Source organism: Cryptomeria japonica, chromosome 11 (assembly GCF_030272615.1).
Source record: "Cryptomeria japonica chromosome 11, Sugi_1.0, whole genome shotgun sequence".
Taxonomy (NCBI): domain Eukaryota; kingdom Viridiplantae; phylum Streptophyta; class Pinopsida; order Cupressales; family Cupressaceae; genus Cryptomeria; species Cryptomeria japonica.
Window position 1 is genome coordinate 154035044 of NC_081415.1, and position 72089 is coordinate 154107132.

The window sequence follows — 72089 nt, forward strand, 5'->3', positions numbered from 1 at the left end:
AAAAAATATATTTTCTCTTCATTACGGGAAAGAGGAGCCCCCTGTGCAGCTAATTTTCCAAAGTAGGCTTGATCATTCAAGCAATATGGGAATCAATGTTTATGGTGATAAGAGAGAAACTCCACATAGACACCTAGAAATTACTTCATGGATTCTTCCGATGGGGGTAAGTCCAAAGGAATATTAGTAGGTGATGCACTAGTATCAATGAGTTCTAGATGGACAAGCTCCAAAGTTAGGGGATCGATCGAAATCATGTTCACTGTCAACCATGGTTTTGCCTTTCATCCCATATGATGGTACCCTAGTCAAGTGTTATGGTGGTGAGGTTCGGCCTCTAGAGAGATCTGAATACTTTTCTCATTAGGCCCACAACCCCTTCCATTGTACCCAAGTTGAGAGATCAACTTGTATCCAAAACCATAGATCCCTTGAAGCTCCTTCCCTGATGGTGGTTTGGTATAGAAAAGATGATCCACATGGTAAGCATCACCTAGCTTTATGTATGCATAATCATCCTTTGTACCCAAAGTGAATGTTATCTTTAGCAAACTCAAGTGGACAAGATCTACTTTGTATTCACCAACATGGGAATTAGTGAAGTCCAAAGAACCCCAATTGTCACCTAAGCATGCATTGACTTTCGATGGAGAAGACAAATTTACTGGAGATTGCTGCTTAGGTGGCTACTCTAGCATTTCCATCTTAGGAGTGTCAATCATGAGAGACTTTGATGACTTCTCCTTTTTAGTGACTTCCTTAGGAATCTCTTCTTTCTTACATCTTCTTTTCTAGGGGAGGTGGCAGAAGTACAAGTTATCACCGAAGAAGATAAGATTGGTACCCAATATTGAAATGAGGGTGTAGCACCAGCCTAACCCACTGCAACAATTTGACATAACTGCATAGCCTTAGGGTTAGCTCTAATTGTGACAACCCAATTATCAACTACAAACTTCACCGCTCCATAAAGCGTAGAAGAAACAGCTCCCAAGGCATGAAGCCAAGGTCTACCTAGAAGAAGGTTGTATGATAAAGGACCCAGAATAATGTGCTCAAGGGTTGGAAGGGTTATTGGTCCAACCTTCAAGGACAGTATGACAGTTCCTACAATGGTTTTTCTACAGTTATCAAAACCTCAAATATACAGAGAGGACGCTACAAAAGATTTCGGGTCTACTTTGATCTTTGGTAGCAAGTCCAATCCGCAAACATTAAGTGTAGATCTAGTATTAATTAGAGTTCCTCTAATTCCCACACCATTCACATGGAATATGATCATTAAAGGATCCACTATATTCATCACCTCAGGATAGGGAAGTTCATGTCGATAGAAAGTAATATTCGATGAAACCGCATGAATATGATCCATCAACACATTCATGTTAGTCTATCTCATAGAGGAAGGTAGCATGATCTTTTGCAAATCTTCCTGCAACATACCTTGGTGTACCGAGGCAGTTTGAAGCAAATCCCATAGTGAGATCTTAGCTAGAGTAACCTTAAGTTGCTCAATAAGATCATAATCACTATGTCGCTTGTCCACCAGCACAAGTGCCTTAGGAAGAGTAAGTTGAAAAGGTGGTAAAAAAAATTGTAGTTGTTATCCGAGAAGTTGCTTGTTATTATGAGTGTTATATGTTTGCGCAATGGTGTTATAAGACAGTTGTCTAGATTGCATAAATCGGGCATATAGATCATAAGTTTATCCTTTGAAAGGATTTCCATTAATGGATGTAACCTTTTTGGGGGAAGAACTAGGTGATGTCACATGAATGAAAGGTCTCTTAGGCCTTTGAGGGGCTGCAGAGATGACAATGACATTTACAGATGTTTTTTCTTCACATGAGGATGTTGGGGAAGGCGACTCATCTTTTGCACTCTTTTTTGAAGGAGGTGCATCAAGGAAGTCATCTAAGACTTCATCCAACATATCAAAATCATCTTTCAAGAATGCCTTATCAAAAGCATTAAACTCTGAAAGGAAGAGATCCAACATCTAGACCATTCGCGTCGGGTTCACCAAAATGTAATGGATGGAATTTCCCACCTTAGGAAAGATGAATCCCTAAGGACAAATTATATGTCTGATTACCTCTTCGAATAGGCGAAACACTGAGCTAGGAGAAAAAGGAATTCCCTAGATCTTCCAAAGAAATGGGATGAACCTCTGACAAACTCTACAAGGTTCTGTAACCAAGGAAACAACATGGGACTAAGATTGTAGTGTGGATTGTGGACTGCAGCGCGACAGACTAGTGTCCTAGGTAGACAAAACACAGAGCTAGACAAAGATGCTTGGCTCTTGCGAACAGAACACAAAATAAAAAAATAGAATTAACTAAACTACCACCTATCTAAAAAACTAACCAACTACGAATGAATGAATATAGAAAGTACAAAATATGGATGGAAAAATCTGTGAACTTCTTAAACAGAAATATGAAGTAGAAAGAATAGAGAAAATAGGGAACCTGAGAAGCTCTTGGGTTTAGGATGCCAACGCGTTGCACCATCATCTGTGCATCCAAAAGATGATAAATACCAAAATCCAAGTGTTGGGTAAAACCTGTACCTACACACACAAAAAAGGGAGAAAATGTTGGTGTTGTATAGGGGCCTGCCTCAGTCATACTGTCTCTTAGGTGTTTCCACCGCCGAAGACAACCAAATTGGTATACATTGAAAAATGGATAACTTGGAACAAATTGGTAAATTGGTAAATAGATGCAAAAAGAAATCTAATTCCTATTGCACATGTAAATAAATATTGGAATATTGGTAAATACACTTATTAATGCAAAGGACTCATTACATGAAAGTAAAATAGAGAGAATAAGTTTGGAAATCAAACACTCCTTGATATTTGGAACCGTGAGCATGATGAAGCCCACTTGGCAAATGAAGTTGTAAGAAGCCACCACGAGGTCAGGAAGCTTGATGTTGGTATTGATAGCTTTCTTTTGATTTTGATGTTACATGAACCAAGAGCTTGCCAAAGAGATCTTTTGAGAGAGCTTAAGAGAGCACAAAGATCAAGAGCCAAGAACCCAAAGTGGGAACCCCTCCAAATGAGTTGGAAAGGGTTTTTAATTTGAAACAAGCGTTGAGATCTGTTACGGAATGATGTGGGCCAAAGGACACATGTTGGCGCGCATCTGAGTCATCGAAACTTTTATAATCCGACCATTTTTCGAGATGTTAGTGCAACACACAAACGTCCCCATATTGCGCTGACATCCGTCAGGAATAGCTCCCAAAGGGATGATAGGGCTAAACAATGAATATTTGGGATGAAGGTTCTATTATGACAAAATGTTGCAATTTCGATCATATGGTTGTCATAAGTGTCGTAGGCATCATGCACAAGTGTCATAAATGCACCGGGTACAATTTAGGACACTACAATAAGATAGGGAGGGATAGTTTGAGATGTAAAGAAGGAGGGGGAAACAAAGAGAAAAAGGGAATAAAGAGAGAGATGAGTAAGAAGGGATGGAGGGAGAGGTAGAGATGGAGGGAGTAAAAGACCTAGAGAAAGAGGAGAGAGAAAAGGTAGTTAATAAAGGGAGAGGGGTACAAGGGTGGGGGAGAGAACTAGAGAGGTAGAGAGGAAGGAAAGGAGAAACCTACAGAGAGAGAGGTGATAAACTAGACAATTGAGAGAGAGAGTGGGAGAGAGACAAATATGGGGATAAGAAGGTAGGGGGAGATAGGGAATGAAAGAGGAAGAAAGGGATGGAGGGACCTGGAGAGGGGAGAGAGAGATGAGATAGAGAATATAAAGAGGGAGAGGTAGACATAGCGAGAGTAAGGGACCCAAGGAAAGATGAGATAGAAAAGAGAGGAGAGAGAGAGAATATGAGAGAGTTTATAAAGGTGGAGAGGTAAGGAGGGATAGGTTAGATAGATAGATAGATAGATAGATAGATAGATAGATAGATAGATAGAGGAGGATAGAGATAGGTAGGTAATAAGACACAAATGAGAGCTATAGATGTTTAGAGGAGGGAGGGATGAACCTGTAGAGGAGACAACTTAAAGAGGATGTGAGGGAGAGGTGAAAGCCTAGACAATATAGAGAGAGAATAAGAGAGAGTGGGGGAGGGAGAAAGACATGTGGATAAGGAAAGAGGGGTATATAGAGAGGGAGAGAGGAAGAAATGAATGGAGAGACCTAGATAAGGGAGAAATAGATTAGAGAGAATAAAGAAGGGGGAGACAGAGAGGGATATATAGAAGGGAGTATTAATAAAAGCAATACAATCAACCATAAGTAATCTAAACCCTGTACCATGAATCTGGTACCCTAAAACCTATACCATTACACTCAACCCTATATCCTATACCCTCAATCCTATTCTTGAAACCCTATGTCCTACACGCTATTCCATAAACCCTATACAAGGGAGGGAGAGGTGATCATTGAGAGGGGGGAAGGAGATATAAATGAGAGAGAGAAGAACAAAGAGAAAGAGAGGGATAAGGAGAGAGGCTGGAAGGAGGGAAGAGATATATAGGGATTGTCTAAGAGACCTAGAGAGGGGAGAGGTACAAAGGCGAGGGAGAGAGAGAAGTTAGAAAATAGAAAAAGGGGGGTAAGGAGGTAGGGAGAGAGGTGGAGATGAAGGGAAAGAACTAGAGAGGGGAGAGATATAGAGGTGAGATACCTAGAGTTTTGGGAGAGAGAGGTGGTAGATATAGGGGAAAAGGTATATGTGAGAGAGTTAGAGGGGGGAGAGAGGTTGTTAATGAGATAGGGAGGGAGAGACCTAGAGATGGGGAGAGAGGGGGTGGGAGGGATAGGTGATCAAGGGAATGGAGATAGAGGGGAGAGAAATAATAATAGAGAGAGAAGAAGAGAGAGGGAGGGATCCAAGGATAGAGATGGGTGTAAGGAAGGAAAGCAAGGCAGAGAGGGTGGGCTAGACATAAAGAGAGGAGAGAGAAGAGAGAGAGAGGGAGAGAGAGAGAGAGATCTAAAGTTTGTGGAAAATAAAGAGAGTGAGATAGAGAGTGATAGAATGCTTCTAGGAGCATGTTGGTTACTAAAATTTAACTTAGTTTGAAAATGTATGATTTTGTAAAACCTAGAAGCTACATTATAATTTCTATAGATTTGAAACCACTCCCAAGAATCATGCTAATATATACATGAAATATAACTTAAAGTATACTTAAATGTCGCATTTCATTTATATATTCTTGTTGGGATATTAAGTTTGACTTGAGTCTTAAACATTTAATTGGAGTGGGAGAGAGAGAGAGAGAGAGAGAGAGAGAGAGAGAGAGAGAGAGAGAGAGAGAGAGTTTTCTAATGCAAAATACTTGGCAAGCACCAAATGATTTTTGAATTGGGAAATACCAACCCTTTTGGTTGTATTTACCTTGGCCATCTAACCCAAAGAGTTAGATGACCATTTCATGCCAAATATTTTTGGGGAAAGATAAAAAATTTCACATATTTTTGGTCATGCTCTTGATTAGGTTTGTCGTTGTTTCAATAAAAAATAAGAAACACCATGATCACATTAATCTCTCTTAGCTATCTAACCATATTTTTTTTACAATTTGATTATGTTAAGGATTTCATCTTCAATTTCTTTTTTTTATTGTGTCCATTTTTTGTCAAAAACCAACTTGTGCTATTTTAGATATATTTTTTACTCGTTCATCAAATTTTGAAACAAATTGCATTTTTAGAAACTAGATTACATTCTAAAAGTTGAATTTTTTCTTTATTTTTTATTAGATTTCTAAAAAATTAGGTTGGAGCATGCTCAAAGTTTTGTGTGTATATATATATATATATATATATTCATTAAAAAATAGCGAAAAAATATGGCATAAACTACATGGTGTTAGCTAATTTCCCATTAGAGTGAGTTTTCAAATTATAAAAAGAGTTAACATTTTAGGGGAGCTAAAACAAAAACTATATTATGCTTTTTGGATAAAAATAGGACCACTTTGTGTGGCTCCACTTTTTGAAACTCATAAACTCCACTATTTTTAAAAATTGATAGTAGTTTAAAAATTAGATCTGGGGAACTGTAACTCTTGTTTTCATTGGAAGATTCAGATTTTGAGTGCAACTATCTGCAATTTCTTGTCAAAGTTCAGACTTTGTTAATTTTAGAAAAAAAAAATAAAGGGTGGCATCTTAAAATTCCCTTTTAGTCCCCCATGTTGGTACACTTACCCATTACCTCAGTTCCTTATACCTTGGTGTATAATGTCAAATATAATATGATATCAAAATGTTGTTTATACCACTATAATATACTTATCATGAATCTTCTCAAGTATCTATCCATCATCCCTATCTCCTTTCATCCATCCTCTCTCATGTCCTTTTATCCTTCACTCTTCAATCATCCCATTCATTTTAAGAGGAAATTTATGTTCTTTAAACCCAATTATCCTCCTAATGGGGTATGCCAAACTCCCTCCTCATTATCATTTCTCACCCTTATAGTGACTAGGGCATCATGCCACTAATACTCATTCTTTTGCACCTACTATATTTTATTCTTCTTTGATACAATAGCATATTTTATATAGTCATGATGCATATCATAAAGAAGCAAAATGTGGACACATAAATTTTTACATGTCTGCCAACAATTCACTTCATCTAGTCCTAGTCAATTAAATAAATTATTATTATTATTGATTGAATTATTTAGTTCATTCGTTAGCTTTACCTCCTTAAATGAATTTATATTTATTTAATTAACATCTAGCCTTATCTCATCAAATCTTGGACAACTAAATAAATTAATTAATACCATGTTAATTAATAATTTAGGCTTATTAGTCTCTAATCATGTGCACATGTGATAAGAATTCCCTTTTCAATAAATCTTAATTTCACATTCTCCACCTCCTTAGGAATGTGCAACAACAATTTTTTTAAATCTTGCCTCCCAAGATTTTAAACATCTCACCAAATCTTATCGATCCATTATTTCCTAAGTCCATTCCCCATCATTGATCTTGTAGCCACCCTTTCTAATTAATCCCCTTTTAACATTTTTCTAATCCATTGCTTTAGATTTTTCATCAAATGTAAGCCCTTCATTCCTTAAATATATCTCTTATACCTCATAGGACACTTGTCACATGACCACAACTTCAATCCATGTCTTCATCTTTCTCAAATCCTAACCATCCACAAACCAACACATCTTGGTCCTTGATTGCCCTCTTCAAAAAAATTTTAATGGAGGTCTCTCACCCCATTTGACCACCACTTCATCATACCCTAGTTCTATCTCATTTTCTATTTAATCTACCTTCATCATGCCTTTGTGCTATCTATCTTTTTAGTCAATCAACCTTTTCCTATCACTGTGTTGTTGGTTTACTAAGGGACCATACTCCACCCATCATCACATATCAAAAGATAACATCAAGAGAGTATTGGGTGTAAGTATCTTTCTATCTCAATCAAAGAAGGAAGAGAAAAAAGGTAAAAGTTTCTTCATTTATTTGAATCTTTATGTTATTACCTTTGTTCATTTTTTTGCCTTCAAAATTTTGATTGGATTTACACAATAGGATTTAGTTGTTAGCTCATTGACCTTGGCATCAAGTTTGATTCATACTTATGACAATTATGACTAACATAATTGAAATTTATTTGATTCCTTGAATAAAATATTTGTTGAATATTGATGAACAGAAGATTAAATTATTTAGTTAAATTGGAATTTTTTAATTTTTAATAATTTTAACTTTTTTATTTATTAAAATATTAATTTAATTAAATATATATAGTATAGTTATAAATAATAGTAAAATAAAAGAACAAAAAAAATTAAATTAAGAAAAAATAAATCTTCTAATTCATTTGATAGTACAAAACTCAAGTACAAATAAATAAGTTTTGTTGTCATAATATTTGCATAAGGTTATTGCATTCATAATTAAACCAAGGATTAATGTAATATCTCGATAAGAAATTTAATGACAATCAAAATTAAACCAATAATGAATATCAAGAATCATATCGTGTTGATAAAGAAGGTTATATCATTCATAATTAAACTAACAATCATTATTAAAACAATAATGAATATCAAGAATCATACCGTGTTGATAAAGAAGGTTATATCATTCATAATTAAACTAATAACGAAAATTTAAGACTTCTGTAATGGCCATCATCTTCAAAGATCAGCTTCTTCGAACAAAAATGCATTCTTTGACCAATAAATGTATTGCAACTATCATCTATATTAAATAATTGATACACCTAGCAAGAAAGCCTTTATGCAAGATGAAACAAACTTGTTTTACACACACAAATGTACATATTTATTATCAATGTCAACACACCCTTCATATGTATATGTAGACTCATATGTGTGTATAACATAATTGATAAACCTAGCAATGAAGCTTCTATGCACGATTAAACAAAACTAACTTGTTTTGATTATGTATATCAACTTACATATTTATTATTAATGTCAACATACCCCCTCGTGTGTATATGTAGATTCGTATTTATGTGTATATGTTCTCTTGACATATTTTTTTTCAATTCCAATATTCTTCAACGATCAAAGTGAATGGATGCAATGACCTTTAAAAATATATTTTGAATAATAACAAAAGAATCAAAATTATTTCATTTTATTTTTATAATAAAAAAAAATCTAATGTCTCAAAGAATTATTCGTTACAATAGAAACTAGATTTATTGTTACAACCCATCCACAAGGTAATAAGCTAGTTTTTTTATTATATTATTTATTTGAGTTACATATAAATATGATTACAAATGTTTTTGATTAAGTAAAAACAGGTTTTAAGGGACCCGAAACCCGATTACATTCGAAAGATAGACAAGAAAGAAACAAAACAAGACAGCTGCAAAAGACCAGCACTAAAACCAGCAGCAAAGAAAAAGACAACGAGAGGCCAGCAAGAAATTGGCCCCAAGCTCAACATTACAAGTTAATTAAAAACTTTTAATGGATTCCTCAGCATTCTTGATTTCTAATATATTTCATATCCACTAGAATTATAACTAACATAATTAAAATTAAATTTGAGTTTACTTTTTAAAATAAATATTTGTTGAATATTGATGAACGGATTTTAAAATAAATATTTGTTGAATATTGATGAACGGATTTTAAAATAAATATTTATTGACTATTGATGAACGGATAATTTAATTGTTTAATTAAATACAAATTATAATAAATTTAATTTTTTTTATTGATTAAGGTATATGATTTTAAATGATCATAAAATAAAAAATAACAAAATGAAATAAGTAAAAAATAAACCTTTTAATTCATTTGAAAGTACAATTCTTTTAAAGCAAAAGTGGCAAGCCACTATAATTTTATATATTTAATAGTAAATAGAACAAAAACCTGGTTTAGGCAACATTTACAATAGATGGACCCTCTTTACAATTTCAATAGATAGAATCCCTTTACAATTGGATAGATAGATCCCCTTTACAATTTCAAGAGACATACCCCTTTACATTTACAATATACAGATCCCTATACATTTGAAATATTCCCCTTAGGCACTATTGGGATGAAAGGTATATTATACATAATTACACCAATAAGTAATGTCAAGACGCATATATAATGGTCATCTCTCAAGAACCTTTGTTTCCATCGAAAATATATTCTTCGACCTATATATACAACTAAACCCACTATTACCCATATTATGCCTCTTCCATAGTAATTAAAAGCACTTAAGCATGGAAATAAAGGGAGAAATGGGAAAAAAATAGGAATAGAGTACCATACATAAATCCACATGTAATCTGGATCACCTTTGGAGATTTCTTTTGAACGCAAGTATCTCCTCCGCCCAATGAGGAATCCAAGCCGTACTATCACCACTATCAAAACTATAAAAAATGTAGTGGTCGTCCAATAAAAGAAAACTGTGATTTCAGCAACAAATAGTATTAGGAGAGTCCAAAGGTAGCTTTTGTCTTCTTTGAAGATGTATTTCTTGGAACAAAGAATCATTATTCTTATCCAGATTTGAACAATTATCACCATATTCAAAATAATGGTTGCTACAACTATATGGTCTGGTGACACCGCCACAAAGATGTATCCTCCAAATGCTAGCAACAAAGATATTAAAGCAATCCATAATGCAGTGAGAGAGCTATCAAGGAGAAGGGGGTCTTCTTGTTTACCATAAAGTGCATACATTATCAAAACTGCTGATGAAATTGAGCTACAAAATGCTAATGCAACACAAATCAGTGTAAACTGTACTGAAGCATCATATGACATATATTCTTTGTGTTCCTTTAGGAGAGTGAAAGCTGCATGAAAAGCAACAAAGCATCATATGACATATATTCTTTGTGTTCCTTTAGGAGAGTGAAAGCTGCATGAAAAGCTGTTGCTGCAATCAACACTGCATTTACTGAAATAATTTGGGCTTTCCACATTGATTGTTTAGTCATGAAGGAGTGCTCACTTGTGTCATGTGTCTCTTTCGGTGTACTATGTGCACCATTTATTTTTAGCAGCCATATAATCTATAAAAAAAAACCACATCTTTTAAATCAAAAGGAATTTATTTCCATTCAAGGTATTCATATAGATGAGGAAGAGTGTAAAATTGACTTTAAATGTAGATCATTTTAAGTTTAAATTAAAGTAAAAATGCTTGAAAATTGATATTTTCTACACACAATTTTTAAAGAAAATGAACTTTTATAATCTCAATATAAGATGTGAACAATATTTGAATCTCTTAATTAAATTAAATTTAAATCTGAAACATTCATATGGAATCATTGGCGGTTTAATTTAGTGTCTAGTTCATTGCATGAGATTGATGAAGTAGGTTAAGGTTTAAGAAGGGCAATTTATTAATGTGAACCTTTATGTTTCAAATAATTATTAGTCTATGTATAGGCGGAGACTTACGTTTTCCCCTCAACAAAATGCAATTTAACTGATCTCGAAAACCCACGCCAATAGCAAATGAATGTCTATCTTATGATTTGAACTGACTTTTCATATCAAATTTTCACTGATATTTTCTTTTTTCTCACTGGTCAGTCTTAATTTTGCTGGGGCTTTTGGACATTTTCTATTAAAAAAAAATCAGTCTTAATGTTTTCTGTTAATGACATCGGTATTAGTTTGCTTTGAAACTCACGTTACAAAATATAAGCCAGTTTTCAAGAGAACAAAATTAGTGGAATGTAGTTACAACAGTAAAAAACATGCACTTTGATGTGGCTTTCTAAGAACAGTTCTTATGCATCGGCATCTGAATACATGCATTAAAATTGAGGGTGTTGAATCTAATCTCCATCTTTTTATGCTTTTGAAGATGACCATTCCCAGTTGAATGAAAGAAACAAATTTTAACACGGAGGACAAAGGAGCAGAGAGAAAGGACGCCGTTTTGTTCGAGGAAAATGATAGTTATATACTAGTTTTCATGCTCCACGTATCTCTAAACGGCCAGCCTTAAACAACACACACACACTAAGCGCTGACGGCTTAGGTGTGCAGGACAATGGACCCACTTTGTCAGACCTTTTCTGTTCCCTGTCAATCAACGTTTCCGTTTTTAAATTCTTTTGTAACCCGTTAACTTCCTCCGTTTTCGTTATCTTTTTCTATTTACGTTTGCTTTTCCCGATATCGTAGCAGTTCGTTTCCTTCGATTTGAAGGATTCTTCTTTTTAGTTCCTCCGCGTAGAAAATTACATGATGAAAATCGAAATAGAATTAACCGTGTAGAAAATAAATAATGTTACCAAAAACTTTCAAAATGGTTGTTTGTGAAAGTGTCATAGAAGCCGCTGCAAAACAATTTATATTGTTTTAACCCACATTCATACGAGATTGAAATAAGTAGAATAAATGTCTATTAATGCTTATAGAACAACCAAATTTCACTAGATCAAAGACTTTTCTACGGGCGGAGACTTAAACGATAATTACAAAGGTTTTTTAAATTTTCCTAGCCCAACAACGCTTCAATTACAATTAATTAAATTTAATAATAAATATATATATATAAGAATTTTATTTAATTTACCGAGTAAAAAAAAGAATTTTATTTAATTTTATTTCTTAAAATATTTATTATGTATTTTTATTTTTATATAGTTATAACACGACATATTATTGTTTTAAAATAGAACTCTTTTATGTTATATTATAAATTTAAACATAAAAAATCATAATTAAATATTACTTTTAAAATTAGATGTTATTTTGTTTAATATGTACATATAAGTTTAATTTTTAAATATTAATTCTATCAGTTGTAAATTTATACTTATATTAAAAAATTATTACATTAGAAAAATATATAATAGTAATTAGTATAGATAAATTATAATATAAGACGACTTCATCAAAGCTAAGATTAACATAACTATTTTAAAAAGTAACTCTTCAAAATTAAAATAAATTAATCTTTGACCAAAGTTTTCTTTTGTTGTAAATTTCTCTTCTCCAACCTATTTTATAATTGAGCATTTATAAGAATTCATGATTTTATTTTCAACTATACTTTAAAATCACTTCATGATTTTATTTTCAACTATACTTTAAAATCCCTTAAACGTTTATTGCAAGGACAAACTCAAATCCAACTCCTCCTAGGGCTTTAACTATCAAAATTAAAATCAACTAATAATTTTATGAAGACTATTTACTAATAAATTATTTTCTCGTCAATATTTAATAAATAAATATTGTAAGGAAAAACATCAACTTTGACTATGCTAGTAATAGTTGTGCCTAGTAATAATCTAATTTGTAGCCAAGGTCAATCCTAATAGCTATAATCTCCACCAACTCAATAAAATTATGATATGTTTACCTTGCAAGAATATCTATTGATCTCATTAATGAAAGATATTTAACTACCCAGAGCATTACATTGCATCGTATATGATTTTTCTTGTAATCTCATGAACAAATCCCTAAATTCATTCATAATTGTAATATGATGAACAAATCCCACTTTTTAAGATTTCCAAGTTTTATATAAAAAATTTAATATGTGTTTGACAACATAGAAGCATTCCAATTTTTTAAAGATAATTTTTAATATTCACCTAATAATATAATAACCCATTGATATCCATTATTTATTTAAGAGGTGAAGTATGGTTATAGTCTAATAAGAGGATTCATTATTGCTTGATATTTTGATTTAATAAAATTCAAACTATAAACACCTAAAATTTACACTCAATTTTTTGGCAATTTTTTCCTCTTCCTCCAATCTCTTACTAAATTCCTTCATTTTTTACTTTTCTATTCATAAAATAACATTTCTCTATTTAATTAATATCCCTTCATCTAACATTTAATTTAATAATTTTTCATTATTTAATAAATGTTTTCTCCTAGAAATATGTAATTAAATGTCATTGTTTAATGTTTCATATCCTTCCCACCTAAATTAAATAAGTGTGCCGAATTATCTAGTTTTTGATATTCATTTTGATTTTAAATAAATTATTGTATCTCCCAAACATGCTAAGTGGCACCTCGAGTTGTTGTCTCTCCCCTTGCCACATATCTATACCTTGGACATGTCACATGTCCTCCCTCATAACGTCCTACCCTCTACTTGGCCCGACCTTCTAACCTCTTGGACACATGCCCATTTCCTCATCCTTGAGGAATCAAATTCAAGGGCTAAGATCCATAAACAAGGGTGTGCAACAAAAACAAATAAGACCTAAGGAAGCAAAAATATCACTTTAGATCTATTTAACAAAATTTAGAGCTATAGTGTTACTTATGGAGAGTGAGTGAAGATGCATGTTGTGAGTGACTAAGTCATTTTTCTTTTCCTTTTCAACAACCATACAAATTTTGTTGGCAACATCATCATCTAAGGACATATTTTTATAATTTTAGACATTAATAAGCCTATCCTCATGAATAGTGAACCATCATATGTTAATTATGAGACCTTTATATGTGATTTAAACCTATATGAGACATATGATCCTTTGTGTTTAAAGCATAAAAACTCTCCACCTTAGGAGAAGGGGACACATTAATAGCTACAATTAAATATCGAGATCCAAGTGTTGAAGCTTTAAAACAACCAATTTCAAGGGACATATGCTTTCAAGAGGGATCCTTTTGGGCTATCTCTCATAGAATACTTTCTTGTGTATGTAGGCCTAGATTCCCCTAATTCCATAGAGTAGTGGTGGATTGTTTCTTGACTAGTCATTTGCATTTGAAGTAATCAACAATAATGTGTCTAGTTTTAAAACACCTACAGTAATACAAAAAGGTGGTTATTCATATTCCAAAAGTTGGGTCCAAATTTAATCAACTATTTTTAAGTGATGTGTATTGGAAGGGTTTTGGAGATTTCTAGATCAACCAAAATGTTAGCAAAATCCGTGTGAAGTAAATTAGAAGACTTTTTTTCTACCACTAAAAAATTTACCAACATATTGGCAATTGCTTCAAAACAAGATTCACAATATAATTGGAGTGGAAGATTAGGGAGTTGAACTAACATAGACACAACAAATAAATATTTTGAGGTGGGGTTAAAATTTGGGTGTGAATTTTTAAGCATAAGCATGTGTTGATCCTGTCTTTAGAGATTATTATAGCATTTTTTTGTGATCAAAAACCAAAATTAAATTACCATGCGTGCAAGGATGCATTATCGTAGGTGTTTAAAAACTAGTCATGCATTATTGCTAATTTCCTCAAACATGAATGGCTATTCAAGAAACACACCATCACTACTCTGTGGAGTTGGGGGAATCTAGGCATACATACACAAGATAGTATTCTATGAGAGATGGCCCAAAAGGATCCTTCTTAGAAGGAAATATCTCTTGAAATTGGTAGTCTTAAAGCTTCAATCCATGACTCTACATCTTTAATCATAGCTATTAATGGGCATTGTTCTCCTCATATAGAATATTAATGCTTCAAACACAAAATATTGTATGTCTAATATAGGTTTAAATCACACAAAGGTTTTAGAAGTAAGATATAATGGTTCACTAGTTCATGAAGATGGGCATATTAATCCCTCAAATTCTAAATTTGTGTCCTTCCATGATGGGATTGCGAACAAAATCTAAATGGTTGTTGAAAGAAAAGAAAAATGATTTAGCCACCCAAAACATGCATCTTTATTCATAATCCATAACTAACATTACGGCTTTGAATTTTTTAGATAGATCTAAGGTGTCTTTTTTGCTTCATATGGTATTTTTGGCTATTGTTACACACCCTTGTTTATGGATCTAACACATCATTTTAATTTTCTTCTTTCTATATAATTGGTGTGATCCACATGATTATAATTTATTTGTAAAAAATACTCTTCAAAATAAATTAATTATTAAATAATTTTATCATTAACTTAAATAACTCTTCAATAAATTAAATAATGCAAATATAAATTTTGATGGAAGATCTTAATAAAATCCTTAGAATAGAGGATATTTTATTTTTGTCAAGTATAAAGTGGGCCACTTGATTTAATGGCAAAGTCCACGTTGTAGGCACTTACATGGTGCCAAGTTCAAATACTCTACAATGCAAAAGAAAAACGATATAAAGAATGAGACCATAATATAATTTTTTTCCATATTTCAACTAATATAAGAAGAAAACATAATAAGGTTGAAGTATTCAAATTTCCACAAGGAATATCATGAAGGATATAAAGGCCATTATGACATGGACTACATGGAGGAATCAAGGGTTGAGATTGAATTTGATTCCTTTGGATGAAGAAATGGACATGCATCCAAGAGGTTAGGAGGTTGGACCAATTAGAGGGTAGGAGATTATGAGGGAGGAAATGGGACATGGAGTGGCAAGGGGAGTGGAAACCTATCAAGGTGCCACTTGACATGTTTGGGAGATTTCTAACAATTTAAATTAATTAATATTCATATGCATTTTAATCTCAAATGAAATAAATGGAGGTATTTATTTAATTTAGGTGGGAAGGATATGAAATATTAATTAAATGAGATTTAATAAATGTAGAGGAGTGAATATTGATTAAATAATGAGAGATTATTTAATTAAATGATGGATGAAGGGATAGTAATTAAATAATAAAATATTATTTAATTAAAATTGATATGCCGATGTTAGGTGTTTATAATTTAAATTCTATTAAACTAAATTATTAAATAATAATGACGATTCCTTTATTAAACCATTACATTATTAAGTGAATATTAATTTTTATTCCAAATAAATATGGAATGCGCCTCTATCATTAAACATATACTATAATTTTAATAAAAAAATTGGAAAGCTTAGAAAGGAGATTTGTTGGTAAATCATTAGATTATAATTGTGAATCATTTTACATTGCACACCATGCAATATAATGCTACTAAGACAAAATATTTTTAAAAATATTTTAAACTTATATGTAAATACTAAATAATAAACATCTAATTTTTTAAGTAACATTTAATTATGAATTTAATGTTTAAATTTTTAATATTTATGTATATGTCAAAATTTACAATAATTACATAAAAAGATGCTCTATTTTAAAATAACAATAAGTCACAAATTGACATGTTATAACTAATGATTAAAAAAAAATTGAAATATTATAATTATATATAAAACCCCCCCCAAAAAAATATTTAAATAATAATAATTTAACATTCTTGATAATTGATATTAAAAAATTTATATTATTTCAAAACTATTCATTTAAAATTTCACGAAACGCCTAAGTAGATGGCTTTATTTAAACACTATATATTAGCGTTCAATGTTATGGACTTTCCTCATCACGGAAGTCTTTATATCTGTGTTATATTATTAGTTCCTGCCTGGAGGAAACTATAGCCAAGACTTCTAATGATAAACAGTGATTAATCTTTCTTCTTTCACCCAATCAACATATCAACATGCCATAAAACTTTGCATAGTTTTATTTTCCATTATATTGCTATCAAGAAGTTGCTCATTTTTTGGAAATTTTTGTGCTGTTATTATTATCTTAAATACATATTTTATGTTTAACTTATATTTTTTATAATTTAATCGTCTTAAATTAAGACAATAGAACACAACTTTCCCCAAAATAAAACTTCTTTCTCTCTTTGCATCTAACTCAACTCATCAACAGAGCATTTGTCTCTGCTCGCCCAACGGCAGAGGCATCAACTAGCAGTTATCAATGGCAGGAAGGATCAGTATGTGATTAATTTTATCTCCAAACTCTGCCCATATTTTCCCATCATCTTCAGTATCCAGGACACTGCAATTTGATTAGGGGTTTTCCAGTGGACGGCACCAGCATAGCTACAATCTCCTTCGTGGCAAACATAGTGCAGATCTGGTTTTCCTGGGTTTTTTCTGTCATTTTACAGAATTTTTTTTGACTGTTCAGCAGGATTAACAACATTTTCTTTGGTATCCAGGAGCTTTCCGTTGAATTTCTCAGCGAAGGAAGGAACCCTTTGTGCCGCCTGCTAGGGTTCATAGACCCAGAGAAGCTAGTGCCATTTATAATATGGCTTCTCCAGGTCTCTCCGCCCTAGCAGGCTGCACAAAGGGTTCCTTCCTTCGCTGAGAAATTCAACGACTGGAAAATCAAAATAGCACTTTTTTGTTTTTCTTGACTTTAACCAGACTCTTCATCTCCTTTTTGTGATGACAATGATCTATTCTTTGACTGCTGCGATTTATTGTGATATGGACTTTTCTTAGATTGATAGCTTCAATGAAATACTTTCAAATGGCTTTGGTGATGGCTTCAAAACATACGACCTCAATATCTTTCCAAATTTTGTTGTACAGGGCAACGATCTCTATGATTTCTCTCACTTTGCTAGAGACAACCCCTTATTACATGTTGGCAGTAGAACTCTAATGGATACAGGATTTTTCAAACACAAGCCTTTCAAAAAAACAAACACCAACGGATACTAGTACTGCTATCACAAAATCTGCAAGAGATGTGCTGATGATAACAGAGGACTTCTTGCGCTTGAAGGAGGAGGGGATACCACTATGTGTATAGACTATGAACACTTAACAATTTTTTGAGATCATCTAAACACAACGATCTTTAACTCCCAACAATACAACCGACCAGGCTCTGATACCACATCCTTAGCCTCTTTCACAATGGCTTGATTAAAACTATGACTTAAAACCTTCGATCTCCTTTATCTTTGGCAGGGAATCTTGAACAATTGCTACAACCAATCATACACTTTTCTTTTTTCTTTGAACTTGGTGACTTCATCATACAAAAGGACAATGATCTCAACTTTTCTTTGGTTACTTTTGACAGATCAGCATGCCTTTACTCTCCAGGCCCACGTGCATTTTCTTTTGCATTTGTCTTTTACAAATCTTGTGGCTTTACAAATCTTCAATCTTCTTCTTAAATATTGTCATTTTTAATAGCTATGGCTGTGTTAACAAGCTTTGACTGTCTTTTCTGTGATTTACCTTTTCTGGCAGCTACACGTGGCTTCACACTTGCATGATTTTGTTGATCACTGTAGGGATCGATCTTCTATAGCTGTTGCTGTACCAAATATTGACTTTGCCTTCAACAAATAGTTCTTTAACACACTACTACGAACTCTTCTACAAATCCTCTGTGAACTTCCTTACACAACAACCTCTTGTACATGCTACTAATTAACAACCACAAAATCTCTTCCATTTTAGAGAAACATTGAACATGACAACTTTGTACCTTTTTTAATGTCCACTAGTGACATCTTTCACTACTACAGCAGTTTAAAGCAGCGATATTTTACCCCCTTCACCTTATGTTGATACAAACAGATTTATATTAGACAAAATAAAGTATTGCATCGATTGACTGAGCTTCTGCAACCACATATTTATGCACTATATATGAAAGCTGCGATTACAGCTGGGGAAAACCCTAAATTTTTCATTCTCTTCAAAATTAGGTAGGCACACTACAGTGAGACACACTACACAATCGAGATCTTCATTCTAGGAATTATTACCTAGGCAAGGTCATAGAAAATATAGACTCTCTTTCTCTTCTTTAGGGTTAGGACGTTGATTGCCCATTCAACTTCAAATTTGAGAAACGTTTTTCCTCTATTTGAATTACTAGTTTCAAAATTCGGATCTTTTTGAAAAAGATTTGGAAGTAGAGGCATATTTATGAGATACACTTCTAGGAAGGATATAAATTGATAAGCCTTCTATCTTTTCTATTGTTTTTCTTTTATCTTTTATTTAGGGGGATACATGTTGGTAAAATTTATATTTGATACCGATTACCAAGTAGGCAGTGGAGGTGAAAGATGAGATCTTCTTCATCAGCAGAGATGTTTGCTCCTTTTAGAGTGGGTCTCAAGTAGTTTGGCCATTCCCACACGATCTGAGGCTTGTAAAAACTTTAAAAATTTGAGGATATGTTTTCAATGTTGCATGATTGTTAAATGGGCTTACAAAAACAACTGCTTAAGCTTTTTTGCAACTACAAACTTTTTAAATCTTTCTTTATGATAAATTCAGCATGTACAACTTGAAATGCTGGAATGAAAATAACATACCCATTTAGTTTTAGAAGCTTATTTCTTAAGATTCATACAGTACTAACTAAAAATAGCTTACAAATCTCTTTAATCAATCCATTTCATACACTTGATATGCATTGATGGCACGCCTCTCAATTCAATGAATATCTTCTGCTAAACTAATGAAACACAAGAACTAGAGGAGAGATTTCAAAACAGAAAGATCACTGCTTTTGGTTCTAGATTTCGCCAGTGACCTTCACCTTGAGATGCAATATAGTTGGTCATTAGAGTGTCCTATGGAGGAGTCCATGGTCCTGTTTCCAACCCAACTTTCAAACAGCATGGAGATAGAGCATTTTTTTGTACTTTATTTATCAAGACATGATGTAGCTATTAGTCAAATGAAAACTGAAACAAGTACACCACACCTTATGCATTCCCCTTAACCATATTGAGCTAGATGTAACCTCTGACATGTCTGACAAACTCAGGCAACACAAATTAAGAGAGTAGACTCTGTTGAATGCTCAATGTATTGTTCAGGCCCCAGCTCTTTCTGGCAGCTTATAGCACTCACATTATTTTCTTCACCTTTATAAACATTAATGTGTTGTTCAGCCCCAGCTAATTTATTTGTGCTCTGATGCATTTCTATTGTAAACTTCAGAATATTCTACATAATTTAAAGTTAAGAAAATAATGTTATGTTTTATTTAATATTAAAGTTCAGCATCTCTAATAGTTTTAGAGAATACAAGGTAGTTTTTTAAGTTACTGTCAAACAAAATATAGTGAGTAAAAGCTCCTTGTTCAGTTTTACTTTACAAGGTAGTTTTTAAATTTATAAATGGGAAAGGGCGGACTCCAATACCATGTTTTGAGGATCTGTTTGCTAATGTCCCGTCAACAAATGTATGAGGCCTATTTACCACTCCTTATATGTCACCAGTCTGGGGATGGAAAGCCATTTAGAATTAGGAATCTATCAAGAAGAATCTCTCCACATTTGGATAGATTTTTTTAAAGATAAATACCTCAGTTTATTTTCCTTTAGAACTATTTAAATTCATTTTATTTTATTTACATGACATATTTATTTTATTTTATATACTTAGAGTTATTTTCAAATTGTTTTATTTACTTAATGGTTATATTAAGCTACCTTAGAATTATTTAGAGATTACTTTCTTTGTATTTACTAAAGAGTTATTTTATTTTATTTACTTTATAGTGTTTTTTCATAAATATATGTCAGCTCTTTAAAAGTTTTTGTTAAGACACTCATGTCATTACATTCCATGCCTTGCTGCCATTGTATTTCCACCTCTTGGCATAATAAATGCACCTCCAGCCAGTAAATATTTATCTCCAAGTTAGCAAGAGTTCTACTACTATAGGGTGTTTTGTTTTCTTTGTTTTGTGGGACTCCATAAGGAGACAAACCCCCAACATGTCCTTGTGGCATTGTATGTATTGCATCTCCATCATCTACAACCACTCTTTAAGGAAATAATCTGCCACCCATTCAAATGAAGGATACACCTTCTTAATCTCTAGAACTTTTACATTTTGTTTCTTGTATCCTCCTGTGCCTATAGGGATCCAATTTCACAACAGTGTTTGTTTCCCTTCATCAATGGTGGTTTGCTCCAACCTGACAAAAAACATTGGTCTATCCCTTATTCGTATTTAATCAAAATATAACTATAGTAGGAAACCTATCCACTCAAATTCTAGACCTATTGCCACTTTACATAAATCCATCTAGAATATAGTTCTTCTGCCTACATCCCCATGATCCATTGAAAAAGTGTATCAATGATACATATCATATGTTCACAGATCCTCAAACACCCCTAATGTCCTCAAACAGTCAGTAAATGAACTCCAATAGGTATGCATATTCCCACCCATATCCCAACCAAACCATGTGAAAATAATTTTATTTCAAAGTTCAAAACCCACATTGGTTGTATACTAAATCTTCCTTCTTCAAGAATCCTTTGTGGCTACTTCACAAAAAAAGATATTATAAATAGGTCATCTATCTTCCCACATGCACCATTCAGAAAATGGTATCAATAGGAACTCCATACCCACATACATCCATCCCAGCATTTTTCATGGCGAAATAGGTCATCTATCTTCCCACATGCCCCATTCAGAAAATGGTATCAGTAGGAACTCCATACCCACATACATCCATCCCAGCATTTTTCATGGCCCTTGTCACCAAATTTTCATGCATCCTTGAACATTCACTTAGCCAAAAATTGACTTTTACTCCCAATAGCATCCATGTAATCACCACTTCCAAGAAACTGATCTATAATATGCAGGGCGTCTACCTCCATGTTGAGCCCTTGATGCATGATTTTCTACACTCCATGAGTATGAATGCCCAAATGACTCAAGAGTGCACCTATTTGAATACTTATAGATACAATTGGGTAACTACAAAATCAAAATTCTGCTCAAATATGTTATAACTTATCTTACTCCAAATGAACCCAGAATCCGTTGTAGAGAGCACACCTATTGCATCACCTCCTTTAGTTTCTCCATTCATGTCCCATGGATTCCCTTCATACAGTTCACATGCTTCTTCCACTACCATCCACATGGGATTCTTCCTAGTAGACCCAGGAAAGACCCTCAAACCATCCATCATTGGAACAAATAGAAAGGAGGGAAAAAGGTGAAGATTGGTGTGAAAATGTCTATAGGAATTCTTTGAGAATCTCAACGAGTAAGGCTAGCAAAAAAACTGCCTCTTGATAGGATCCTGATTAGTGAATCCTCTTTTCAGCTGTGTTTTATAGAGACAACTATTTCAAACCATGCAAATTTGAACCTTGATTGAAATCTTAATCTTCCATTTCCATGTTCCTTGAGTATCTCTTAATTTTATCTCCACTACTTGACTTGCAATTATATGTTTTGTCTATTAGTTCATAGTCACATGAATTTATCCTTTTGTACTTGAACTTAATTCAAACTATGTATATGTTTTTAATCTTGACTTTTTTAAAGAAAAAAGAAAACAGAATAAGAAATTCAACACTTACAACACCTTTTCTTCCCTGTGCTAATGCTACCTGGAATACAATCTACCTAGAAAATATTAATGTAAAACCATTCCTTACACAATTAAATTCAGAAATAACATGTATCAATTACAGAGTTAGTTTTTGATAGCTTAAAAACAATCGAGGGAACATATTTGTGTGAAGGTGCTAATATGTATTCTCTTGTAGAACAGGTTGAGGAATGTTTGGAACTTGAGAATGATAGGGTTTCCAATTATTTGCATAACAACAATGAGCAGAAGTTATTAAATGTGAACATTTAGGATTGACAATTAACTATGAGGTGTTCAATGATCATAGAACATAGGGATATTAGCTACAATCTTCTCCTCATTTTTTTTTGGCAGAAAGAAAAAAATGAATTACTGACTCATTATAAGGACCAAATTTTGAAATTGGATTCTAGTCTCCGGGACTTGCTTAGGGCTGACAAGGTATAGATTTGACTTAGCTCCAGAAACTTACTGATTTGCTAGGATGTGACATTTTTTTTTGTTTATGTCAGCCACCTATATTGAACAGTGCCCATAATTTGGTTTCTATTATAGAAAGATGATGTTTCAAGGATGTTTAGACTATTTCATAAAATATAGCAAGTCTTGAATCCAATCACATTTCCTTTCTTTTATAAACATTCTTTTGGACTGTCTTTTATTATGTTTAGACATCCTGCCTAGTGCAAAGATTTTCTAGCTGTCTTGTTTGTATTTTTCAGTTTCTCAGTGTAGAAGGAACAACACTTTTTAAACAGGTAGAAGATGCAGCAGCTAATATTGCAATGTTTCTATCTATAATCTTAAATTGATTTATTAATAACAGTTAAAACATAGTTTCAATTTAGTTATAGAAATAATGCCCATCAGCTATTTGGAAGACTAATAGTGGTTTTGTGACATGTTTATGTAAACTTGCATGACTTGCATGTTCTTCAGCAAGGGAGAAGGGATACCAGTGGAACTCGGGATCAGGTAAAGTTTTTTCCTTCCTTTTTTAGTTCACCTTACGCTAGTATTACACTAATAGAAGGCACACAATCTTCTATAACATATTTTTCAATTATGTCAAGCTTAAACTGTTGGCATTTGTCATTGATGTCAACTAGATTCATTAAGTCTCATCCTTTCAGATTTCAATCAGCCTCATACATATAGATGGTATAAACAGTGATATACATCTTTGAAATGCGTCATACTATTTGTTGTTAAATATTGGATTGCGGAGATATATTAACTTAATTATAAGACCTGTATGAGATTAATGAGATTGAAGTATTTTTATGTATTTGTTCTCTGTGTTGGGTTCAAACTTCTCTTCCCATGAGCAAATCTGGAATATACATATATACACTTGTTTGTAATCAACTTATTGATGTCGGAACTAAGCCTGTGTATCAGAGAAATGAATAATCAGATATCTAAATCATATTAAAATAATTCTTATGGTTGGTTACAACTGAAGCAGTTATAACTTCTTTATTTGTTGAGATTAAGTAATCTATTTGTTAGTGGGATAGTTATAATTGGCCACCGATTTGTGGAGGTTATGTTTGATGGAACATTTATTTTTGTTTTAATTGAGTCTCCTTTCATCGATATAGACTTTTATAAAAAGAAGACATCATAATAAAAAGAAACATGATGGAATAGAAGTTGGGATAGTTGATAGTTGTCAGTTATAGTTTGTTGCAACTTATTAGTAATTTATTAATAGATTGCAGTTGGCCGGTTCACTTCATATATTTTATTTATACATTCCTTTATTGAAAAATGTGTTGAGAATGTGGAAACTCGATAGAAAGAGTATGTTAGTATTTTAAAAGATTTTTGTGAAAAATAAGTATTGGAGACGTGAGAGAAAAAAACCAACATTTATATAAATGCTGAGTGATATGAAGTCAGAAAACTTTAGGTAAACAGTGAATTCTAATACTGAAATGAAAAGCATCTTGGCAATCAATAAAAGTGTACAAAGTGAAAAGAGGAGAACATATCACAAACAGGAGACGTGAAGGGTAACATTCCAGATTTCAGTGACTTAGATGTAAGTTTGAGATTTATCTCAGTATATCCAGGTATTCACATATATAAGAATTATATTTGATTCAGTCATTACTCTTGAATTATGACAGAGTTTAAAAGATGACCTGTTCCAAATTTTAGTCCTCTTCTTTTGAGTTGTAACAGATTTTTTATGGCAATTACTGTTATTGTGATTCATTGAATACATTGTGAAGTTAAATAACTCTTAGAACTCTCAGACATGCAGAATTACTTTGAGAATCTGACATGATAAATCAGTCTCATTTGGAAGATTCTTGAAAATATTTGGGATTTGTTTTGTTACAGATTTCTATTGATATTGGACATCTACTCTCAGATTTGAACTTATGATTTTTAGTATTCTCCAGTCTTGTCAAAAAATTTATTATATCAGATTAACAAAGGTTCATTGTTTTGAAAAAGAGTTAAAGCAGTGTTGATTGGAGTGATTTGCAGATCTCACTCAGTATTTAAGCACACAGAGATGCATTAATTTCAGTGCAGATCTGATTCAGATTCATAACATTCTTCTCTGCAGATTTGTTTCAGATATACAGAGGTATCTTGACAATGTCATTTCATCAACATAATTTTTTATGGCCTACTAGGATATATGTTAGTACCAAAAACTGACTTTTATGTAGTTTAGGTGTTCAATTGATTCGGGTTGATAGATAAACACAATTTTTGTGCATGTAGAAGTTAAAATAATTCAAATGCTGGTGAACCTCAAAACTCACAACTTTTGTCTTATAAAGCATGCAAGAAAAAATCTCTCTTAGACAACCAAACAATATAATCTAGCGTGCTTAAATTTTGTTTAAATTTCTTAGTGAGAACAAAAACCATGTTAATGGGAACTGTACCATGGAAGGGAATTTTACTGCCAAGACAATAGACCTGGTATTATCATCTAACCAGCTGACTAGCCTTTTTGTATATCAATTATCATTTGACAAAAGTTAATTATTGGCGAGGGAAAAAGTTTTATAGTGTTTCTTGTCTGAAAATTGTTATTTCTGGACTTGTTTTGACAGTTTATCTCCCTATGCTTATTATGCTATCTAATGAAACTGATTTGTTTGTGCTTCTATGATTATCAACCCTGTATTTATGCTTGATTTGTTGTTTGATGGAGTTCTCTAAATTGTAGTCCCTATTCATCTTGGAATTGTTTATGCCTTGTGTACCCTTCTATCACCTTCTACACAAATTTTTAATCTGATCTTGATGTTTGAGGATGTATTATTACTAGCGACCTTCTAAATGCAGACTGAATGCAGAAACAGACAACAAATTAAATCTTTCGCTTGTCTTTTGGTATTCCCTCATTCCTATGTACACAGAAATAGAAATCACTATGATGGTTGCTTGTATTGTAGAAATCTTTCTAGGCATGCTCTCCTACTTCTATAATCTGCCCTTTCATGACTATATATTCAGTTTAACCTTGTGTCTATTAGTGTGAACCTCTAGTGGATTGTTTCTTTTCAAATAGGACCATTATGCTCCTTGGATTTGGGATTACTACTTTTGTTGGGATGTAGCTTTTCATTGTCCATAATTGTGCTACTGTCTTTGTTCTTTTAAAAGACCTCATAACTTGTATCTTCTATTACTCAATGATGGTACAAAGGAATGCTTATTCTTTTAATAAATGCTAACTTCATATGGGACTGGTTGTGACAATCTTGATCATGAAGGAATAGAAATCTTATACCTTTGTCTTTCTTGTGTCTTTGACCATCTCTTCTCATACCACAAGCTGTGTCACCCATTTATTTACCAAGTGACTATATCAATGGCTACTCATGATGGTGATTTTGTATCTAATCAATGGCTGCTCCTTGAGGACTGTAGAACAGTGCTATGCCTTTGAAAGACTGACATATGCACTTGTGAATGTCATCTTTCCGTCTTTTACAATTTTCATTGTCTTTACCTTACTATGTTTTTTAAGAGACTGTTATCACTGGTCTGAAAATGAAGATGTCACTGCTCGTTCGTCTTGGATAAAACACTGAGAGTCTCTGTTCTTTGTATCTTTTGGAATTTGATCTTGAAGGCTTCCTATATTGGTTGTAGCTTCCTCTATCAAATCAAAATTTCTCTTTGACTGTTTCATCCCTTTGTTTCTTTACCAAGTTATGCACTTTCTTTGGGGTATGGACTGATTTGTGTGGTTGTCTTAGACTCGGGACTATTTTTCTATTTATTGTTTCATTGAAGTTTGATCCGTGAAAGGCCTACTCTAATGTCTTTGTGCTCATTCCTGGACTTTGACAATAACTATCAATCTTTCTCTTCCATTGGGACCACAACCTTTTGACTCTTTGACTATCCTTTGTTGTGTCTTGGATGGACTATCTTCTCAACAAACCCATCTCTATCACTGTACTTTCTATCCACCCTAATGACTAAGATGTGTCTTCCTAGTCAAGGGGTTGTCTTAATAACTGTCTCAATCTAGAACTTGGATCTTTTATTATCTTTTGCACTTTTACTTACTGATTATCTTCCTTTTTCTCTCTTGATTCACATCCTTATTATGTAAAGGACTCACTTCTATTTTGCATTGCAGATTTTTTGTCGATTCTCTAAGCTTCAAATATTATTAAGGTGAAGAATCTATGGTGAAGATTTTTGTTGATTCTCTAGGCATCATTTCTTGAAAAGTTCCATTCAAGATTATCACTAAATTTACAATGTTGCACTTTATCGACTTACTGTTATGCTTTGGTATTACATAGATACCAATAGAAGGTATACTTTTTCCTCTTCCTTTCTTTTTTCTTATATCAATCAGACAGTATATCCTTCCAAATCTATTTAAGCTTCAATACCTAAGTGAATTAGATGCAGCTGAATATGAGGAGAGTGAAGCCCTTACTCATTGCTAAAGGAAGTTTAGCTCGAGTGTAATTGCCTTACTGTCAAAATTTTACATCACTATAATTATTTATTTTATCTTCATTATTTTGTCTTAGTATTAGAATCTCTGATAAGTGCTTATATTTTGGTTTCTCTTCTCTGGAAAATACAGGAGTGTAATCTTGATGTTCTAGATATATTTGAAGGCATCAACAATTATATCGATGATTTTAAAATGATGGATGAAATTACTAGTAGGAGCTGTTGTGAATTGAAACACTAGCCTATATGATTTTGATTTGTTTGGAATTGTTTTTCAGGCTTTCTTTATTGAATAATATGCTATAAATTACTTTCAAGATTGGAAAGAGTTGGTTTTAGAATCCATTCTAAGTGTTTGATGAAATTTAGTTAGCAAGAGCACGGTTTGAATTTGCAGACTGATGACTTTCACTTGTTTTGCATTGAACAGGTTCACGTTGAGGATTAGAATCAGACCATGTAGGTGCCCCATTCACAAACATAAATGTATCATTCAAAAAATTTGTACATTCTCTTTATGTTGCATAGTGCCAGATAGATATTGTAAGGTTTTGTCTAAGAAACACGTAGTTCTATTTTCAGGGCAACGGAAAGTTTGTTCAATACAAAAACACAAAATGGATGGCAATGGTCACATGTTCTCAACCGTTATTGAGATTTATAACTCACTACTAAACCAAAGGGTGTTTTGAGACCCAAGATTTTGAAGGGTAAAATTATTCTTTAAAGGGTGCTAGCTCAATGGAAGAACGTCTGCTTTACAAGCAGAAGGATGGGGGTTCAATTCCACCGTGCCCTAACATAAATTAATCAATGATATTGTAGTTTATATTTAACGATATTGATTTATCTGAATAGTGAGCTATTTTTTTTTATTATTCATTGTTTTATATCATCTCTTGAGAGATAAAAGTGGTATTCTTTGTAATGAAAATATTTTTATCTTCTTAAGACAGACAGTAAGTGGGATTAAAGACATATTTGTCCTCTATAAAGACAATATGTTTTTTATTATAGATATAGTCTCTATAGAGACAAAAATATTATTGTCTCTCAAGAGACAATAATATTGGTGTTTTTTATTGTCTTTATAAAGACAATTTTTTAAGACAATATTTTAAGACACTCGCTTAAAGACAATATTTAAGACGATACACAAATTTTATTTTGTCTCAAGTTAAGACAATTCACTCAAGAATTGTCTCAAATATTGTCTTAAAACCCCCCTCTATGTAGTAGTGAGGGCAAATTGTCAGGAGGAAGATGCGTGGCCTGCATCCAAAATAGAACACATGCCTTGTCTATGTTTCAACATTTTCCATTATAGTTATTACATCCCTCAAAATTCTTTTGAGACACACCATTTTCAGTGGGGCAGCGGCACCTCTGAGACAGAGTAATAAACTAAGAATATTGTTTGCGTCGTTTGCAGGTAACAATCCTGGGATTCAACAAGTGATCAATACTACAGTTGTAGCAGAAGCATAACCATACCTAGTTGGAGAAGATGCGTAAGCAAGGGCATTCATCGCTAAGGTCAGATACGGATCAATACCCAGCAGCACACTGTATAGTTCATTCCATTGATTTTTCAATTGGAGGACGTGTTAAATTCAAGAGCATAATAGGTGGCATGGTTAGCATCCATTTATTATTATTCTTACCCAATCTTTTTGCAACCCCAGTTGGCATTACTTTTCATCTGCGCATATAATCGTTGTTCAATCTTTGGCTCCTCTCAGATCTGTATATTTTATTTCCCATGGCACCTCCAAGAAAATTTAGCAAGAAAAGGAGAAGGGATGGTGGTTTTGCAACAGAAGCCTCCATGAACAATACTGAGTCAGACTGGTGGGAGGAGGTCTCTCACAAGCTCTCTACTACAGGTATTACTATTTATTATGTATCAGTATTCATTACCAGCTCCCCTTATTTAATAGTAGATTATGAAGAAATGTGTATTGTTTGTTTCGATGGTTATCTGTGTCTGTGGTTTCATGACTTATCTCAAAATTGAGCTTGTCATGGGTGATTCCCTTTGTTGTTTTAATATGAAAAATGATTGATCGGTTAAGAAGATTTTAGTTAACAACCAGTCCTAGAGAACGAAATGCGGTGGATAATGTTTAGAACTGTTTCCACATCTCCAGAGGCTGCAGAGCCCATCAAAGCAGAGTCCTGATGGTTGCTTCAAACAGATGGCGACCCAGAAAAGACTTGCAGAGATCAGATCTATGGAAAATCGAGTACGAGCGTGAGAAACAAAGCATGCAAACATATGGATAGTAAGTTTTCGTTATGGGCATGTTACAGTTTTTTAATTTGACTTCTTCATGATTATTTATAATTTTTGATGGGCAACATGCTTTTCCCCAGCGATCTTTTTTTCTTTTTCCAATCTTAAAAATCTTCGGTAAAATTGCAGGCACGCATTCCCCATTCTAGGTAGCTGTGGCCTGCAAGGGCTTTGCGTGGCATTTGGTTGAGGAGAAAGTGTGCTCACTGCAGGTATCACTCCCACCCGACTCATCAATTGCCACATCCATTGCAGTGTAATAAAATAAATAAATCCACTCCTTCTGAAACAAAACCACTATGCGCGGGCAGGTTCTGATTGATAAAAGGAAGACATACTTCTAGGCAATCTCGAAGAGGATTAAAGAGAACGACAAACATTTTAGGTATGATTTCCTTAGTAAATTTAGGGTTTCTTTACGGTTTCTGAAATTGCATCTGGAGTTTTCTCCGCCTTGCTCTGACACGCAAAATTCTTGGGCTGATTCACTCCTTCCTCTGGACCAAAGCCTCTCAAGAAAATTACATCCCCTCTTTTGAAAATTGAAAGCCCAAATAAATCCCTCAAAGCATTTAGGGTTTTTTATGGTTTCTGAAATTGCATCTGGAGTTTTCTCCGCCTTGCTCTGACATGCAAAATTCTTGGGCTGATTCGCAGACCATCAGCTTACAAATTCCCGCCATGCGGCAAGTATATGGTTTATTTTGCATTTTGCAATTTTTCCCCCTTGTTTTCTATATGTTTTTTTTAGCGTGCTTTATAATTGAGTATTTGTTTACTTGAAATGGAAGAAATCGGGTGTTTTAAACTTGCTAGTCACATTGCAGATGTGTGCATATTTTGATTGGGTGTTTGAGTTTGTCTTTAGGATTTTTCCCTGTTTTCTATCCAACTTCTCTTAGAGCTCTCTGTAATTCCATGATATTGTGATTTACTTCCAACGGAAAAAGTGATTTGATTGGGAACCATCAACCAAGTAGTCATATTGATAGTTGGGGACACACCTTATAGCATAAGATGTTTCATTTTTTACTTTCAAAATCATGCCCAGACCATTGTTCCCAAATTTACCACTCTTTTAAATTTAGTGTTGTGGAATGGAGTTGAATTGGTAACCAACCTCTGACATAGAACCTGCTCTGGAATAAATTCTCAAATGAATTGGCCACTTTCCAAATATTTCTAACAAATATGGTTTCAAGGAATTCCAAATCTTGGCTGCAAAGTAAAAAATTTGAAGTTTATATAAACTGTGAAAGAGCAGAAACAGTAGGAGGCATTGGTGTTTGAACAAATAAAAAGATTAGAATGTCAAGTCCTACTAAAAGGAAAGCTATAAAGTTTAGGGGAATTAGATGTTAAAGTGTCAGGTTGCTCCCTCAAATAACATCGTTATCCAACATCAGAGCTCATTTTCTGTATCTATTGATATGATGGGGTGGAAATTGATATGATAAGAGTGGATAGAATTTGAAATGTCGAACTAAGATGAATTCTTAATGTCATACTTTACGTACTAATTTTTAGGATATGATTTCTTATCATATATGTATGTACTGTATTGACAAAACTCTTGGCATTTTTGCTGGTCATATATGGACATATTACAATTGATCAAGGTTAGCCTATGAAAAGTAATATCCTGGAATTAATAGTCCTTGTGCAATGCTGCTTTTTGGATGCATATTTTATCATATTTGTTTGCAGCTAATGAAAGCTAATCTGTAAATTGTTTTGGTCTTTAAATAAGAGTCCATGATTCTTGCAATAAAGCCAAAATGCTCTGAATTTTTTATTCATGGTCTGTCAAGCAGTAATATTAAGAATTTGATCTTAGATGCAAATTGTGTGAAGTATCTTGATTTAAGCTTTTTTATATGCTCCAATGCTTGGTATCTCCCTCCTGCCCCCAACCAAGTGAAAATCATGGCAAATGGCATTATAGATTGAGAGAGTAAATACCGGAACATCAAGCGGCTGTGAGGTACAAATTCTTTCTATATTTCTTTATACAGTTTATTTGGTCTCTAGTCAATTTGAAATTGCTCTCATAAAATATGATTATTCAATGGGGTTGTTACTTTTCAATCCCTATCAACAAACATGTTCCATTAGGTGATTCATGTACATTTTAGTGTTTTGTTTTGTAAGTTGCAAACTGCAACAATACAGTAGATAGTTTCTCTTTTTAATAAATGTTCATGCCTATTCAGAAGCACAGAGTCAATGTGTTCAATGATAGTTTTGTAGTTAGAGAAATGGAGCTAAAGTTAGTTCTTATAAACTAATTCTGTAGTGGCAATGCAAACGGATCCACAAACGGGTAAAGTTTGGATAAAGAGTCTTCGGATGCTTCGCCTACAGTTGAATATCATATTTACATAAACACATCAGACAACACCAATACCAAAACTGTTTTCCCAGCCTCTGGCAGGAACTTCGCTGCTCTGCAGAGCAGCTCTGGTTCCATTGGTCAAGGTATATTTATAGGACATTTAATTTCCTTATATGAACCCGCACTGAATGTGGGACTAAAAAAACAAGCCTAAAAGACACTTTGCATCAAGAGGACTCTTGAATCGAGAAGCAAACTGCTACCGGAACAGGAGGGGCAAACGGCAAATGAAAACGGAGGACAAAAAACGTTACAGAAACGGAATCGTGGAAAGGACAAGGAACGGAAACATGAGATAAAGTGGGCCCGGCCACCTAAGCTGTCAGCTTAGTGTGTAATTTGATGTCTTTAAATTCTAATTTGTTGTAAAATCTAGTTTTAAAATACAGTTGGCTAACGTGTCCTATCACATGAAGTTCATCCTTAGTAACCTAAACAAATTTCAATATAACTCTCACATGTTCTCCTTGACACGTGTGAGAAAAGTGGTACAGCGAATGGCTAAAGCTGTAGTAAATTCTACAACAAAACCAAATAAGTAATACTGTGTCAAAGTGACCCTAACAAATATCAGCATCAATATTATTACTATGAACTTTTAAGCATTGTAACATAAATTTGAAAATCAATTAAAAGGGATCTAAAAGTTACTCTGAACATTGGAACCGGTGACAATAAGGTGAAATTCAGATAAATTATGCAGATTATAACCTAGTTCGTGCAATCTTAGAATAAAATACAAACATACTAAAGTTCACAGATTTCAGTCAATGAAATATATGTAAAAAGTCTCTGGAATAAAACAGTACAGAATATATCTGGATTCAAAAACAAAGAAAGGTGCATTAAATTAACATAGAAGCAGGAACTATGCAAAATAAATGAATCACTTACTCCTTCGAAAAGGCGTTCGTCTGTGTCCATGTTGTCCAGCGCTATGTCCAATGGCGTCTTCCCTCGGTTGTCAGCTTCATTGATCAGCCTCTTTGATATCACCAAGAACATCAAGGTTTTTATGCGTCTCCCAATTTTGTCAAAAATTTGTACTGCATTTTCAATCACCAGGTGAAAAGCATTTCTTCCCTCGTTGTCTCCAATTACTATGCAGTCTTTGGCATATTTTAATATCTCTCTCACTAAATCAACGTTGCCTTCTTTGACTGCTAGATGAAGCGCTGATTGGTGATTGTTGTCCACTGTATAACAGGAAGACGTGTCTTTCTCTAAAATAATTTTTGCAATATGTGATATACCTTTAAGACAGGCAGCATAATGTAGGGGTGTTCTGCGTAAATAGTCAGCTTGTTTAAGAAGGTCCGGCTTAGCAGCGATGAGCTTCTTGAGCACTTCTGCACAATTCGAAAGATACCCATTATAAAGGAGATACAAAGATACCCATTCTAGAGGAGATAGCGTCTCTAGGATTTTATAAAAAATTAAATGATGCTTAAAGGATACCTTTGCGTCTACGATATACCGCACAGTGCACAAGCGTTTGGCCATCTGTCCTCCAGTAGTGCTGTGGAAGTGTTAAAGGCAAAAGTTCTGCAACGATTTTCTCATGACCTTCCTCAACAGCTTTGAACAACGCAGTCTCACCGACAACATTGGTGATATTTGGCAGATCAGTTTCAGCGGCATCACTGATGATTTTTTGTGGGTCAGCTTCACTGGCATCGGTGATTTCACCGCCATCATTGATGACATTTTGCAGATCAGTATCACCAGCATCATTGACAATACTATGCGGAGTATCTCTTGTATCGCTGATGATATTTTGCAGCTCAATTTCACTTTGCGGAGGGCGATCACGTTCCAATAAAACCTCGATTACTTGGCGATGACCTCCAATTGCAGCTTCGTGAAAGGCGGTGTTACCTTTTTCATTTTTAACCCTTAGATATCCACGAATTGCTTGGTTACCTGCACCATTCATCAGCTGAAGCAGCTTGTTCACAACATTCACATGGCCATGATATGCTGCCAAGTGAAGTGCCGTATCTCCTGTGGGCGTAACCTCTTGGAGAATGTTGCACCTACCTTCCAACTTTGTAAGCAACTTCACATCGCCTGATGCAACCGCTGCATATAATTCTGGCTCCATTCAGGACACACTTCTCTCTGTCCAACAGAAAAAAATTTAATTAAATCAACAAAAGTAAAAAGAACGTAACCTTAATCAGGGAAAAAAAACCTAGAAACCATAAGTTATATTATTAAAATTTCAAGAAAAGAGTGAAGATGTTTTGTTTCCTGTTACTTACTCTTTAGTGTCAAACCTGTCTCACGCCTGAAAACATGCAAAATTCACCGTCCAACAGTTTTGCAATTGCCAGAATTGCTGAAAAGCAAATTAGTGATTACTGAAATGGCTGAAAACATTCCTTGCACCTGTAAAACAAAAAAACAAAAACTCTCTTTATTCGGCTATTCATGTTCTTTGTTTTATTCGGCGGAACTACAAAGAAATCCGTCCAGCCGTAAATGCTCTACCCTTAAGTATAGATAACTGTAACTGAATGCATAATTTCTGAATGCATTGATTCCATCCGCCTCCGCCTCCTGTAGACAAATTATGAAAATCTTAAAAATTGGGCCGACGACCATAGGCAAAAATAAATCAGGGCTATGAAAAAGAGGAACAGGAATGGTATCAACCATTTAGGCAATATATTACCTCTAATACTGGTTGCCTTTCAGTAACAAAACCTTAGGCTAGCAGTATTTCCTTGGTAATTATATAGGTTTCTACTGCAATGGGATATGACTTAAAGCTCATAAAAGAGTCATACAGCAAGCAATATAAAAAATTCAAAGTGTGGGTCAAATTTTAGTTGATACACACCTTAGATGCTAACAGTCATCTCCATAGCAGTTACCTCCTGTAGTGCTTCCATTGCAACCAAATAAGCTTCCTAATGCCTCTGTGAAGCTTTCTGCACGCCCTAGGGTCTAGTCTCCAGTATTTTTAACCTTATTTTCAAGTTGAAACATACAAATTGAAAGAGATTGTTCACTTGAAAGTTCGTCTTCAAACGACCCCTCTCCTACTCTGGATCACCTGTTTAAAACAAATGGGTAAATAGACTGAGCCGTGAATGCAACTTGCTTAAAATTATCCACGCCGTTTGAGTTGCTGTTTTGTACGAGGTTTGTTAGTTTCAATAGTACAAAACAGCAACTCAAACGGCCACATATAAATTTGAGATTTGAGATAATTTTAAGCGTAATATTTGTGATTTGACAAGAAAACCATCATTCCATTCTTTTAATATACGTTACATCTTTTGGAGAAGCCTATCATTCCATTCCTTTAATGATATTCAACGAAGGTTATACGTTACTTCATTTCTGCATGTCTGCTCACACCGTACGCGTGATTGTTTTTAATGTAATTTGGTAACCACCATCACTCCCTCCATGTTCTGCTAAGTGCTAAATATGTGCAGGTTACACAAAACGTGACAGAATTATTTGAAAATTCAGGTTGGTCTTCACGGGCTTTCCTTTACGAAATTGTGAGGCTTGTTGGGCGTTTTTTTTTTCTTAATGAATTTTGATATCTATTCTTTACTGTGTATATACAGATAGTTTTGTATGTATATTTTTATGGCTTTTAACCTATATTTATATGGTAATAGTACTCACTTATTGTAGGATGAAATTTTGTTCAAATTTTAGTTTATAGATTAGCAAATTTATATTTTTACAAATTTATGTAAATTACTTAAAATATCAAATATTTTAGATATAACTGTTAAAATAAATTATTATTTAAATTTTTTTACATGACAATTATGTAATATCCTTATTCTGTTTTTTAAATCTTCTTCACAATAGATTCTTTTTATTTTACTATTATCCTTTTATCTATTGTTACACAAAGTTCTAACATATCATGTGCTTGAACCCAAAACACACCACCATCATGGTCACTAATAACTAAAAAGTAATAGAGAATAATTTAAAAAGAGAAGTAGGTGGTTTGCTTACCTATTACTCTTTCAACAAAGATAAAGATCAATCAATTACTTTATTATTAAAACATTTATGACTTTCTATATGCTTAATTATGCAAACTTGTTCCCACTATTTGCAAAGTCAATTGTTATGATTTCAAATTTGGGGTCAAAATGGATGGACAATGGCTCTAGGCACCATACCATAGTACTAACATTTTGGGCTGAAAATATGGTTAGTGAGAAAAGGACTATGCAGAGCTTCAAAAAATGACCATGGGCTGAGCATAATCAGGCATGAGGGATAAACAAAAAAATGAGCCCAAAATGAGTGTGAAATTATAGAGGAATATAATTTATGAAACTACAAATAGTTACAAAATAATATCATTATTGCTATCCTTTTTTATAGAAGGTCTAGAAAAGTTTGAAGAAGTATATGAGAGAATAAAATGTGATATGGAACAATAATTTTTGGAAGGAAAACTAGAAAAGAAAAATGAGTTGAATTAAGGGGGCCAACATGAGTCAAAGGTAGTGAAGGTGAGACTAAACTAATACTAGTGTGAGTGGGAGGTTCTTTATTTTTTGTGACTTGGAGTGGTAATCATTTGTCTATCCTTAAATTCTCAATAAAAAGAAATATAATAATTCTAATAACCCTAATTCTACCTTTAATGAGATGGATGACCAATTTTTACCTGAGAGTGATTCTCATGAACAAGTCTTACATGAAACCCATGCTAGGCAAACTTCTAAAAACATGTTGGCTACCCTTGCAAGATTGTAGAGGAGTGTGTGGCTCCCATGTGAACATGCTCAGATGAAAATGAGAGAAAAAAATGATCACATGGAAGGGTGACTAATGAGATAAATTCTTCTAAAAACTCTAATAGTGAAGATTGTACCAAATAAAGCAGCAAAGTTGAACTACCCCTCAAGAAAAGTGCCCAATAGATCTAGTCGTAGAAAAACTAAAATAACTAAATAAGGCTAGAAAAAGAAATAAATATTATTTCCCATGCTTTTCAAATGTTTTGAATAGATTGGTTAATGATGAGATAGAATTTGGGATAGATATAGAGAGGACAAAGCAGTTGGTAGAGGTGAATATGGTCACTAATACTAAGGACTCGCTTAAAGAGACTAATAGAAACCTTACCACAATTGAAGAGGTATTGGTCAATCATAACAATGAGCCCAACAATGATACTTCCTTTCCCTTATATTTAATAGACTCCACTTCTCTTAGGGAAATTGAGGATGGAATAATAGACAGTGAGGAAAAAGATATGATAATTAATTTAGAATGCCCTGACGCTTGACAAAGGATAAGGGGGGAAGGGAAAAAAATATCTCTAGTAAGGGAATGAGAAAAAGAAAAGTAGTAAGTAGAACCAATAGTGATATTAAAGAAGGAAAGAGAGAGAAAGAGAAAGATATTCCTAAACGCTTCAATATTTTTTTTAAAAGTAGTAAAGAGGACCCCCCTTGAAATGTCAAACATGATTAGATTTATCAGTTGGAACAATATGGGCTTGCAATCCCCTAATAGAAAATATGTAGTTAGATCTCTTCAAGTAAGATTTAGAACAAGTAAATGGACTTTTTTCTTCTTTGGGATGTAAAGTTTGTAGGTTTTCAACTAATCAACAGTTCAAAGTCAATTTGGAAAGAGACTATGATCTTCCATACTACTCATGAGAAGGGGGGGGGATTACTATCCTTGTAAGCCGAGTTTGGGCCAAATACATTAGAAAGCATGGATTCTCTCCTTGCAATAGATGTCTATGGGTGGAAGTTGCTAAAGATGATTTTAAATTTTAGCATATACTTTGTATGTGCTTCAAATGAACATAATGATACAATTTCCCTTTAGAAATGGATAGCCAATACCTTGCCAAAGATACCATATGTGTTAGGGGGAAATTTCAACATGATAGAGAGTAGGGAGGATTAAAAAAAAAGAAATCCATGGGGATGAAAAGGTAGCGAAGATTATGTTTTGGTGATTAATTCCACTAGAGGGACAAAGAAAGGAGAGAAAGGATATTTGGTACACTTAGCACAACAACCAAGAAAATGAGAGGAGGGTATATTGCATATTGGATAGGTTTTATAGTCATAAATATAGGTTTTCTTTTAATAGTAGTAATGAAAATAATAGTGTTCAAGTGAAACTCAAAGAACTCTAAGACCATCATAGCATCATACCAAAATCACTAAAGGGGGTCTTTTCAAATTGAACAAAAATGTTAAAGGAAAAAGATTATATTGATGGAATACACACCCTAAGAAGTACTACAAAAGGAGTGAATGGTAGAGAGTAGAGTGTATTATAACTCTATATCCAATAACTTACAAAAGCTCCTAAGAAAAATGGAGAAAGAGAATTTGTTGAGAAAAAATACAAGAAGGATTGATTGTAGTGGAAAAATGCATCTAGGAAAATCCTTGTAACGTTAATCTTAAAAACCAGATCCAAATGGTCTAATGCAATCTCAAGAAATTTCAAAGTAACGGGGCCTAAGGAGCTAGAGTTAGAGAAAAGATGAGTTGGATGAGAGAAGGAAATATAAGGACAAGATACTTTTTTAATATTCTCAAATACAAATATAATATAGAGGCCATTGGACCAATTCAAGGTAAGGATAAATAGTGTTTCAGTAATGCACATATTAAGGAAGTATTTCTAAACTTTTATAAATCTCTCCTCATTGTTGAAGAATCATATAATTGAAACCAAGATCGAGAGATGTTTAGGAAATTCATCTCATAAAATATCAATAAATCTATGGACAAAGTAGTAAGGAGAGAGATGACTAAAGATGAAATGTGCAGGGTTTTTCTCTCATTACATAATAGAAATTCCCCAAGAGTAGATAGGTTGCCAGCAAAATTTTACAAATCTAATATTCACTAGGTGGTAAAGGATTTATTTTAGGTTATAAAAAATCCATCGATGAATTATCTTTAGAAGATGAGATTAATAGAGGGATAGTCAAGATGATACCTAAGGATGGGGATAGAAGCAGTGTTAAGAACTAGAGACTTATAATTCTTTTGAATATGTCTCATAATTTTTTTTTCAATGCTTCTTTATAGAAGTCGTATTGATATCTTGCCAAAGATTATAAACCAAACATATTTAAGGTTCATCAAGAAAAAATATATTCTTGAGAACCTACTTACTAGTTGGGAAAGCTTTGATTGGGCTAAGAGGAATGGGTAGGAAGTGGGCATGTTGCTCCTTGATTTTGAAAAAGCATATGATAGGGTAGAGTGATCCTTCATTACAACAATCATGGAAGCTATGGTTTTTGAATATGCTTATTTTAAGATGGTGTAGTTACTATTCAAATATGCTAATGCACAAATTGACATTAATAGGGAACTCTATGAGGCATTCCAACTAGATAGGTCCATTAGGCAAGGTTGTCCACTAGAACCAATCGTATTTATTATTTCCTTTGAAGGTCTATATTATATTCTCATAATTGAATTAGTTTGGTCGAAGGTATAAGGTATTAAAATTCCCAACTCTACATCTATCCTCAACATATGGTCAAATGGCATTGTATTATTCATATTCTTAATAAGGACAATGTAAGAAATATTGTAACTAGACTTGAACTATTCTATAAAGAATCTAGATCTAAATTTTCTCAAACAAAATGTATCCTCCTTGGGTGGTCTGATAAGAAGCTAGAATGGGTAAGCACTTTTGGGTGGCAATGGGAAGGCCTAGATAAGTTGTTAGGTACTTAGGAATCCCATTTTTTATCTCTCCCTCATTTCCAAAAATGCAAGACTAGATGTATTCAAAAATTGAGAAGAAATTGGATAATTGGAAAAGGAATTACTTATCATTGGCTGGAAGACTTTAGGTGTACCAAAAGACCCTCTCATCCTATTCCATAAACTATACCTCAACTTAGTATTTTGCAAGCTATCATGTTAACAAAATTTAGAAAGCGATTAGACATTTCTTATGGTTAGATGGTAGAGGAAAGAAAAGGAAGCATGTTGTGTGTTGGTATTGGTGTTGCATGAGCAAGAAGTTGGGAGGCCTAGGGCTAAAGGACCTCCAAAAATAAGGGGTGGGTTTGGTGACTAAGTGGATCATTAAGCTTCTTGAGGAGAAGGAACCTTGGAAAATATTAATCAAAAGAACATATAGGATACTAATCTCAAAGGTACCAAAAAATGGAAAGGGTTGCATATGCATGGCATTTTGTTTAGTAACCTATGTGTTCTCCTTATAGGATCCAATGTGTTTTTCAACATATGGAGAGCATGAGAAATGTGTAAAAGCTACATTAATCACACTGAAGGAATTAAATATGAGAAAGGTGAATGTTTTGGTTATAGATCTATTTGGTGTAAGATTGCACATAAAGACAAATTATTAGCTCTCTTGTAATGTTTATGAGCTAGGAAATTAAACCTGGCAAGTTTGATTGTTATTGGGAAGGACTTGTTTAATAATAAATGGTTTAAGGATCTAGAATTTCTAGAGATAAAATTTAGACTCCCCAATAGTAACAAAAGGGTATATACTCTATTATTGTTGAGTTCCTTATTCCTCTAAAACAACCTATCAAAGAACTCAAAGAAATTGATCTCATCACTAAGGTAAAATGAGTTGATGGGACCTCTCTTCTCACCATGAAGGCTAGTTGATTGTATAAGATATTTACTCAAACATGGAGCATTATTGAGCATTTTAATGAAATGGAATCTTAATATAAATAATAAAATGTAGAAGAAAATAATTGAAGTCTATTGGTCTAATGTACTTGAACCCAAGAAGAATTTTATTTTAGCTAATAACTTATTATTCAAAAGTTTGTTCTCAAGCCAACCTGTCTATTATCTTTTTTGTGGTGATATAGAAAGTTTCTTTCACATATTTTTTTAATATCATTATGCTAATGATGTTCAATCTCTATTTATGGGTAAGGTACTAGGGATGATGATATCAAGAATGAGTCTTGCTCATCAGAGGTCCTTATGGGTTTTGTACTCAGTCTAGTTAAAAATTCTAATCTTTTTTGGCTTGTTTTATCCACTAATATCCTTTGGATTTTGTGGAAGAGAAGAAATGATCATATGTACAAAAATAAATAGAGGACTCTTATTCAGTCTAGTTGTAAAATCATTGTGCTTTTAGTTGTTGAATAGGTCACATTCACACTAAAGTTACCAACAAAAATATTTATTAGAACTGATAGAGGGAGGTACTCCAATCTAAAAAAAGACATACAAGTAGATGTTTTTTGGCCACAAGAATTTCTCGTAGTACATTGACTTTCAAAAAAAATATTGAAAACTACACCAATATGAAAAGATGAGAGATGAAGCTATCAAAGATCTTGAAGTTACCCACTAGAACTATGATACCTCCAACTAGTAGAAAATACATCCCCCACTTGACCAAGACTTTGATTCCTTCTAGATCAATAAGACCAATCCAAGGGTGTTCGACAAAGGAAAGGGTAAAGTAAAGGTAAAATGATGCAGGAGCATCCTCAGTTGATGAGCAATCTTGCATCAACTAAAAATATTTGTTTTCATTTTTGTTCTTGTTCAGCTCGATGTTGTAGTTTTTGTGTTTCTTTCAACATTTTCTGATAGTTATTCATTTTTCATTGTGAAATAGATTTTTGTCTTCCAGACTTGTTCTTTTTATTTGTTCTATATTTTTTATTTTATTTGGACCCTTTTTCGACAAGTTATCGCTTCCAGAGTGTCTGTTTCTTAGTTCCCAGAGTAGTTTGAGCTTATTGACTAGTTGGATATTTGTTCTCTTGCAGAGTGTTTCCTTGACGTGTGGATATAATTGGCACTTGACACAATGTTCCTAGGCCCTTGGATGACCTTCCTTGGTGGTCCACACTGCATTCTTTTCCTTGGTGGAGTAGATCTTCACACTTTGGGTCCTACCTATTTTACACATTTCATTTTTCTGTCTTGGAGAATGAGATCTTTTGTGGTCGACCTGCATGTGCTTTGAATGCTATATATATTATTGTATTTGATCCTTGAGGGATAGAAAAGAGATATAAGGATATCATTTCATGAACTATAATAAGGACACCTCTTAGGGGTCCGGATGGATTGTAATTTGGAATGTATTATGTAGTTAGGCTTATAAGCCTTTATGTTGCTTGAATAATGTCAGTTAATTCATGATGAATCTATGATATTATGGATTTTTGATCTTGCATTTTCTATTTTGTGTTATTTCTCCTACTATGTTACTCTTGCTACATGATTTTGGATTGTTCTCCTTGAGGACCCTTCAGATCATGATTACATTAGATGGTATCAAAGTAGGCTGCAAACCTTGAGGTATTCCCCTAGGTGAATAGATTGTCGATTTGAAGCGGGTTGTAGGTGTGTTTAATAGATCGCCGACTATGAGGCAAATGGAATTTTGTAGTCAAACCACCCAGTTGAGGCAGTTGCACTAGATCAAAGGAGGAGATGTCGCCAAGAAGGAAGAACCCTCGAAGGGTAGAGAAGATGATGGAGAATTTTAGAAATGAGATGAGGATAATGGAGATTGTTTGACATGTTTATTGATATATTGTCATTGATGTCAATATATTCATGTGTGGATTTTGTTCATGTGGAGATTACTGAAGTTTTTCCTGTGTTTCTATGTTGTAGTCAAATTGGTTGAGTTGGTTGAGCTTGTGTAACGCAGACGAGCTTATGTAGTTTAATGGGTTTTATCTCAATTATCTGTAGCTGATTCAGCATAAGTTTTAGAGATCTGCATGTTGATTTTAGAAAGTTATGAAATTCAGTATTACAATTGATATTTCAGTTTTTCAGCATTGTAGGTTATGGTAAATCCATATGTTATGCTCCAGAATTATAACATCTTTTGTTGTAGATGTGTGGGATGTGTTTGGGAGGTTAATGTGTGTCCTCGGTTTGATTGGTTCATGATTTGGAAGTCCTTAAGCAAATATTTAAGTTTGACAATCAGTTTTGGGTATGTTCTCGTGCTCTGATATAATAATGATGATAATTCTTGTATTTCGAGTTGTTGTACTTGTTGCGGGTCAATTCATGTTACCTAAGGATATTTATAGATTGTGTGCTATGCATATTGATGGTCCAAATTGATATTTGTGTGCGTTATTAAAGATTTTCTTAATTTAGTGGCGTTCTTTGTGTTATGCGACATTCATGATGGTGTAGTGTGTTGCAGATGATCGAGGCATAATTCTTGGAGGTGTTGATTGTTCAGGTCCAGAATATGTCTTAGCTAACATTTTTCTATCTCACATGCATTATTCAGGTGTGTGTGATTATATTTTTGTATGTGTAACATGTGGTGAAGCCGACCTATACTTCATGGGTTGATGATGTGTATAAATAAGCATTGTAATCATTGTGTAAGGTATACAATCATGGAAAAAGGTATTCGTGTGTGCGAATAATGATCTAATAAATATAGAGAATTTGTGGAGAAGTGTTACAGAGAAGATTAGACAATGAGCTCAACCGGAACTGTACTCAAGCATGTTGAGATACTATTTCATTAGTTCATAATTCTCCTGATGTAATCCAAATGCCTTTGTAAGTTAGTGGGACTCCCTGTAAGGTAGTGAACCTTCCCTAAAGGTTGTATCCTTTATGGGTTTCTTATTTTGAGCAATGAGCTCTAGACAATGTGCTTGAATGCATGTGCATTCTCCTTTGTAATATTTCACTTACTCCTAACAGGGTATTATCTCATTGTGGGTAGGTTCCCACTATGGTTTTTCCTTGAACGGGTTTTCCACGTCAAAAATATTGGTGTTATGTGTGTTATTGATATGGTGTTGTTTCATGCTTTAACTGTTAATTATCAAATCAACTTTGTGAAATAAGTTGCAGAAAGTTTCATGTTTGTGAGCAAACTGATTCACCCCCCGCACTTAGTTTTTCGCAATGTTGCCAATAATTGGTATCAGAGCTAGATCCTTTGGAAGAAGCTTGTCTACTTGAGGAGATTTGGGATGGCAACCTTTTCTTTTACTAAGGATAGTACAAGATTTGATGGAACAAACTACACTCTCTCGAAGAGTCGGATGCAATGTCATTTGAGATGCATTGGAGAAGAATATTGGAAGATCATTAAGAATGTCTACAATGTTTCTTAGAATGGTTCTACTACTTTGGATGAGCTAAAGGAAGCAAAATACAATATTAGAGCCAACGAATCTTTGTTGAGTGCCTTGACAAATTCTAAAATGATTAATGTGATGGATCTTGAGACTGCTCATGAGATCTGGGTAATGTTGAAAACCTTGCATGAAGGTGATAGTCATGTGAAATTTGCTAAGCTATAGAGCTTGAAAGGTAAATATGAGAACCCAAAGATGAGTGAAAATGAGAATATTACTTCTTTTATGTAGAAAGTGAATGATCTTGTATGTGGTATGAGATGTGTCGGTGGAGTCCTTGAAGAATATGAGATCATTGCTAAAGTATTGATATCCTTACCTCCTTATAAACATAAATTTGTTGTTGTTGATGAGATTTGGTCTGTGACAAGTGTGAGCAGAGACATGTTGGTTGAAAAAATTGCTTCTTTTGAGTTGAGTTTGGTGACTCTCTTCCTAAGGCTGAATCTAGATATGAGAAATAGATAAAAGAGATGGAAGATGAAGAAAGATAGCTTGAAAAGTTTGAAGCGCTTATTACCTGAAGACTACCAAAGGGTGTTGATAAGTATGAAGGAAAGCTACCTCTTAAATTCTTTTCATGTAATAAGATGGGACCTTTTGCATCAAGGTGTATGAAAAGGGATATAAATCCTAAGAAGCCATTTAAGCCATAGAAGTCTAAATATCAAAAGAAGTGTTATTATGATGCTGATGAAGGTGTGACAAATGATGAATTTGATAAAGGAAACTCTGGAGATGAATTTATGTTCATTTCTATCAAGGAAGATGATCTGGTAAGTATAGATTCTGCAAGCTACATTAATGAGTAAAAATCCCTAGTTGTGAAAGTTGAAGAGAAAGATAAACGAGTTATTGACATTGGTTTCTCTCAGCATATGATAGGTGATAAGAGTAAGTACGTGAATATAGAAAAGTATGATGGCAGTGTGGTAAGATTTGGTGATAACAAAGCTTATGTAATCCATTGTAGAGCTTCTATTTCTCTTGATGGTAAGAATAACATTGATGAGGCCCTATATGTTGAAGGCTTGAAGGATAATCTTTTTAGTTTTGGCCAGATGCTAGATAAGGGATAAAACTTGCAATCAAATATTGGAATATGTAACATCTTGTGTAGATTCAGAACTGAAATTGCATCAGATACATAAACTAAAGGTAATATCTTTCACTTGAATGTTGGTCTTAAAAGTTGTTTGATTGCTCAAATTGATGAAAGTTGGTTATGGCATAGAAGGACGTGTCATGTAAATTTTGATAGTATGGTTAAGATAAGTTTCACTCAAACAATGAGAGATTTTCTTAGGTCGATGAAACCTTATAATCCGGTATGTAAAAAATGTCAATTAGGGAAGCAAACAAGAATTACATATAAAAGAAAATAGTATAATTCTAATGGACTACTGGATCTTGTGCATACTAGTTTGTGTTGTCCTTATAGCGTGATAATTTTACAGGGTGACATAAATTTCATGTTATTGATTGATGATTATTCAAGTATGACGCAGGTTACCTTCTTAAGGGAGAAATTTGAAGCATTAGAAAAGTTCAAGAATTTAAAAGCTATGGTTGAGACTGGACTATATCTGAAATGTTTGAGATCTGACAAAGGTGGAGAATTCACTTTCGGTGCATTTAATGCATACTATGAAGAGTATGGTGTTAGGAGACCGTTATCTCCTCCTATGACACCCCAACATAATGGCATTGTGAAGAGGAAGAATAGAACAGTTCAAGAAGCTGCTAGAACCATGATGATTAAAGGAAATGTTCTGTATGTATATTAGAGAGAATTTGTGATTACTGCAGTATACACACTTAACCAAGTAAATATCAAATGTGATACTTGTAAGATTCCTTATGAGTTATGGATTGGTAATGCTCCTACTGCTAGATATTTTTAAAAAATTGGAAGTAATTGTTACATTAAAGAGATGAAGATCTTGGAAAATATGATGCTAGATGTGATGAAGGAATTTTTTTGGTTATTATACTAGAAGTAAAGCCTACCAGTTTTATAATAAAAGACAGAGAAAAATTGTTGAAAGTGCTAATGTGAAGGTTGATGAAGGAAATATAAGATAGGTGAGACCTTGCAGATATGATGATGATGATGAAGATGCCAGCACAAATACTAGAAAGTAAGTGTGAAACTAGAATCAAGTTCAGACATATTCGGAAAAGCTAGAGGATGAAGGAGAAGGTGCAGATTCTAATATTAATGAAAGAGTTCGAGAGTCTGAAAATCAAGGAAATCCTAAGACACCCAGGTGTGTGAGATTGAATCATTCAGAGAATCAAATTATTGGTGACAAGAATAGAGGTGTGATGACTAGGAAAATACTTGTACAAGAAATTTATTTAATTTCTAAAATTGAACCTAAAAATGTTGATGAAGCATGTAAAGGTGAGAATTGGATTAAAGCTATGGAAGAAGAACTTAATCAGATTGAGAAGAATGAGAATTGGGAACTTATTCCTAAACCTTAGGATAGAAATATGGTTGTTGAAATGAAATTCTTTTTGGGTTTGAAAATTATTCAGTTAGATAAAGGTATTTTCATATCTCAGTGCAAGTATGTAAAGGAATTGCTAAAGAAATTTGGTTTGGATGACTAAAATCCTGTTGGTAGACCTATAGTGATTGGATGCAAGCCGACAAAAGAAAATGACTCTCTAAAAGCTAATCAAACTAGATATAGATCTATGATTAGTGTTTTGTTGTATCTGACACAGACTAGAACTAATATTATGAATGTTAATACCATTACATTTCCACAATCCATATTATAATTGATGTTAAAAAATTGGCACACAATCTAATCCAGAACCTCTAAAAGAATTATGAATGTTGTATGTCTTTTTGCTAGATTTCAAGGTGGTCCTAAGGAATCTTATGTAACTACTATGAAACAAATATCCAAATATTTGAAAGGAACAGTTGATTTTGGTTTATGGTATCTTAAGAACCACAACTTTATCTTGAGTGCTTTTATAGATGTTGATTAGGAAAGTGATGTTGATGACTGAAAAATTACTACAAGTTGTGCATTCATTTTGGGTAAGAAGTTGGTCTCTTGGCAAAGTAAGAAGCAGAATGCTATATAACTATCTTTTGAAGAAGCTAAATACATTGTTGTTGCTAGCATTTGTACTCAGGTAATTTGGATGAAGCTGACATTGAAGGATATAGGAGTTATTTATGATGAGGCTATTGTTATATACTATTATAATTCAAGTGCTATCAATATCTCTAATAATCTAGTGCTACATTCCAAGACAGAGCATATATCTATCAAGTATGATTTCTTGAGGGAGAAGGTGAATGAGGAATAAGTTATATTGGAGTATGTGTCTATTAAGGAACATATTGAAGTTATTTTCACAAACCCTTTTCCTAAAGATACTTTTCAATATCTCTAGTAGAATTTAAGGGTGATTTCACCTTCTGACGAGAACTAAGATGCATGGATTTGTATCAGTCCGGTGAGCTTCATAGAGATATCTTGTGATCCATATTTATTAGTGGTGGTTGCTATTGAGTAGGAGTAGTCAGGATTGGTAAACTTTGTGTGCTAATCCAAAAGGAGAGCAATTTATGTTTTTCTTGTGCCTTTGTCATTGATGTCAAATGGGCAGAGAAGTGTGTGAAAAAACTTGAAGCAAATTTGAATTGTTTGTCAAAGGGGGAGTTGATCTCAAAGATTTTGTTGTGAGTTGATTCTTTCTTTGCATTGATTGTTTTTCACATTCATATGTTGCCATCAATGCCAAAGGAGGATATTTTGGGGAGATTGTTGGACATTGGCTTATTTTTTTCATTGATGTCAACATATTCATGTATGGAGTTTGTTCATTTGGAGATTGTTGGATTCGTTATGTGTTTTTGTGTTGTAGTTAGATTGGTTGACTTTGTTGAACCTATGTATTACAAATGAGACGATACAGTTTAATAAGGTTTTCTTAAGTATCTCTAGTTGATTCAACATAAGTTTTAGAGGTTTGCATGTTGATATGAGTAATTTATGAGATTCAATATTGTGGTTGATATTTTAGTTGTTCAGTGTTGCAAGTTATGGTAAATCTGTATGTTGTGCTATGAAAGTGTAACATCTTTAGTTGTGGATGTGTGGGATATGTTTGGGGAATTAATGTGTGTCTTTAGTTTGACTGGTTCATGATTTGAAAGTCTATAAAACAAATCTTTTAGGTTGACAGTCAGTTTTGAGTGTGCTTGTGTGCTTCGGTATAATAATGATGATGATTCTTATATTCTGAGTTGTTGTTGTTGTTGTGCAATTCATGGGTATGTGCACCAATATGGTGGTCAAAAAAGTGGAAACCACAAAAAAAAAAAACATGGAAAAACAGGGAGCGCATACGCGGTTCTAAAATTTGAAATGACTGCGTACACGCTTACGTTTGTTGTTCCCGAGCCTAGATAAGGTAGCACGTATGTTCTTCTTCTAGGGAAAGTAGCGCGCATGTGCTACCTCTAGGAAAATGAGCACGTGCGCGTTGCTTATAGGAAAATGAGCGCGTACATGCTAATAATCCCAAAAGAACCACGTACGTGCTAATAATCCCAAAAGAACTATGTACGTGCTAATAATCCCAAAAGAACCGCGTACGTAGTGCTTGTCAAAAAGAGTTTTAAAAAAAAAATAGGTCTCGTTTTCTCGTGAAAGGCACGTTTTGAGTTTTTTTGTTCTTTATTTTCTCTCCTAAACCATGAACGGGGTGCTAGATTTTTCCTCCAAACACTATGGATGAAGGTTAGTTTTTGTTAATTTTTGCCTTTCTTTCCTGTTTGTTCAATTTGTTTTACATTTTGAATTTAATTTAATTAATTTTGATTAGGTTTTTTCATTTTTTGTTTCAAAAAACAGATTCTTCTATTCCACAACAAGAACAACCAAATGCACCTCCTAAAAACGCACAAGATACACCCCCAATTCCTCCTTTTGACCACACACCTGAAACATAGGAGCAATTAATTAATCAGTTAGGTCAAAATACGTCTAAAATCAATAGACTGATTAATAAATTGAAAACATCCGAACTTGAGCATCATCAATCCCTCGCCACTAGCCTAGAAACATTAGCTAGTGGTGCCATAGCTGTTTCCACACAAATTACCAAATGGGGAAAATTTAGGGATAGGTGTCGTCAATTTTATGCCAATGGGCTATCATACGGGGGAGTAAAAAATAAATAAATTAGTAAACAAAAAATATGTGCCCGTTTCATTGATTCCAAAATTGGTCAATCCTTACCTCTTAATGCAAAGAGGTTTCCCATACATTGGTGTACCAATGTGCAGATGAGAAATCTTTTTTGGGAGAGGTGGTGGATGGTCTTTGATAATCCACCTTGTAATAATTATGAGGTGCCATTGTATTTTTTGAGAAAAGTATACTGTGAGTTTGTGCTCAATGTGTGCCCAAACTATTTTGACATGAGAGAGTTCCATGGTAGAGGTGGTGGCTATGCCCAAGATAGACCTGGAGCTCGTAGGCGATTGCCCGTGGACAGTCGCTGCCCCCTAGCACCCAAACCCAAGGTGCATCATGTTGTCCCAGTAAAGCTGAAAGAGTCGATGGAGCTATAGACTCTTTAGGTGGCCACATCATTGACTGGTGCCATCATCCAACATGGGATTTCTTTAGCACACCCTATTATATTGGATGATGAGCCATTAGTTGCTCCAAGTAGCCACAGAGAGCCCATCCAACATATATGTGTCAGTTGCTCGGGGATATGCTCGGGGATAGATGATGTAGTCGGTGCAGATGGATCCACATCTCATCCATGCATGATTTGCGGGAGTAGATGTTAAGCCCACACGACTGAGGATTTCACACTGACAGATGAGTTGATGGACATGGTGTTTGCCCATGAGCGACAGACACAGGTGTGTTGATTTGAATTCATAGCATTTTATTTATTAGTCAATTTAAATTTGTAATTACATAAATAAATTTTCATTTATAATTCAATTTAAATAAACATAATATGCATTTTAGGATGCAGCAAAGGTATCCCGTACTCCTCCCCCAAATACTACAGTTGCAACTTTGATGCCTGAGGTATAAATTTTGTAACATGCTAAAATAAAATAGTACACTTTGAATTCAAAAAAATACAAGATATACTAACTATCTTTAATGCTTGGTCCAATTTTTGGTTTGTAGATGTTGATAGGGGACCAAATGTTCCAAATTGATGACATCACGCTTTCAGCGATCGATTTTGGCCTACAAAGTTATACAGTATCATATTTTGTACAACCCCTTTTATGTATTGTTTTGATGGAATATGCAAGTCATTTCATTTTAGATAAATTATGTTTAATATATTATTTGTATTAATATTTCATATTAATTTTATTTTTTTAGGGTACCCCCTCCGCATCTAGGACTCGTCCTAAGAAAAATAATTCTTCGAAGACGCCAAAACGTCGAAAGAAGGTAATTGAACACATGTTTAGTTGTACAATTGTTTGAAAATGTTGAAATCAAGTATTAGTTGGGGTTTGTAGATTGATTAGTGTTTTTTGTCTATTTTACATGTACAGGGGCCATTGAGCTATGTGGATTTGTTGAATGCACCTGATTCGCCTATGGATCAAGAGAGGGAAGAGGTATGTATCTCTACTTTATTTTCTTGATTTCATGATTATATGCACGTGTACATGTGAGCTTGTGATATATTATAATCTTATAATTTTTTCATACAGGAAATATCCATAGCTATTTCATCAATGGCAAACCCTCCTCTGTGCACTGGAGAAGCATTTCAAGATTCGGTACACTTTTGTTTGATATATTACATTAATTGTTTTTAACTTACAATACTTGTTATTATATTAATTGTATTTAATATTTGAACATTTTTTGTATAGCTAATAGTGACAGTTTCTCTATCGATGGTGAGCCATCCTCAGTCCATTGGAGAAGCATCTTAGGCACGAGTATGTCATTGTTCTCTATATTATAGCTTTTAAGTGTTTTTGATATATTTATGTTAGTACATTATATTAATTATGCATTTAATCTACAATAGACCTCTTCGTGGTAGGGCCATAACGTGGATCCATTTTAGTATGTCTTCAAGAAAAATCCTAAGAGTGACAAGGAGAGGAGAGCAAAGACATTAGCTCCTACATCAGCTGATTAGGTAATCTACATTTCAATTGCAAACGAATTATAGTTAAATGCATAGTTATGTTGTTAATTGTGAACTATTTTCTACAAAAGAATTCTAACTTGGCTTTTGAATTGTGGTTTTGCAGCCATCTATAGAGCTGCGTACTACATCGAAGAGGCTTAATTTTGATGATCCACCACAAGTTTAGGATCATATAGTGTTAGTTTTGGTCATATAATTACCAATACATGTATATATATTCTACATTTTTATTGTATATTGATTTGGACATGGCATATGCCACATTTTTGTAATTCTTGTATTGACTTGGCAGACATGCCTTTTTTTTATATATATAAATATCGATATTCAGTCCAATAAATGTGTATTGAGTTCATTATTTTGTATTCGTTGTATTTTGTGGTTGTCCTTTTATAAATTTAATTGATAATTTGCCTATGTAATCAACAATATGAATATAAACAACAAAAATATATGATATAAAACATTGCAATCATAGAATATGATTTGATAAAATTTCTAAAATGTTGAATTAACCCTACAAAACTCCTTGTATTCACTTCATTATTGTGTATTCATTGTATTTGGTGGCTGCCCTTTTATAAATAAAGATAAATATTTGCATATGTAATTGTCGTGCTCGTGAAGTGTGATCCCTGCAGCTGCAACACAAAACACTCAATAGATCATTACAAGCATGGTTAGCAAATTTAAAGCAAAGAAACATAAACTATGACAAAACGATCTATCGCCTCCTAAGAGATGCGAGTGTGGATATGCTCTCAAATCTGGATAAGCAAATTCCAGTGACTTGACTACACCTAGATGGAGGATTTGAAATGATAATGGTACATTTAAGATAGAAAAAAGATTGATTAAGCTATATGATTCAACCATTATGTTAGAAAACAAGCAAATTAAGCTAGATTTAAGACGCAATTGCCTATAATAACAATGTTCAAATGATATTCTAACATGAATAATGCCTGTAATAATAATTCCTAAGTTGCAAATGAGATGAGATTCTTTGTGCTCCAACAAGAGGGATATTTATAGGATTTCCAAGGCTAGAGGTGAGGTGGCAAGAATCAACGGTCAAGATTGAGTCTGAAGATATCAAGGGTGAAATTGGAGGAGGTTGAAGAAGAGGTTGGAGGAGAAGACACTTGTCATCTCTGTGGTGACAAGTGTTAAGGATCCTTGTTCATGATAGGGCAAGTGTCCAAGAGGGGGGACATGTGGCCCAAAATGCCATGTGTCTCAAGGGGAGAGTATCCAACACATAGGAGGTTAGGATAAGGAGGTTAAGATGGGGTTAGATGGGATGAGTTAGGTTAAGGAGTGATTAGGTTAGGTGGTTAGAAGTTAGGAGGCATGTGGGTAATTTGAATTTAAAAATTCAAATAATAGGAAAAGGCTAATTAATTTTCAACAACTCATAAATTGATTTGTTTTAATTAATTAGGGGATTAGAAGAAATGAATTAAAATGAGGGGTGGATTAATTAATCAAAGGGAACTATTGAGATGAACCTATTAGATAAATCCTTAGATTTATTAATAAGTAGATGAATGAGAGAATTTAATCAAATTGCTATTGAATTTAATTAAAATGGGAAGGGGGATTAATCAAATAATTGCTTATTCAACCAAGTATCTTTAGACCATTTTTAGGTGCATACATTTTGCCCTCTTTGAAGTGAGGTGTGATGACGCATTGGTTCAAAGAATACTCTCACTTTGATGATGATATTGTTTTAATAGGATGCCTTAGACTTTGTTTGATGAATTGCAGTATGATTATGCCCCTTCGGGAGATCAATTGAGATAACTGTTTTGGAGTTTTTGGATCGTTGCAAAATTGATATCTCGATTAGATAATTTGATTTTTGCAACATTGATTGATGAAAGTGTGAGTTCTTCGTTCACTTTGATATGATTGTTGATGTGATGATTGATAAAGCTTGATTGATTTGATAAGATTTATTAGATTGATACGATCGAGATGTAGTCTGGTTTCAGGAATGATATCTTCTGTATAAGACAAAGATGATCAAAGCATCTAGTTTCAGGAACGATATATCCTGTATAAGACATGATCAAAATGTCTGGTTTCAGGAAAGATACATCCTGTATAAGACATGATATCATAGATTAGATGCGATCATTTGATAGGATTGATAAGGTTGATTAGATAAAGAACTGACATTTTGTTGATATTAGGTTGCAATAAGACTCAGATATGTTGATGTTGGTGCATTTGAGAGATAGCATAAGATTCGTTTTGGGTCGACAAAGTCTGGAGAAGTGAGTCATCATTCTAATTGTGTATACACTTATTATGATATATTAATGATTCTTGTGATAGATCGGCCTTGATAAGATGAGCTTTTGGGATCCCATGTAAAAATTACATACAAGCTAAATGCAAATGCAAAGCTATGACCAAACTAGTCACTGGATTATTGTGTTTTTTGTCATCATTGAGCTTTTGAAAATGTGGGAATTGAGTGAAAACATCGATGGTATAATTAAACCATGATGACCTGAGCACTATTTTCCTGAATTTTGATATTGCAAGTTAGCACAAGCATCAAGGTATAATTGAACCAAGATGCCCTGAGTGTTATTTGCGTAAAACATGCAGTATTAACCATTTCTATATGCAAGCTCGAAATGTCTTCTATGATACTCTGATGATCATGTCCTCAAACAAATTTGCATATATTAATGATTAATTTATAGACATCAGACAAGAAAAATATCATGTTCCTTCCTTGTTCCTCTAGTCAAAGACATCCTGGAGTCACTTAGAAATCATGATAGAGAAAATCAAGATAGATAAGTTGAAACATTATGTTAAAATCAATAGTCAAAAGATATCATCTATTGATATGTGTGTGTCAAGTTTAAACTGATATGTGATAGTTGATGGTTGATAATTCGATCTTGTGTTCAACGTTGGATGCGTCTTAGTTTTCATTTTACCAGTGTTGTCTAGCTGTTGTTTTACCTATTTGATTAAGCTCAAGATGATCAAAATTTTTTGCCCCCAGCCAAGTGCAGGATTTTTGCCCCAAGCTTAGAAACAAAGTTATTATGATATACCCAATGATCCAAACCATGGCGAGAAACCAGCTGATATGCTTGCGTATGTACAAGGCTTATTTATGGATATGAATAGTGCGGATGGAAATGAATGCAAGCGGAAGGATGCATGAACTAATAAATGGAAGAGCTAGTTGACAGAGGGCACCTGTTTGCCAAGTTTTCACTCTCTGTTTTTATTGCACTTTTTCTCATATTTGATTTTTTTTTTTTCCCTGTTTTTGTATTTTTTGATTTTTACTATTTTTTGATTTTTCTACTTTTTTCATTATTTTTGGATTTAATGATTTTTCATTGTTTTTGGATTTTCTGATTTTTCACTGTTTTTGGTTTTTTTTCTATTTTTTTAGACATAAAACTTCTTTAGGTGCATACTATTGATGGGTTCTTCGAGCTGATCTTCATCCTGTGTTAATACTTGATATGCTCCTGATCCAAATACTGTTGTGATCACAAACGGACCTAACCAGTTTGGTTCAAACTTTCCTTTCTTTTCTCGATCTGACTGGTTTCGTGGATTCTCCTTTAGTACTAGTTCTTCAGCTTGAAAGACTCTTGGTTTAACCTTATGATTGTAACTCCATCGCATTCTTTGCTAATATACCTTTAAATTATCAAAGACATTTTGTCTTCATTCATGGATCAATTAACTCTTGCAAATTAGATAATTGTTGTTTTTCATTTGGGATAAGACCTTTTAATGATACGCGTAGATAAGGTATCTCTACTTCTATTGGTAGTATTGCTTCTGATCCATAGACAAGAGAGAAAGGTGTGACACATGTTGGTGTGGGGATACTAGTACGGTAAGCCCATAGAGTAGGGTTCAATTGAATATGCCAATCTTTTCCAACATCATTTATTATCCTTTTTAAGGATTTTCAAAATAGTTTTGTTTGATTCTTTTGTTTGCCCATTCCCTTGTGGATAGTAGGGTGTGGAAAATTTGTGTTGGATCTTGAATTTCTCACATAACTTTTGTACATCCTGATTTTTTAATGGTCGTCCATTATCAGTGATAATGGTCATGGGTATGCCATATCGACATATGATATAGTTCAAGATAAATGCAACAATTTGTTTTCTTGTGATATTGATGAGAGGTACTACCCCAATCCATTTTATAAAATATTCAGTAGCTACAAGGATGAATTTGTGACCATTAGATGAAGAAGGATTTATCTTTCCTACTAGATCAAGACCCCATTGATAGAAAGGCCAAGATGTTGCTAAAGCATGAAGTTCTTGTGCTGGCGCATGAATCAAATACCCACGGATTTAACATTGTTTGCATGTTTTAGCTATTTTAAAAGAATCTCATTCCATAGTTGGCCAATAATAGCCCAAGTGTATGAGTTTTTTTGAAAGGGTAAGACCACTTGAATGAGTACCACAAATTCCATTATGGACTTCGTTTAAAGCCTTCTCAGATTATTCTTGTTCAAGGCATCTTAAGAGAGTACCATCCAGACCTTGTTTAAAAAGGGTATCCACGACAAGAGTATGGTCGGAAGATTGGCGAATAAAGTTTCTCTTTTGGTTCTTTGATAAGTCAAGAGGGAGGATATTATCTTTTAGGTATGTTTAGGTTTGACAATAGCGGGATGAATCATGCCCAACAAGGTGAAATATGCTTTGGGAATCAGGATAATTATGAGCAGGGCAAAACAATTCTTCCACTAGGAATTCACAATGCTCTTGATTTTCTTGTGTCTGAAGGAGAGAAGCAAGTGTTGCCATGGCATTTGCTGCTTTGTTGTCATTCCTTGGAATTTTCTCAAAAGTTATTTCAACAAAATATTTATTGAAATCATCTACCATCTTTTTATAAGGCATGAGTCTTTCATCTTTTGTTTGGTAAACATCATTGATTTGATTTATGACAAGCTGAGAATCTCCAAAGATTTGAAGTTGTATAATATTCCATTCTATAGCCATTTTTATACCTGTAACCAAAGCTTCATATTCTGCTATGTTATTGGTGCAAGGAAAGCTTAATTTGTATGGTTTTGGAATGGTATGCCCTTGTGGTGTGATGAATCTAATTCTTGCTCCCGATCCATATTGTGTATATGATCTGTCAAAGTATAATTGCCATGTTTTTGTTGTGACTGTTAGGATATCAACATCAGGAACTCAATGAGTAAAGGATGATTATCTTGAACTGGTGCCTCTGCTAGCTGATTTGCAATGACTTGTCCTTTTATAGATTTTTTGTCTACATAATCCATATCAAACTCGCTTAGAATCATGATCCATTTTTCTAGTCATCTTGTTAATGTTGCCTTGTTAAGCAAATACTTCAATGGATAAATTTTTTCTATCAACTTGATGGAGTGAGATAATAGATAATGTCATAATTTTTGAGAAGCAAAAACTACTGCCAAGAATGCTTTTTCTGTTGTTGAATAGGTGATTTTGTAGCCTACTAGTGTTCTGTTGATATAGTAGACAGCTCATTATTTTCCTTCATTGTCCTGTTGTGCAAGCAGAACTCTTAATGATGCTTCAGTGGTTGATACATAAAGTAACAATTGATTTCCTAGAATTGGTGAAATTAGAATAGGTGGTTCCATGAGATAAGCTTTGATCTTGTTGAATGCATCTTCACATTGATTGTACCATCTATAATTAACATTTTTGTTCAAGAGATAAGTAAATGGCTGGCATTTATTGGCTAGTTGAGCAACAAATCTTCTGATTGATTGGAGTCTTCCTTAGAGATATCTGAGTTGACTTATATTCTTCGGAGATGCCATTTCTATGATTGCTTTGACTTTAGCTGGATCTACTTCAATACCTCGTGTTGAAACAATGTATCCCAATAACTTTCCTGAAGTAACACCAAAGGCACATTTCTTTGGATTTAGTCGTAGCTTGTACTGTTCTAACCTGTCAAAGATCTTATCTAGTATTTCTATATGTTCTTCTCTATTGTAGGATTTAGCCAATATGTCATCCACATAGTCTTCCATGAAGGTATGCATCATGTCATGAAATATTATCATCATAGCTCTCTGATATGTAGCGCTGACGTTCTTTAGTCTAAAGGGCATGACATTCTAGCAAAAGGTACCCCAAAGAAATATGAAGTTGTCTTTTCTTGATCTTCAGGTGCTATTTTGATCTAATTGTATCGGTAGAAACCATCCATTAGTAAAAACATGGAGTGTCCAGCAGTTAAATCTACAATGATGTTGATGTTGGGCAAAGGAAAGTCATCTTTCAGATAGGCCTTATTAAGATATCTAAATTTTATACATACTTTGATACTCTTGTCTGGTTTGGAAATAGGCACGATATTTGATACCCATTAAGGATATGTGACCAGTCTGATAAACCTGACATCCAGTAATTTCTTTAGTTCTGCTTTGACCAGAAGAGCGATATGGGGACACATCTTTCTTAATTTCTGTTTGACTGGTTTTGCTCCTGGATTAGAATTTAAGTGACGCATAATAAGCTCTAGATCTAACCCTGGCATGTTTGCATATGACTAGGTGAAATTGATTTGTCTTCGCTTGAATAATTCTATATATTGCTCCATTTCTTGTTCTGACAGAGAAGTTGCTGGATGGAGAATTTTTGGTTGCTTTGTTGTGCCAATGTTGACTGCTTCCATGGGTTCGATCAAGATTGATGGTCTTTCTTGATAGTGCTCGGGTAAAGTGTCAAATCTCCCATCTTCCGGTGCCTCAAGGAGGTTTTCACCATTAGATGCATCCTTTCTTTTTACTTTTTTGTGATCTAATGTTTCCAAAGAATGGTTTTCAGCATTTGATCTGATAATGTTTTCTTTATTTTTGTTTTTGCAACTAAGAGATTTGGCACCCACTTGATTAGAAGATGTGTTGCTGACATTCCTAGTGGAAGTTGTTACAGGTTTAATGACATTAAGATATACAGATATAGCATGATCACTAGGAAAGGTATCCATGGCAGCATGTCTATCATTTTCCCAATCAATAAGTTCATGGTGTATTAGGAGGGGTAAGGGATCTTCAGGATAAGATATTTCAAGAGTATTTAGGGTCATGATTGAGCTATTAACATTTTTGATATATAGGTCCATGTCTAACAGTACTCTCATCAAAATGATCTCGCACAAGGAGTTTCTGATCGTCTTCGATTAAGTCCATGTCAGCTAAATGTGATTCTAATTCAAATGACCTAGTTCTTAATGTTTGTTCTACATACGTGTGAACTACATTGACTCCTACGTCTTCTTCAAAGCACTTTTCTTCAGCCGATTCTTCAGATTGATAGGAATCTCATTCCCATTCATTTGAATTTGTGTCACTTGCAGCTTGCAAGCTACATATTTGTTCATATAGTGTTTTATTTGTCTTGCTATATTTGTTCTTCTTTGATATTCAATTTCTGGACTGAGATTAAGTTTGGTTGACTTTGCTATCAGCTCTCTTTGACTTGCACTATCGTATTTCTTGTTTTGATCAAGAATTAATGCCACTTGAGAGGTATCATTGATTTGTTTCTCCAATTGATTAGGAGTTTGTTTCTTTTGCCATTTCATTTTTTTTTTCTTGTTGCTTTGCAGATACTTCTTCTCTTTCAATTGCAAGTTGTTCTTGTCTATTTCCATATTCACTTTTTTGTTGGTTAGACGATGTGTTTTCTGATAAAGTAACTTGTCCATACCCTAAACCTGATTTGTCTTTAGCATGCTAGGTATGAGGTCGGATAGGTTCTGAGATACCTTCTTTTCTTTTTCCTATAGGACCTAATCCAATATATCCCATCTTTTGAATAATGTTAAATCCTTTTCTATACTTTTCTGTGGGTATTCGGACATTGTTGATCTTTTGTTGAACTTCTTCATCTTTGTACATCCACTGTAGCACATCCTTGTCTTCTATTTCTTCTGATAAGGTTCCAGCACTAATAAATATTCTATCAAATATTGGAAGATGTTTTTCACTTGGTTGTTGCTTAGAATTTGATGGTTTTCCATATGATTTAGGAGAAAGTGCTAATTGCTATTTTGAATATTCTTTGTTCCCTCGACCTCTTAGTTGCATTTGTTATTCCATACTTGATAGAATTGAAGCAAAAGATTTTTCTTTATTTTGTGTGCTTGAAGATGATGCCTCCCTGTTATGAGGAACAATGATTTCTTGAGCCATTTTTAGATTGCTGCAATATTGAAATGGACCTGAATATGTAGAGATTGTGATTTCCTGTCCATTGTAGGGAAATTCTACACATTGATGATATGTGGATGGGACAGCTTGCAGATCATGTATCCATGGTCTCCCAAGAAGTATATTATATGATAATTCCAAGTCTATAATTTGGCATGGTGTGTTTTTCTACAAAGGTTCCACTCTGATGGGTAGTATCACAATTCCCTTAGAGGAACGTTCTTCTTCATCATAGGCTTTAATGGTGATCTTTTTCCAAGTATCAATTGCGTCTTCTAAATATCCTAAGGCATGAACAAGAATAAATGAATAGATATTTAAGCCATCTCCACTGTCTATTAGGACACGTTTAACGCGCATTTTGTGAATGAGGACTTCAATATGCAAAGGAGCATTGTGAGGATGCTGCAAGGACATGTCATCTTCTTCAGTAAATGATAAGCATTGAGGGGTTGTGAGGTGTCCCACCATGGTTTGGAATTGATCTATATCAAGGTCTTTGGATACTGTGGTATCTACTAATTCATTTTCTAAATTTCTTTATGTGCAGGTGAAAGTTTTAAAAGTTCCAAGATGGATATTTACGCAAGCGTTTTCTGTAATTGATCCACTAGGTTGTATTTTTTGGCAGTGGATGATGTGTTTGTTGTAGGACCTAGCAAAACCACTCTAGCTTTGCTTTGTGTAATAGCATGAGCATATTCATGATTTTGTTTCTCTTTGATCATGATCATGTTTACCACATTATCATATGTATGAGCATAGTTTACCTTTGCTTTACCTTTATTGTTCTGGTGTGTTGATGATTCCCCTTTCTCATAGTAGGAAGCGGAGTTTTGAAAGCCATATGAGATTCATTTGTCTTATGTCCATCTATAGTTATTACTCTATTATCAATCAAGTCTTACAATATTACGATTTCTATTCCAAAACTTTGGCTTGTCATTGTTGTTGTTGTTGTTGTTAGGGGCATAAACTCCTTCTTTGTATATTTTTAATTCACCTTTCTTTATCATGGCTTCCTCCATTTTGATTCCATTATCAATCATCTTTCCAAACCTTTGATTTCCTTGCATTTTTAGATGATAGCTCATTTGATCATTTAAGTTGTTGATGAATATGTCCATCTTTTCATACTCTGGTACTGTACAAGGATATCGTGAAGCTAAGCGTCTCCACCTCTATAAAAATGTAATGAAAGGTTCTCCACTCATTTATTTAGCATTACATAGGTCTAGCATTGTTACTTCATGTTGTATGTTATAAGAATATTGTGAAACAAACTTATCCACCAATTCTGAGAATGATCTAATTCCAGGTGGAAGTTTGGAGAACCATTCCATAGCTAGTCCTGTTAAGCTTTTTGGAAATAATCTCATTAAATAAGTATCCTCATGTGCGAACTTCATACTCATGGTGCAAAATTCTCGAATATGATCTTGGGGATCAATGCTTCCATCATATTTTACGTATCTAGGAATTTCACACCCTATAGGAAATGGTATCATGTTTAAGTTTTTATCTAATGGATAAGGACAAATTTCTTGAAGTGAATATCTTCTAACATTTCCTCTTTGCATATCTTGGATTTGTGTTTGTAGTGTTTGCATTTGTTGTGTGAGAGTTGTGATAGGATTTTCAACAGGTGTTCTTATATAGCCATGATTTTTTTGTTCTAGGAGGATCCTGATCTCTTCTTATATCATCTCTACTCCTTGTATCTTCGTTAGATTTGACATGGTTAAGGATTTCTATGTCATCCCTTGTGGGAATGGAAGTTTCCTCATTATTTTTGGTGTTGTTAGGAATTGATGTGTCGTTAATTTTAAGCCCAAAAATATCTTCATATTGGTCGTTATTGGGGGAAGACTCCTTTCCCTTTTGTATCAATTTTCTCATATCAAAATCTTGGGGGAGTGTAGCACCAGATTTTGCTAACATTAGGAAATATCTTTCTTTTTCTCCTTCCAGTATTTTCTTCATAAATTTATCAAATTGTGGATCTTTTTTGAAATCTTTGGCATGTTGTTCTATTATTTCCTCTTCAACATGTATTTCATTTTTGGGTTCCATGTCTCTATTCCGGATGTTTGAATTTCTGTTTCTGCAATTTTTCATCTCTGAGCCCTAGTTAAAATGGGCATACACGTGTTGGATATTATGCAAGGATTTGATTATCTAAAAGTTGTTTTGATAAGTGATCAAATGTCAATGTAGATATGATAAAATGATTTGATACGAATGGATAATTCAAGTGTTTAAAAGTTTACAAGTTTTTCAATTTTTTGGTTTCGGAATGCAATGATGGTGATTTTGATAAAACCAGGTCTAGTAGGAATGGTATATCCTATGATGTGGGACAAGGTTATCCTGATTAAACATCTCAGTTTCGTGATAGAGGATGATAGATCTTGATGAGAAACTATGTTTGAGTGATCAGTTTTGAAAGCCATATGAGATTCATTTGTCTTATGTCCATCTATAGTTATTACTCTATTATCAATCAAGTCTTACAATATTACGATTTCTATTCCAAAACTTTGGCTTGTCATTGTTGTTGTTGTTGTTGTTAGGGGCATAAACTCCTTCTTTGTATATTTTTAATTAACCTTTCTTTATCATGGCTTCCTCCATTTTGATTCCATTATCAATCATCTTTCCAAACCTTTGATTTCCTTGCATTTTTAGATGATCAGTTTTTGTCTCTATTCTATCCTCTGTCATACGAAGTATCTACTTTATCATTTTTCTCAGTGGGAATTGTTGTATGAGCCTATGCTATGTCATATGAGATTTATTGTTTGTCATATGAGCTTGTATAAGCTGTCGTTTAAGGCTGCATAACTCGTCATACAATTTTTTGTATCTATCAATCTGGAGCTATCATTTCGCAATTGCCTATAATAACAATGCTCAAATGATATACTAAGATGAATAATTCCTATCATAACAATGCCTAAGCTGCAAATGAGATGGGATCCTTTGTTCTCTAACAAGGAGGATATTTATAGGATTTCCAGGGCCGGCGGTGAGGTGGCAGGAATCAACGGTCAAGATTGAGTCTGAAGATATCAAGGGTGAAATTGGAGGAGGTTGAAGAAGAGGTTGGAGGAGGAGACACTTGTCATCTCTGTGGTGGCAAGTGTTAAGGAGTCTTGCTCATGAGAGGGCAAGTGTCCAAGAGGGGGGACATGTGGCCCAAAATGCCATGTGTCTCAAGGGGAGAGTATCCAACCCATAGGAGGTTAGGATAAGGAGGTTAAGATGGGGTTAGATGGGATGAGTTAGGTTAAGGAGTGATTAGGTTAGGTGGTTAGAAGTTAGGAGGCATGTGGGTAATTTGAATTTAAAAATTCAAATAATAAGAAAAGGCTAATTAATTTTCAACAACTCATAAATTGATTTGTTTTAATTAATTAGGGGATTAGAAGAAATGAATTAAAATGGGGGGTGGATTAATTAATCAAAGGGAACTATTGAGATGAACCTATTAGATAAATCCTTAGATTTATTAATAAGTAGATGAATGGGAGAATTTAATCAAATTGCTAATGAATTTAATCAATTTGATTAAATTGGGAAGGAGAATTAATCAAATAATTTCTTATTCAATTAATTATCTTCAGACCATTTTTAGGAGTATACAATAATCAACAATATGAATATAAACAATAAAAATCGACAATATGAATATAAATAACAATATGTGTTTGGTGTGAGAGCACCCTCACGCTCATAATGGTCAAATTGTGTTCGTTGTGTGCACAAACTGACGTCACGAGCATGTCTGGGTGGGAAGGTTTACGCTAGGCATGCCCCTATCGTGCATCCCAAAGTGTGGGAACATCGAGAGTCATACCCTACCGGGGCAATCTCTCAAGTGCCCTGAGTCCAAAAAAATGTCAAAATTAAACCATCAGTTGCATGCAATGCAAAGTTGCACGATTGGCTAGAATTGATTCGGTTTATTGTGTGCACAAACTGACGTTGTGAGTGCATCCGGGTGGACAGGTTTACGCTAGGCATGCCACTTTCGTGCATCCCAATGTGTCGAAATGTCGAGAGTCATACCCTACTAGTGTGATCTCTCAAGTGCCATGAGTCCAAAAAAATGTCAAAATTTGACAGTGTTTTTCTTCAAATCCAGAGCACATATGGTCAATCTATTTGAACTTGTGGGGTCACGTGAGGCTCCTCTACAATGACCTATCTCAGTTTTAATGACGCAGAGCCATTTTCAATTGGTAGCATTTTTTGCCTGCTGCAAAAATCATCAATTACATGCAATGCAAAGTTTCAGGATTAGATAGAGTTAATTTGGTTTGTCATGTGCATAAACCAATATCATGAGCGTATTCAAGTGGGAATTTTTACACTAGGCATGCCCCTGTTGTGTATCCCAATGCACCCTATCAGTGCGATTTCTCAAGTGCCCTGAGTCCAAAAAATTGTCAAAATTTGATGGAGTGTTTCTTCAAATCCAGAGAACATATGGTTGATCCATTTGAACTTGTGGGGTCATGTGAGGCTCCTCTACAATGACCTATCTCCATTTTTTACGACTCAAAACCAGTTTTAATTGGTAGCATTTTTTCGCTTGCTACAAAAACCGTCAGTTGCATGCAATGAAAAGTTGCAAGATTGGCTAGAATTGATTTGGTTCTTCGTATGCACAAACCGACATCACAAGTGCATTTGGGTGGGCATTTTTATGCTAGGCATGTCCCAATCATGCATCCCAATGCGCTGAAACGTCGAGAGTCATACCCTACCAGTGAGATCTCTCAAGTGCCCTGAGTCTAATAAATTGTGAAAATTTGACGAAGTGTTTCTTCAAATCCAGAGCACATATGGTCGATCTGTTTGAACTTATGGGGTCATGTGAGGCTCCTCTACAATGACCTATCTTGGTTTTTGATGACTCAGAGCCATTTTAAATTGGTAGCATTTTTGCCTGCTACAAAAACTGCTAGTTGCATGCAATGCAAAGTTGCAGGATTGGCTAGAATTGAATTGGCTCGTCGTGTGTACAAACCAATGTCATGAGTGCATCTGGGTGGGTAGTTTTATGCTAGGTATTCCCCTTTCATGCATCCCAATGCGTTGAAACATCGAGAGTCATACCCTACCGATGCGATCTCTCAAGTGCCCTGAGTCGAAAAAATTATCAAAATTTGACAGAGTGTTTCTTCAAATCCATAGCACATATGGTCGATCCGTTTGAACCCATGGGGTTGTGTGAGGATCCTCTACAATGACCTATCTCCGTTTTTGATGACTCGGAGCCATTTTCAATTGGTAGCACTTTTTCATCTGTTGCAAAAACTGTCAGTTGCATGCAATGCAAAGTTGCAGGATTGGCTAGAATTGATTTGGTTCTTCATATGCACAAAATGACATCATGAGTGCGTCTGGGTGGGCAGTTTTATGTTAGTAATGCCCCTGTCATGTATCCCAATGCGCCAGAACGTCGAGAGTCATACCCTACCGGTGCGATCTCTCAAGTGCCTTGAGTCCAAAAAATTATAAAAATTTGACAGAGTGTTTCTTCAAATCTAGAGCACATATGGTCGATCCGTTTGAGCCTATGGGGTAGTGTGAGGCTCCTCTATAATGACCTATCTCGGTTTTTGATGACTCAGAGCCATTTTCAATTGGTAGCATTTTTTCGCCTGTTGCAAAAACTGTAAGTTGCATACAATGCAAAGTTGTACAATTGGCTAGAATTGATTCAGCTTGTCATGTGCACAAATCGACGTCACGAGTGCGTTCAGGTGGGTAGGTTTATGCTAGGTATACAATGGCATGCATCCCAATGCGCCGGAACATCGAGAGTCATACCCTACTGGTGCGATCTCTCAAGTGCCCTGAGTCCAAAAAATTGTCAAAATTTGATGGAGTGTTTCTTCAAATCCATAGCACAAATGGTCAATCCATTTGAACCCGTGGGGTCATGTGAGGATCCTCTACAATGACCTATCTCATTTTTTGATGACTTAGAGTCATTTTCAATTGGTAGCATTTTTTCGCCTATTGCAAAAACCGTTAGTTGCATGCAATGCAAAGTTGTAGGATTGGCTAGAATTGATTCAACTCATCGTATGCACAAATCGACGTCATGAGCGCATCCCGGTGGGAATTTTTACGCTAGTCATACCCCTATCATGCATCCCAATGCACCAAAACATCGAGAGTCATACCCTACCAATACGATCTCTCAAGTGCCTTGAGTCCAAAAAATTATCCAAATTTGATGGAGTGTTTTTTCAAAACCAGAGCACACATGGTTGATCCATTTGAACCTATAGGGTTGTGTGAGGCTCCTCTACAATGACCTATGTTATTTTTTGATGACTTAGCCATTTTCAATTGGTAACATTTTTTCGCCTGCTGCAAAAACCGTCAGTTGCATGCAATGCAAAGTTGCAGGATTGGTTAGAATTGATTCGACTCGTCATGTGCACAAATTGACATCACGAGTGCATTTGAGTGGGTAGGTTTACGCTAGGCATGCCCCTGTTATGCATCCCAATGCATCAGAACGTCGAGAGTCATACCCTGCCAGTGCAATGTACAAGTTGCTTGACAACTTTTTTGACAAATTTCTTGACAATAATGACAATTTTTGCTCAAATTGTATCTAGTCTCAATCTATGAACCCTATGACCCAATAATGACTCAAATAATTCTCCATGATTATACAAGAATCAAGAATTCTCATGATTGACCTTATCACATCACATATAGTCAAAACATAGTCACAAAATATTGACACACAACATAGTCAAAAAACATTGTCACATATTATTAAAAAATTTGCCTCTAAATATGGTCAAATTAGCTCTTGGCTATTTAATTATACAAAAAAATGTCTTACAAATCATCTCATGGGATTTTATACAAATTTTGGCATTACAATATGTGCGATTCAGCTCATCGCCATTTCAATATACAAGATTTGGCATGTACAAAACATCTCATGGGGTTTTGTACAAAATTTGGCATTAGAATATGTGCAATTCAGTTCATCGCCATTTCAATATACAAAATCTGTCATGTACATATGTACAAATCAGCTCATTTTCATTTAAATATACAAAATCATACCCCTAAACATGTAAAAATCAGCTCATGGGCATTTATATATACAAAAAATGAATATAGAACAATTCATCGATGATTTATACAAAATTCTCAAAATCATTCTACTCTGAACCATAGAATCAATCAAGTGAGCCTTCAGGATCAACTCTAACCTATATTGTGTCAAGTATTGCCTCGTGGTTAGATTCATGAACTTTCCATAAAATCTTGTTATGAAGTCTACCACGATACTTTATCAAATGAATATTTGTTGCAACAACAAGGTTAGAGAAATGAAGAATATGTATGTGTGTTTCAAAGTCCTTGAACAACTAAACATCATAATTCTTGATAGGGTATATCCTAAGCCATGTTCCTGTCATGACAAAAGACCCTATTGGGTACTCAATACCCTCTCCGTCAATGATTGTGGTTGTCAATTTTCTTTTTGGCTGAACACAATGACACAAATAGTAATTTTTCCCTTCTTCATTGTTCTCTTCTGCAATAAATGCATACACATGACCTGCATTTTATTAAGTGTTAATTAATACCCAAAATAAGGTATGATGTACAATAAAATGAACCAAAAAGATTACTTGCAAAAAAATTAACTCAAAAAATCACCTGAATCCACTAGGTCAGATACATGGTTAAAATCCACTAATGTCTCCATCTAGCTCAATTGTACTGCTTTGGGAATTTGATATGAATCAATGGGAACCAACGGTCTACAAGACCATTTGTCAACCCACTCTTGTGATTCACATTCTTCCCACAAACAATACATGCATGGAGAGAAAAAACATACTATATGTCTCGTATAAATTACCATAGAACTTGAATTTGAACTCATAAATGAGTGCATGTCACTCGATCCTGCAACTGTACAACAATCTAGATAGTTTTCAATGTTAGATTCAATGATCAACCAAAAATATCTATGACCCATTGACGTGCCTGGATTACCTGGACCCATCGTAGAATTACACCATCACACAATTGTTTCTGCATCTATCAACTCAGCACCACCTTCATACTTCAATTCTTCTCTAGCTAGGGATCTTTTCACACATCCTCTTGCACCATCATGCTCTCCCTTACCATGTCCAACCTTAGTGAAATTCCAAAAATGTTGTACACCACTTGTCATATGCATCCTTGTCAACCAATAAAACATCCTTGCATTCTTGAATTGTGCGGTGCAATTATCTGACCATATTAAGTGTTTGTTGTATCGTATGTTCCTTTCCCTTAAACTATCATAGAAAACTTTAAAGCATCCTTGTACAAACTTCGATGAATGAGTATGATCATCACTTATGTAGAAGTGATACTCTCTTACAACCTTTCTATCCTCCTTTGTGCTATCATTTGCATGCATTAATGCTATGGATACAAAAATAGAAACTTGTGTAGAGTGATAATACATAGATTGCACTTCATTTTGAGGTTGTAGTGTATAATTTTTAGCGAAATCAGTGATAAAGACAATGGTGCCAAGAGGAAATGTGTCCTTACATAACTTGAATTGCTCATCTAACCATCGAGCTCTATGTGTATGCATTATGTACTCATAAACTAGTTTCTCTTGAAACATTTTCATAAATTTAGCTACACATATATCATTTTTCACTAGCTCACATCTCTTCAAATCTTTTCCATCTTTAACTCCATATGTGACTATCTTGTATTTTTTGAAAGAAACTAGCTTTGTACCAATTTCATGTGTGCTCTCCAAATGTATAAATCTTGGTAAACGTTGCAAACCACCACATATAGCACAAGAACCTGCCAAAAAAGGCATCTTATAATAAATACAACCATCATGTCTATTACATAGCACACTTGAAATAAATTCTCTTACCGACTTAGGAGGTGCTTGTATATTGCATTCCTGCAAAACATCGTTAGTGTGCAAAGTAGAACAAATATGACAAAAAATATCATAGTGCATGGAAAATTCAATATGCATCCTACAACAACATGTGGTGTGTACATGATTAATCTTAATATAAAAAGGTTTTGCCGTTTCAAAAAATCTTTGAGAAATTCTTATTTGAGGAAACTTTTGAAGGAATATTTCATAAAATTTAGTTTGTCATATCCAAATAGTGTTTTGCACGTGGCTCGTGATTTGTAAACTCAATTTGTCTTCTAACAACATCTCTTTGTTTGGGTGAAACTCTTGTGTTTTCATGCCAAAAAAAATTAATTAATGTTCTTAGTGCATCAACAACAACTTTGTCTTTGCATGGTAGTCTACCCAAGAATGACCAAAGAGAATTATTGTTAGGTTCCTCTATTTTTTCCCGCCTCTTTAATGCTTTTCTTAATGTTGTTCTACTAAGGTTTAATGACTTACTTGTTTTGCTTATCAAATGATCTTTTTTTATTTTCTTGCTCATTATGGTTGATGTAATGACACGTCGAGTAGCATTAGAATCTTTAGTACGACCAATAGCTTGATATGCATCAAATAGATTTCTCACAATAGTTCTTTCATTGTTACTTTCAGATGATCTTAGGCCTAGAATTTTCATTGCCTCTCTAAAATTCAAATTTTTAATCATTTGAACAATTAATTGACATCTTGCAATTTGATTTAAGTTTTGAAACTAGTTTTGTCATATTCAAACCATTCTCCTACAAGTTCGTTCATTCATTTTATTGGGCATTGGCTTAATTATATTCTCATCAATGTCAATTAGATACTTTGGTTTCCTACGAATGATTCTAGGAGGTGTTAACATTGGTGCATTATGTACATTCAATTCATCAAATAGAGAAGGTGTATGTTCACGTCATTTAATTGATTATTCAATGCGGTATCTTCTTCAATTGCATTAGGTTCATATGGTAAATTAAATGTCTCTTTTTCAATTGCATTAGGTGCATTATGTTCGTTTGGTAAATCGAATTGAGATGTTGAGGATGACATACCTTCTTCTCCCATTGTTCTTATGTCATGCAATTTCTTCATATGCTACCTTTGTCTTTCCTTTTTAGCCTCTCGTTGTTCCATCATTCCTCGCTTGTTCTTTCCCATGGTTGATATCGGTTGCCCTAAATAGAATCATATTACATACATATGTAAACAAAAGTTCAGAAACAAACAAATAACCATAAATATGCATCTTATCACTATTTTTTGGAATCAAACTATTAAACAATCACAATACTATTGACAAAACTAATAAGAACAACAATTCAATCATTTGAAATCATGCAAAAATCACTTACTTCTATGTATAAAACAGTGATAGAAGTGCAAACACAGTTCTACTAGGGCCTTCAACAACCTCAAAAACTTCTTTTGAGGCTATTGATGCTCTTGGGTAACTAAAACTATGTCTACTTACCATGTACGCACTACATTAATAACCACGTGCATGTTGTTAGTCCATAAAATGTTGGGAAGACCAACTGTATTTTTTTTTCCCGTTCTGTACTAATAAGTAGTGTGCACACGCTCCTAAGCCTAAAAAAATTTATGGTTGGGTAACAAATAATAGGCTTACCAGCTCGTGCACGTTATTTGTAGTAGAAAAAATGTTAATGAAAAGGGAGAGGGAGAGAGAGAGAGAGAGAGAGAGAGAGAGAGAGAGAGAGAGAGAGAGAGAGAGAGAGAGATGGAAGGTAGAGAGAGGGAGAGAGTTAGAGGGGGGGAGGGAGAGAGAGAGAGAGAGGGAGAGAGTGGGGGAGGGAGAGGGACATAGAGAGAGAGAGCTGGAAGGAGGAAGAGGGAGAGAGGGAGAGATAGAGAGGGGAAGGGAGGGAAGGGAGGGAAGGGAGAGAGAGAGAGAGAGAGAGAGAGAGAGAGAGAGAGAGGGGAGGAAGAGAAGGTAGAGAGAGGAGAGGTATAGGGAGGGAGAGGTCAATTTTCTTAGGAGAGCATACATGATAAACATAATTTAAATAAACTTATAGTAAACATAGCGTGCATGCATTGTTTATAGTAAACATAGCGCGTGCACACTGTTTATAGTAAACATAGCGCGTACGCACTGTTTATAGTAAACATAGCGCATACGCACTTTTTATAGTAAACATAGCGCGTACGTGCTACTTACAACATAAGTACCCCATACGCACTTTTGACTATTTAGGCTTGGAAAAATGGTCTGGATGACAAAGCTACGGTTTGGAAGTTTGATTTCCCTCCATTTCCCTCATTTTTTATGTGTTTTATTTTATCAACTTGGTTTATCGACTTTGTCATAATTAGGTTTAAACTTCATCAAGTGGGTATTTCTATAATTTCCACCATATTTTCACCCATCTTCTGAGCTTTCTAACCATTTATTTTTTAAAAAATTTGAACAACAATAACATATTATTATTGAATTTCTTTTACCAGTGTCTTCATAGTTCTCATAGACATAGGTGCACCATTTTTTTAATAACTTTTGATATACTTATCCAAATTTTAAAAAAATTATATATTATTGTAGTGCACTTGATTCTTTACAATTTTAAAAAAAAATTGTATTTTCGATTTTTTTAGTGCAACTTATACTTTGCACACAAACAAGTACCTAATTTTTTAGGATGTGCTCGATTGGAAAAATCATAAAAAAAAAAAATCAACAAAAAATTACAAAAAAATACACATCTTCTAGTTCTCGCTCTTAACTATCTTTCTGCCAAAGGATTTGTCCAAATACTAAATCTAACAATGAATTTTTTGATGTGCACGTCAGACACTATGTTATGTTTTTCAGAAAAAATCAGGGTATGTTTTTTGTGCGTGAAGGATTTGACCCCCTTAATATTATCCAATTTTGAAAAAGTTTAGTAGTTTGGAAACTAGATTCAGAGTACTACAATATATGTTCTTTGATTATCTTCATGTCTTGAGTTGACTTTCAAATTTTGCCTCCAAGTTCAGGTTCACCTAATTTCAGAAAAAAATGTCCACTTATACCCCCCTTTTTGACCACCATCTTGGTGCACATACCCTCATATTGCTTAAAGATGTTTCTAGATTGTGTGCTATGCTTATTGATGGTCCACATTGATCTTTGTACACATTATTGAAGACTTTCTTGATCTGGTGATGTTCTTCATGTTATGTGACATTCATGGTGGTTACTGGTGTAGCGTGTTGCAGATGATCAAGGCATACTTCTTAGAGGTGTTTCATATTT

General features: G+C 34.1%; 1 protein-coding gene and 1 long non-coding RNA gene across 7 annotated transcripts; one reads left to right on the forward strand and one right to left on the reverse strand.

The window, feature by feature from the left end:
* Positions 1–9430: 9430 nt before the first annotated feature.
* LOC131066100 (ankyrin repeat-containing protein ITN1) lies at positions 9431–35408 on the reverse strand. Of its 6 annotated transcripts, XM_059213811.1 has the most exons (6): positions 35118–35407; positions 34766–34834; positions 34537–34663; positions 33731–34393; positions 33167–33621; positions 9947–10546 (listed from the first exon to the last, which is right to left on the reverse strand). In XM_059213811.1, exons 4-6 carry the CDS (start codon positions 34374–34376, stop codon positions 10313–10315), a joined length of 1335 nt encoding a protein of 444 aa, XP_059069794.1. In that variant the 5' UTR covers positions 34377–34393; positions 34537–34663; positions 34766–34834; positions 35118–35407; the 3' UTR covers positions 9947–10312. The 6 variants fall into 6 exon arrangements, with proteins under 6 accessions (XP_059069797.1, XP_059069795.1, XP_059069794.1 ...); XM_059213814.1 differs by lacking the exons at positions 9947–10546; positions 34766–34834 and adding an exon at positions 9431–9931 and having other exon boundaries at positions 35118–35405; XM_059213812.1 differs by lacking the exon at positions 34766–34834 and having other exon boundaries at positions 9946–10546; positions 34563–34663; positions 35118–35408.
* Positions 20779–51908, forward strand: LOC131066101 (uncharacterized). The gene is made up of 15 exons (XR_009359347.1): positions 20779–25571; positions 27250–27287; positions 28012–28040; positions 29014–29217; positions 29324–29467; positions 29732–29866; positions 30007–30089; positions 30189–31861; positions 50612–50689; positions 50816–50887; positions 50995–51060; positions 51157–51225; positions 51322–51390; positions 51498–51596; positions 51712–51908. It is a non-coding gene; the product is annotated as an uncharacterized LOC131066101 (long non-coding RNA).
* The last annotated feature ends 20181 nt before the right edge of the window (positions 51909–72089 follow it).

Excerpts from the sequence above, each read along its gene's own strand:
- LOC131066100 (XM_059213812.1), bottom strand. The coding sequence starts at position 34,376 with ATGGAGCCAGAATTATATGCAGCGGTTGCATCAGGCGATGTGAAGTTG. Across the intron at positions 33,622-33,730 it reads GGTATATCGTAGACGCAAAG|AAGTGCTCAAGAAGCTCATC; the intron begins GTATCCTTTAAG and ends CGAATTGTGCAG. Across the intron at positions 10,547-33,166 it reads ACGAACGCCTTTTCGAAGGA|ATTATATGGCTGCTAAAAAT; the intron begins GTAAGTGATTCA and ends TTTTTTTTATAG.